Source organism: Phragmites australis, chromosome 6, assembly GCF_958298935.1.
Source record: "Phragmites australis chromosome 6, lpPhrAust1.1, whole genome shotgun sequence".
NCBI lineage: Eukaryota > Viridiplantae > Streptophyta > Magnoliopsida > Poales > Poaceae > Phragmites > Phragmites australis.
The window spans coordinates 12,105,491-12,177,579 of record NC_084926.1 but is presented as its reverse complement, the minus strand read 5'-3'; the positions used below and the strand labels follow the sequence as shown (position 1 = coordinate 12,177,579).

Sequence of the window (72,089 nt, the reverse complement as noted above, 5' to 3'; positions counted from 1 at the left end):
CCATTTCTTGAGAGACCACTCAACCAAAGGGGATATCTATATTCACCATGTGAGAACCGAAAAATAACTAGCCGATGTCCTCACAAAGCCACTAGATGAGCAAAGGTTTAGTGAGTTGAGAAGTGAGCTAAATATTCTAGATTCTCGCAACGTGGTGTGATATGTTGCATACAATTGATTGTTTTAGCTTTATAGTCTTGGTAGCTAGAAGTTTGCAAAAATGTCATTTTTGTGCTATTTTCGAAAAGATTTGTTTCTTTGATCTTTGGATCATATTTTGCTACTTTTTATCATAGTTATGGTTTGTTGTTTGTTGGTAGATCACAAGTGGTAAAAAGGTCTTATATGTCCAACAATCCTTCTCTCAAAATTCCTCGTCAAATCTCAGCTCTAAATCCAGTCCCTGTCAAGTTCCAGAACCGGGAGAGTCCGGCCTAGCCCAGAGTATCCGGATTCTGAACATCCTCAGCGCTCTGCTAGTTCTGTTGAGTTGACAGAATCTGGAGTCTCCGGGTTCACCTGGATACTCTGGATTCTGTCACTCAACCAGGAGGGTCTGGGTCACCGTCCAGGAGAGAGTCTCGGTTTGGATTCATTTTCCAACCCGGAGTTTTCAGGTCCGACCGGATACTCTGTGTCATCCAATGGATAACCTCCAACCGTGGGATTTACATCTCTTCTTTCTATCCTTTCACTCCTCTCACTCCCTCTCACCGTGGAAGAGCCCCTCTTTGGCGATTTCCTTCCTCCACCGTGGGATTTGGAAGTTCCTCATCAAATCAACATCAACTCTTGGCTGGATTCTCCGGCCCTCCCTCCGGATCGACTCTCAGTGCATCATTTGCCTTATAGGTACTCATCAAGAACAATTCATCCTAGAACCACCTATTTCAAGGGTTTTGCAATGCCTTGGTCAAATCATCAAAATCCTAAAAGGTTGCCCCAAGTCAGACTACCCGGAGTATCCGGGTTGGCCCAAATACTCCGGGTTGTCCAGGTTTTGCCAAGTTATCTTTTGTTCAACAACTCAACCTTTTGTGCAATCTTTCTCCTATCTCAATCATATCTTTCATGTGTTTCTCAAAACTTGTTGAGATGGGACGAGATAAGGGTCATGCTTATCAAAGGAGAACAAAAGCCAAATTTGATCCACTTGATCAAAGTGATGTTCCTCCGCAACAAACTGAGAGCAGTGGCAATAGCAACGGCAGTGGCAAAGGGAGTGGACATGGTCACGCTCGTACGGTTGTTCCGAAGATGCCGGCCTCATCAGGAGGGGCATTCGCATTGATGACCCAACCCAAACCACCAATGTGCTTCGCGGCAGAACAAAGATGACAACTATGAGAGGAAGAGGAAGAGGAAAGGATGTGGCCTCCAGTCCTAGAGCTCAAAGGCAAGATGAGGACGTGAGGCAAGATGAAGAAAAGACCACAGTGCAACCTTTGAAGCTTCACATGCCCTACAAAGATGCGAGATTTGGTGAGCAAGGCAGACAAGTGGTTGACTATACAAAAAGGGACGGAAAAGTAAAAAAGGAAAGATATGAAGATCCATTTGTTTATGAGAAGAATACACCAGATTATCGTTTTTGGAATGATTTCCATGCAGGCTTTTATGAAACGGTGATTCTTAAGAAAAAGAAACCAGTCACCCCAATGCAGTGGATAGATTGAGATTACATGGCAAGGAAAAATAATCCAATTTTCAATGAAGTTATTTCATCTTGTGAGAAGAGAAAGATCAAGGACATCATGGCATTGAAGTATGACTAGAGTGAGGAAGTCATTGCTCAATTTTATGCAACACTCTAGTATGATCATGAGGACAACCAAACCATGTTTTGGATGATTGAGGGAGAGAAATACAAATCGCATATCAAAGTTTTGGTCGCTTATTTGGATTTGATGTCCGTGACACACACAAGACCAATATTCATAATGAGAATCAACTCTCCGCCGAAGATATGGATTTCATATATTTAGATCATGGAAAGGTGACCCATGGCATGATTACGGGCATGAGGCCATTTTACAAATGTCTAAACTCCTTGTTCCGTCTCTCCTTGGCTCCAAAAAGTGGGGACGCCACAACGGTTCAAGGTATATCAAGAAACCTTCTTGCTAGGATGTCCAATTAGGGTGAACCCTTTAGTGTTGTGGATTTTCTTTGGGAAGAAATTCATACTACATCTCACACCCCTAGCAAGAGTTGTGCATATGCGCCGTACATCATGCATACGATTGAGACGATCACAAAGAATTTTTTTTTTAAGGAAGTGAAGCATGAGCCCTATAGGATGAGGCTGGTGAGCATAAAATCATCTACTCCCCCACCCTCACCTCCTCCCTCAGCTCCTAGTGCTCAAAGGGCGGCTCCAAAGCATATGTCTTCCTCACGTGGTTCTCCATCTTTCATTAAGAAGGCTCTCAAAGCCATATTCAGTGTTTGCACTCACAATGCCACAAAGATCAAAGATCACAAAGACAAGACCAATGTGAGGTTGAGGAAAATAGAGGAGAGGCAAAAGGCTATTCATACTCATTTGGGGATTCAACCCCCTTGCTCTCCCATTGTATCTGAAGAGGAAGCTAGCGAGTTGGAAGTGTTTGATAACTCCTGGGCTTGGTATGATGAGGCCCAAATAGCTGTAGAGGGAACCTCCCAAGCTCAAGAGGTTGATAATGAGGAGACAGAGGAAGAGGAAGAGGATTTGGGAGGAGCCGAGGAAAGCTCTCCGGAAGATGATAACGACTCTGATGATAATGGAGATGGGGACTTCGAAGGAGGCAACGAGTAGAGCTTCATTTCTGCTTTGCTTTCTTTTTGGTGCTTGATGCCAAAGGGGGAGATAATGCATATCTTTTCATGTTGTCTGCTTTGTTCTGCTCCAACACGGAGTCTATGGGTCTGTTAGTGTCTTATCTCCAGTTTCAACTCTTAATCGTTATCGTTTCATTTCCTTTGGACATGTAAGACCTATGTAATAATTTGTGATGAACTATGTGGTGGTGTGCTAGTAGTCGAACCTTTAAATTTATAAGACAATATTTGTGTTAGTTTGATGCTATAAGTTGTTTGACTTGTAATGTTTGTTTCTCTCTTTCTTATGTTTTGTGATATATATTGCCATATGCATCACGTATCATCATATTCACTCACTTGCACCCCACAGATGCTACGATATAGGGGAGCTCTTGCAAAAATTCCTTTTAAATATGTGCATTTTATTTCAAAATCAAATTTCAATCAATGCACACATTTAGGGGGAGCTCACCATATATCTTAAAATTCAAAATCTTTATTTCAATTATCTTATGTAAGTTTTAATCATGTTATCATCAATCACCAAAAAGGGGGAGATTGAAAGTGCGTCTAGACCCTCTATGTGGGTTTTGGCTAATTGATGACAAACAATTAAGGGACTAATAAGTTTACTGAGGTTATGAACAGGTTTTAAGTCCCTTTGGAGAAGTTAAACGATGTTGGCGTCCCTCAAAAAGAATAGAGAAGCGGCATGTAGTTACTCAATAGGCTTTAATTCTTTTTATTTTTGAATTTAAGTTTAGGAATGTCGTACTATCAAGAGGGATGCATAGTGATAGTCTTGATATTGTCTCAGTGCTCGAAGTATAATTTTTAGAACCAAAAGTTGAGAGACACAATCACCCACGGACATTGGGAAAAAGGAAAGTGTTGTCTGAACTCGGACTCTCCGGGTTAGCCCGGATACTCTGGATTCTGGTGTTTTGCCTGGAGTGTCCGGGTAGAGCTCTGGGAGGGGGCTCTCGGAATGGGTTTATTTTTTTATCCCGAAGTCTCTGGGTTGGTCCAGATACTTCGGGTTCTGGAGCATCCGGACCCTCCAGGCAGGCTCCGGACTGTGCTTTCGGCTGAGTGTCTAAGTGTTACCCGGAGTCTCCGAGTAAACTTGTATACTCCAGGTCAGTTCAAAAAACACTGTAACGGCTAGTTTTTTAGAGGGTGGGTATAAATACCCCCTCACCACATTGTTCATTTGCTGTTGAACAACTCGTGGATAAACTTATTCATTGTCATTCAATAGCCCTCCTAACTCCTCTAGAGCCTTGATTCTTGCAAGATTTGGGGATTAGGATTGGGAGAGTGAGATTAAGAGCTAGAGAGCTTAAATCCCGTACTTGAGCACTTGAGTTCATCGCCAAGCCTTTGATTTGCATTCTTTACTCTTGGAGCCTTGAGCTCCAAGACGGTTAGGCGTCGCCCGGAGAGCACCCAAGCTTGTGGAGTACCCCGGGAAGTTTATATTACCCATCGATTTGAGTAAGCAACCCTAGCTCGATCTTTGTGGTCACTTGGGTGATGAAAGGGTTGGAAGAAACCCGGCTCTTTATGAGCTCTTCAACGGAGACGTAGGCACTTCTTTGTGGAGTGGCCAAACTTCGGGAACAAATCTTTTTCTTCTTTACTTTCTTGCATTTCCTTTGTTCTAGTTGAATTTGAGAGATTTGCTCTGATCTACTTGCTCATGAGTTTGTAGTTGCAGGTTGTTGGTGAAAAGATCTTTAGGCATATCTTAGAACCTGTGGTGTAACACCCTGATTTTCAGATTTTGCAAATTTCTAAAATTTTCTAAGATTATTGAATAGCTTCACCAGTAGTATAGGTTTAAAACCTATTTTTCTTAATCAGTCAATCAATATAGCTTATTATTTTCTATGCATTACATGTCGAGTTTTGTTAGGAGCCAGGTAAATGCATTAGAGTTCTTTTTCCTTTTCTTTCTCTTCAGTGTTTTGAGTGAAAAAGATTTTGAAAAGGTTTTTACAAAACTCAGTAGTGAATAAGTTAAGGATCTTAATGGTTGGAATTCAAAATATTTGAATTCATCATCTATTCAATCCTTGATTATACCTGATCCTTCTCCAGGTCAATTCAAATGATATCCAAATACTTGTTTAAAGCCAATCTCCTCTTTCTCAAATTCTACCCAAATCCAAATTCAAATTCCTCATCTACTCCTATTCTTGTTCAACCTCATTTTTCGTTTCTCTAAATTCACTTCAAGCTCAATTCAAATTCAAAACCTAATCAAATTTCTCAACAAAAGTTTCTTTTCTAAACCCTAGATATACCAAAAGCATCTTTGGGCTCAATCTTGCTCAAGTCCAAACCCTTAGCCAAGTCTTCTAGATGGCCCAATAAAGGATCCACGAAATCTGTAAATTTTCGCGGGGTCCTGGACAGCCTCATCTTCTCATGACGTTTCGGAGTTGAAAATGGCCTCAAATGCAAATCTTGACAATACCAAAGTTGTAGGTCTCGTCGAGAGCTTCGATTTGAAACTATGAAAGTCCTCTTTTGGATAATGGAGCTAGGAGTTATGGCCCCCGAAATCAGTACTGCGTAGAGAAGTCCGAGTTCAAATAGTTTATCTTGTGGCGCATTTTTCGAAATCAAGATGGCATTTTCAGAAGTTATAATGACTACCAAAGTTGTATATCTTTTTGAGTACTATAATTTAGAATCAGGAAATATCCAATTTGGAGTCCGGACGATAGAGCTATCATCCTCGGAATAGAGAGCTGCGAAAAAGAAAATCGTAACCGACTCGAACTCGAATCCAATTCGTGTTCGGTTTGGACTCCACCTCATCTAGCCGCCCCTAGCCTTATATATATATGAGTTGCACGCCCTCTCCTACCCCTATTTCACATCCCCAAGCACTAGAAGTCGCTGCTGCTCTGTCCGTGCGTCGCCAGAGTGCCGCCGTTCGCCGGAGCCGCCGCCGCCCGTGATACGCTACGTCATCTTCTCCATAAATCCTTCTTCCTCAACCATCAAAGTAAGGTGAGGAACCCTTCTTCTCCTCCCTTACTACTGTTTTAGCATCATACTAAGTCCCTAGCCAAGCCCTAGCCCCGGCCAAAGCCCGATCTAGCCGCCATGATCGTCACCGTCGCGGACAGCCGCGAGACAGCAGTGTTGTAGCTGATTGACATCGATGTTCCCGACTGACCAGAGATCAAATCACCAAGCCCTTTCACCAGTGCATGCCCCATGATGTTCCACATGCCCTCACCAACCAGGTCGGCCAGTAGATTAGACAAACTATCGAAATCAAGGTCGACATACCCATTGTCCGGTTTCTGGACACGTTCTGCGCGCGCACCGGATTTGCATTCGTGTCCCCCGTCAATTTGAAAGCCGTATGGATGCACCAACTACATCACGGCGTGTCCCATGGAGTCTTCTACGTGACCCTAGGAGCTCATCCACGTTTATGCAGCGACACGACCAGGACACCATTGCCAATCACAGCACATCGTAGTCATCACCCGTCTCATCTATGCTGATAATTCTTCCTCTCAGTGGATGATCTACTAAAACCCATGCCATAGCATTGTGTTTCCGGGTTATATGAACATCCTTGTTCAAACGGTTCCTCAAAATTCATAGCCAATCTCTGGGAACGCGAGCGTCTTCGTTCCTGCATTTGTTCGCGGTCACCACCAAACTTAGCAGCAGTCATCGCTGTTTTGCCACTACCTCGGATGACCCCTTCCAAAACCAACCATACCACTGAGTTAGTCTTTCCGCGTTCTATGTCATGCTCCCCTCGTTTCACTAAAACACCACCGAAGCCGATATCAATGTCTGTGGCCACATACCCAATCGCCATCTCCAACCAAACCCGAACCACCACCGCTACATAGAGTGACCAATAGTATGCTTAACCTAGAAGCGCAACCTTCGGCCTTTTTGATCCATCATAGGTGGTCGATACTAGATCTCAGTGTATCCCTTCTTTAATCCAAAATGATACTTGCATAGCATGCCAAGTCAGCGCCCCATCATTCTTCTTAGTCTAGTCAGCAAAGTCTAGTCTGCCCTACACTTCTTGAATATTGCGCAATATTATTTTCAAGCCTGACATAGTGATCGTGCAATAAAGCCTTTCCCATAGGAAGATAGTTCCGGAAAATCATTATTTCCTTTTCAGCCTAATCCATCTCTCGAAAGTTGTTCTCTTTTCATCTTAACTCCGATTTAGACGATTCTTGCGTCTAAACATTTCTAAAATCATTCCTATCCAACTATAGTGTTTTTAAAGTGTTTTAATGATGTTTGGTATGTTGTTCTTAGTGTTTTCCTTTGTGTTGTTTGTCGGTAGTTCTCTCCATTAGTTGATAACGTTCCGGAGCAGCTCGAGGGACTTCAAGACCAAGATTTCGACAACACTGAGCAGCATTGGGAAAAAGGCAAGTGTCCTTGATCATTTTGAACCTATATTTTTTAAATGTTTTGTTTTACAAAATTGCATGCAGTGTCAATATGATGGGTAGCCACCTATGTTAGGGTTTTCCCTAGATTTTCCCTTATCATCCCTTGGAACCTAGATGGTTTATGGTTAGGTGTCTTTGTGGGTAGATTGCTTAGCCATGCTTTTGGGATGTTAAGAAGTGTCATAATCTTGACTAATGAACATATACAAGATTGATGGTCAATTTGTTAGTGGTCTAGCAACATGGAACCTTAGGCCTTGAGCATAGGGATGTTGGTGATAGTGGTCATGGTTATGATGTTGGTTTAGTGTTTGCTCAAGTAACCTAAGTAAGGATCAGTTCATGGAGCGACAACCCAATAAGTAACGTACCAACCACGAGGCTGATATGGGTAAGGCGTGACATACTGATTAGAGTCTATTCAGTGTGTGTTGGGTCAGCACAAAAGGGGGCTTCTGGGTAGGAGCTTAGCTTGCGTAAAGCCTGGCGGTAAAACCTAGTGGGCAGACACATACTGGATTAATCTCTGGTTAGTAGAAAGTGCCATACAGTGATTCTTGACGGCACACCACTAGCGTGTGTTAAGTGTTTCGCGAACACGGCAACATGGAATTCACTGACTCGTGGGGAAAGCTGGACAACCTCTGCAGAGTGTAAAACTGTTATAACAGCCATGCTCACGGTTATGAGAGACTTGGATCCTCACATGATTAGTGGGTTGTGATTATGGGTTGTGGTTATGAGTTTGGTTGTGGTTGTGGTTATGGTTCTGGTACTTGGAGTACTAGATGGTTGTGGTTATGGTTATGGTACAGGAAGTACTAGATGGTTGTGGTTATGGTTCTGGTACAGAAAGTACTAGATGGTTGTGGTTATGGTTCTGGTACAGGGAGTACTAGATGGTTTTGGTGATAGTACAGGGAGTACCAGAAGGTTATGGTGTGCAAGGTGGGGAGCCTTGTATGCTGGATGCTGAATTGTTTGGGTTACATTCACTTAATAATTGCTTAATACTTTTGAGTCCAAATATCTTTTCATTACTCGCATTTACGCAAATATACCATGTGTTAGCCTATTCTTGATATAAGCCTGCATATCATTACTTTCCCACACTTGCTGAGTACTCTATGTGCTCACACTTGCTATTTTTCCTACACCATGCGACATGTATGCTGCTGCTCAGTGAGTGAAGATGTTGAAGACTATCAAGACGAGATTGTGACGTTCTAGGCACGTGTCTCCCGGTCAGTTGCCTGCGGTGTTGTTGGGCACCAGTGCTTCTGTTCCACTGCAGATATCTTCATAGAAGACAATATATGTCAATTGTTGTAAGAGTTTAACGTTATTTAATAAAAGTATTGTTTTTGCTACTTCACCTGTGACGTCCTTATGTGTGTTGAACATCCTGGGCACACATAAGCCGCATCTGATTTTGGTCGTTAAAACCGGGTGTGACATGTGGTAACTCATAGATCAATCTAGACTTGCTTAAGTTTCCTTTGATTTCGATGTTCCTGTATAGGCTGGGTAATCCGAGTGAACTCGGATACTCCGGACCCCGGAATATCCGGATTGAACCGGAGTATCTGGGTACTGCTTAATCCGCTGCAAAGTTTTTAATTTTCAGGAAATGCCTATTCACCCCCCACTAGGCGACATCAAGTACTTTCAAATCGCAGCCTATATAAGGGGCTCGGTTGATCTATGAGAAGGGGGGCAGAGGAGAGGTGGTGCAGAGCCCTTGGTTGCCATCTCCAATGATGCTGCCGCCCATAAGAGGTAGAGAGAGGGAAGGGCGGAGCCCCTGTCCCCTGCCGCCGTTGTACCGTCGACGAACAGGTTGATGAACATGTCACCTTTGTGCTGTGTGTTTCCCCTCCTTCCTATCAGCTATAGGATTGTGCTTTGGTCGGCCTTTGCACCGTGACCGTGTGATATACAAGTATATGCCAGCCGGTGCTTGCGCCGTGGCCGTGCGAGAGGCTGGTGTTCTTCGGCCAGCGCTTGAGCCATGACTGTGTGAGATACAGGTGTGATGCGTCAGCGTTGAGTTGAGATAGCCCGGCCTTCATGTTGTGGTGCTTTCGATGATGCCTGTCCGGCCTCGTTGCCGTTGCCGTCGAGGTGTTTTGGTTTTGTTGGCCTTGCTGTGCTCCAGCCGACCGTGGGATGTTATCGTCGAGATGTTGATCATCTTCAGTGCTCCGTGTGCCGTTGCCATCGAGGTGGTGGTCATCTTCAGTGCTTTTGATTTGTGATGTTCTCTGGCCAGCATTCGTGCCGTGGCCGTGTGAGTTGCAGGTTGCTTTCGGCTACGTGGGTGCTATCCCTGGCCGGCTTTTGTTGTGATTGCTGTTGATCTGAGTCACTGCCGTGCACGTGCGTTGGTGCTCCGGCCAGCACTAGTGCCATGGCCGTGGAAGCGTGTTGGCTTTGTGCTTGCGCGCGAGGTGTTTCCGCCGTATGTGCCCATGTCAGGGAGGCCGCTTTGAGTTTGGCTGGCATATGTTGTTTTCGGCGTGTGTTGTTCCGCCATATGTTTCAGCAGTATGCTTTTGCCGCAGAGATGCATTAGTCAAGATGGCTCGTCACATGCCGGTTGGGAGTCAAAGTGTCGTCAGTTTGCTGGCTTGGTGTTTGAGCGCCGCCGTGCAGGTGTGCTTTCCAATTGGGATGAATTGCTTGGCCGGTGTGATGTTTTTCGCGTGATGATTGATAAGTGCAGCTGCCTTTCATGGGCTGAGGTTAATTGAGGTTCTTTAGGCATATATCTTTGTTTTATGCTTATATGATGGCCTTAGGTATTTCTGTCTTTAGAAGCTTGATGCTTTTGAGGCTCACTGGTGATCTCCCTGTTCTGTTGATGGGGCTTGGTGGTTGTGGCTTGGTTTTTTCTATTGCCTGCCCTACTCTCTTGCTAATTTTGCTCTTGCATGGTGTTTCCATTGAAGCACTAATCCGTTTGGCTGACATATGTGAGCTTCTGGAGCTCGGCCAACATATGTGTGATTGCCATCCTCTATCATGGCATCCGTGGCCGATTGCTTCTGGTGATGAGCTCAACCTCTAGTTACCTTAGATAGATGTTGATGAGGTGGCCGGTTTGCTTATGGCTGTGCTGCTTATGGTTAAATGCATGAGGTTTGGGTTGTTTGGTGATACTAGAACCCTAGTTCTAGTTGGTTTGGGGCTTGGTGCTTGCACCGTTTTGGTGCTGGTTGAGATTGTTACCTGTCTCTATGTTAGGTGGTTTACATGGCCGCTATTACTTGATGGCCTTGGGCATTTTGCAGTTTGGTTGGGGCTGAGTTTTGCCTCATGGCTAGTGATGCCTTCCCGTATGCCTGGGCTCCTTTGTTTTGGGGCTATAGCATGTGTGATGGGTGCCTGGTGCTGGAAGCCCTCACGGTAGCTTATATGAGTTATGAGTTTCTTTTGCTGGTTATATTTGCATCAGGATGGGGTAGTATGATGTTTCATGTTGATGATGGCTCTGTTAATATCCTGATGCTTGGTCATTATCTGGTGTGATGTTATCATCCTGATGCTGGCTCTGTTACCCATATATTTGTTGCTATCTTGATGTGGGCCCTGTGTTGTTGTCGGCTGTATGTGGCTGTTGCAGGGACTCTACTATTGACCCTACCTATTGTGGCCTTTCATTTGCTGTTGTTGTGGCCCTACTGCTGTGGCCCTACTATTGTAGATTCTGTGATCTGATCATGTGTTAATCTGAGGTCTTTTGCTATTAATCATATTGATAGTTTGAAGATCATGAGCAATGATGATTAATAAGCTCATTGTTCAGGAGTTTAGTATTGTGTCGTGGCCAATGACGTACATTGAGGCCTGACAGTGTATTGCCTTAGTGGCTCAACTGCCTCTGTGGCTTGGTTATATTACCCCTACCTTTGCGGCTATGTTGCCTGTGGGTTGAGATCACTCGAAGATAGGAGTCTAGAGACATGCGCAGTTTGCCAGGCTCCCGTTAGGTTGTAGCTGGCAAACTGACGTGTAACTAGACTCTCTCTCCCTCTATTTTCTTGTAGTACCTGAGGCCTAGGTTGATGATGAGGGACTATAGATTCTGAGGCTATTCAGCTGATGATGACCCGAGACACATAAACAGTCCATAAAGCTCACACTAGATTGTTTGTCCCATTTTCTTTACTGCTTTGATTTCTGACGCAATAACTTTGCTCTGTTTTTATGCGTGTGACTATAGCCTTGCAGACTCGAAGACGACCTGTATATGACGATCGCCAACAGCTTAATCGGAGGTAGCTTGAGATGGGCATAATTAACCGGAGGCCTCGTGAGGCCACGAGAACCAAGAGGAAGCAGTCACCTGAAGACTAGTAAGATAGCGTGTGCGTATGTGTGTGTGGAGCAAATGTTGTATCAATGAAACTGTACTTTATGATGTCGATAATGAATGAATAAAGTTTACGTGTTTCTGTTACACTTGTCTCCTGTTCTCTTATATACTTTGCATATACTAGCACGCCCACATATATTCATATTCAATGTCAATACATACATAATTTGAACGATGGCGCGTTTCGAATCTATGAAACACCTACAATTGAATGAAGCAGTACAAAGCGGAACAACCCAATGCCATAGGCAACTTGGGTGCAGACGCGACCTTACACTTTTTCTCTTAACTTCATCTGAGTCGAGATTGATCTCCATCTCAATAATCTGAAAGCAATAAGACTGAGTACGAAAGGTATTCATTAAGTCATAACACTACTTCAAGAGGTTGAGTAGATGCATAAGGGAGGTAACCAAGGATAAAGTCATATGGCTATAGTTTGGGTGCAAAGCCAATTTTACATGTAATGTGGACTAAGGTGTAACACTTGGTTTAAACCAGTTAAACAAAAGCCAAGTTTGATTGATAAAAGTTGTTGGCCCGGGGGGAAAGCTATCCGTTCACATACAAGTACTATCTTTTAGCTGGTTGACGCATAGGCAACCAGTTTCAACATCATATAGTCGGTTTTCTCCAAAACACAGGCACACTTCCCACTCACACATCAAGGGGTATGCACACCACAAAACTAGCTATTGTGAGTTGTAACTTCGCATGTCCATGACCGTGGACACGGCTATTCGAATAGGTTTACACTCTGCAGAGGTTGTACACTATGCCCATACGATATGCTCAGCCTCCAACCATTGTAAGTGGCTGAGCGAATCATAACGAGATCCTGTACCCATCGAGCATGTTGCTACGTGATCCACCCACGGGAAAAACAGGGATCCAGAGCATTGCATTAATCGCTGCTCGAATCCAGCCATTGCAATGTCACCAGCCGATCCTCATACTGCGCTCAATAACAAGTTTTTTCCCGAGTTTCTGTTGCACCCTTACCTCCAGGGTGGGTACCGAGCTCAGCTAATGGGGTGTGAGTGAGGTCTTGCTCATTCAGAACGTATGGTTGAACTGGGGTGGCTTAGCACGATCACAATTGATTCTGTCCTTACATGGCTAAGGCAAGCATCTTCCTCGGCAAACCTCCCCATAGGACTTGCTTACCAGGGGACATACTTCCCAAAGGAATACTCGCAAGAGATAGCCTCCAACTCGCATAGGACTATCCTGCTTGCCCCTGCCAAAGCAGTTTTCATGGTTTCTTAACACCGTACCATTTTTCATCACTCACACCACAACACCTCAACATGTTTCACTCATTTGTAAAGCAAGTGATCATAATATAAAGTGATTAAGTACTCTCTGAGGAGAGATCAATCGTCTTTGAAGAGAGCAGAGTAACCAGTCCTAAGCATACTAGTTGACAAGGTTTCATCCAATATCATTATATCATGTGTTGGAAGTATTCTAGGGTTACTATTTGGATATGAGTAGTGATTGTAGTAAGGCTCAGCAAATGGGTTGTAACTAATACTATAATTTAAAGAGAAACCATTATATAGCATGCAAGTATAACTGCCAGGTTTTAGTTCGTCATGTTTTTATGTTGCAAATGTGGGTTAGATATGATCAAGGAGTTAGGACTTACCTCGATGAAGGTCAAATCTTGATTGGTCTTGTCATTCGAGTCTCCCGATTCTTCATCATCGAGCCTTGCCTTCAGTTTCTTCCTCGCGTCCTTGCCTAGATTCTTGGCTCCGAGCCTACGCAGATTAACGATAAAAAGTGCACAACGACTAGTCAAAGGAATACTAGAATAAAACCAAAGGAACACCAAGGCAAAGAAGAACGACTAAGAAAAACAACAAAAGCTAACCTAGCGGGAAGACGGTTGGCAACTCTTAGCTATGCGAAACTAACAAACATGATCTAGCAGGGTCATTTAGTGAATTTAGGTTAAGTTGTTAACTAGTTGCTTTATTAACTTAGAGAAGGTTTAACCAAGTCATTATTAACTAGGTGAGCGTCTATTAGCTTAAATGCCGAAATATGACAGTTAAAGTTTCTACGTGTAGGTGAGTGCATATATACAAACATAAACGTATGTGTGATACTTACGTGTGTGTGTGTGACCATGTATACATATATATGTAAGTATAACTAGGTGATTATATGTGCTTAAGTGTCGGATTAATATTCTAATCTATAGTACTAATCCATGGTTATCTAGTATATAAACTTAATTACCTAGTGTTACTAAATTGCCAGTCTAATTAAGCTATATTTTATAGCTATCATAAAAACATACATGTAATAATTAACTAGGTTAATTTACTGCATTAATCTAATTAATTAATTATAAAAAGGTAATCAATTTGTTTAATTATAACATTAACTTATTCTATTATATTCTAATGACTGGTATTTATTTTATCTAGCAGCTATACTGGTTATTTATTATATTAATTATACTAAGATTAATTTATAGCCTAAGCATGAAATAACAATCTATTCTAACATTAAATAAAAAGCAAACCTTTAGTTATTCTAAAAGCTATTCTTTAATTAGCAAAAATGATCAATCTAGACTTAAGCTAAGTTAACACATGCGACTATTCTATGACTTAACCTAAACATAATTATTGAAATATTTAAACTCAACTTTATTTAATAAAAGACAAAATCTAATTCTAGGTTAAATTCCGTGACAAAAAATAAATACCAAGCGAGAAAATAAAAAGAGCTTCAAAATTTACAAGATTTGACAAGGAGATAGATTACAATTTTAGAGGAATATCAATGAAAGAATCGTCGAAATCAAAGTTAAAACGAAGATATGACCATTGAAAGATTTGTTAGAAACAAAATCCTAAAAAAAGGAAAATGACACTATTCAAGTGGACTCGATCCACGAGTTTGTGAACCGAAGGGAGAATGTGGGGGAGTCTACGATGCACTGGATTGGTGGATTGAAGGAAGAAGGAAAAGATGGGTTGTCTAGTGCTCTCTGTGAGAGTGACAGAGAGAGATGAGAAAAGATCTTGAGAGAGAACATTTGGATGTTAAATTAAAATAACTGCATTTGAATTTGAAATGGGATGCATGATGATTCAAATAAATAACTTGAATTTGAATCGATTTGGTGGTAATTCAAATTGAATTTGAATTAGAATTGACATTATTTTGGAACAAGGATTTAAAATATGAGAATTGAACTTGAACTAAGATTCGAATCGAATTGAATTGAAATCACGAGGCGATTAAACTGGAAAGCATTTGAATATATCTCGAATGATTTGAATTGCATTCGAATTCAAAATCGACGATGATTTGAATGAATTTGGATTTGGATGGGATCTGAGATTGATTGAAAAAGAATATTTGAAGTTGAATTTGAAATTGAGTTTTGCATTAATTGTATTTGAATTAGGAAAAATATTTAAACTTGAAGCCTTGAGATTTGAGATGAACTGCACAGTCCTTCCAAGACCTGATATGTTTGTATGGGTTGTCCTTCTTGGTTTCAGCGAATGGCTTTTCTTGAGCCATTTGAATCAATGCTGGGTGTAGACAAACTTTCGCCGCTTCAATTTTAGCATTTTAGCATAATGTAGCACAATGTTGAGTTCCCAATTTGTAGTAATCAATGAGCATCTTCGGCTGACCTGGAGGACTCAATTTCACAAAAACAAAAAAAAATAAAACTAGAAAGAAGGTATGGATTAGAGTGTTAGTAACAAATCCTAATAACTAAAAATAAAAAATCTGAATTGTTCTCTAGCAACTGCACCAGAAAAGCTTGTTGACACTGACTATAAGCATAATTAGATTAACCGCAAATACACCGGTCAATGTAGCAATTCTCTAGGATTATTACAAGGTTTATCGAACTTAGAGAACAAGTGGATCAAATATTTAGCTAAAGGAAATATACACTAACTGAACCAATGTTGATTATAAAGCGAGTGGATCCTAGAAAACACGGTAGATGGTTGTAAGGTTGTAGTAAGATAGATAAAGTGATCTTCCCTATGATTTAGGTTCACAAGCATGCAAAGAGTAGATTAAAGCTTCTACTGCTCAACGTTTACACAGTAGATGAAGATGTTTACCTTGCCCAGGGTGTCACGTAGGAAGGTTATGTCAAGATCATCTACAAACGCACTATTACGATGTTGTCGGTATTTAAGCCTAAACAACACGTTTACACTTATCTACTAGAGTATACTCTTATAAGAATGAATTTAAGATACAAGTAATGAAGTGCACATCGCATAGATTGAACAGCTTAAAAAAACACGATTATCATCACAAAGTTACATGCAAGATCCCCAACATCTCGGGGAAGAACAGAGAGATTACCCCATAGTTGATCAAGAATATATGGCGTAAGATGAGGTAGAGGCTCTTTGTAGGTTGCCTGCTGAAGAGGGCAAGCAGGCTGCTAGGGCACTTGTGCTGCGGGGCACAAGGGGGGTGCCATGCGGCACTCTCCTGTTCTGTGCGGTCCCACCTTGGGTTTCACCAAGAAGGATGCCCTTGAGAATTCTAACACTAATGTGGGCTTTTTTTCTGTGGAAAAATTGGAACATCTTGTCGCTGGACGAGGTTTTGTTTATATAAGGGCTTATAGAGGATCTTTCTTGGAGAAGGGGATCGAATCGTGCCGACAATGTTGTGTGAAGGGTTCCAAAAACCCTAAGTCATGCCAAACCGACCTACAAACATTACTACAGAAAGGGTTATCCCAGCCCCTCTTTCATTACTGATTCAATAATAACCGGCAGTGATAATACATCACTGCTGGTTCGTAAGCTCAAGACGCACATAAAAACCGAGCCAACATGAACTGGCAGTGATAGCGCGCACGGGTTTAGGGTTTTTTGCGCGTGGCTATGCATGTCTTTTGTTTTTGGTGTACAGTAATAAATTTAGTTTCTTAATTATAGTGTTATATAAATAAATCTCTAATTCTAGACATTAGTAATATAAAGCTCAATTAAATTATTGCCAGCCTATTTACTTTTTTTTTTGCCCTGGATTGAGTATCGCTGCCGGTTCATAGCTTGAACCGGTAGTGATAAGTTTGTAGATCGACAGAATAGGCTCGAGAACCGTGCAATCACTGTCAGTTCTGTAAACAACAATAATGCAGTTTTTGAACTGGCAGCGATGATATTTTCTGTAGTAGTGAGATGAAAATAGGCCATGTGGGCCTTGCCTTGTGTGGGTGCCTCGTAGCAAGGGGGGCTGCCGTGCGTCACTCTCCTATTCTAGGCCGTGCAGCCTATGTCTTCTAGGTAGGCCTTGCTAACACATTCCTTGTGTAGTTGGTTCACAAAACTGTTGGTTCTCCGAAAGATCCTCTCTTCACTATAAATCTTTTATGATCTCTTCATTATGTTGATTTCTCCCGAATTTCTATATTTTTATACAATTAAACACAAAACACAATATGTTGCAAAATGGGGTTATCATTTAGATGTCAAGCAGTATTTATGGTGAAATAATGATAATATTATTATAAATAGAAACTTGTATTCAATAGTAATCTATGTGAACAATATATAGAGTACGCAAAGTAGACGGAGGGCCGGGTGGGGGAGCGGAGCGGACAGGCGGAGCCACAGCGGCGGCTGATCAACCGAGCGAAGCAACGGCGGCAGCTGGATCGGCCTGGATGAGCCGGTCAGCAAGTCCGTCGGCGACGGTAAAAACGACGAACCCAACCGTGTCAGTGTCTAGCGATGAATCAATCGGATCGGATTGGCTGGTAGAGAAGCGGATCTGGCCAGGGGAAAACCAGATCCAGCCAAGAGAGATAGAAAGAGAGACCGGCGGGGAGGGAAGCCGCGAATTTTTTAAGGGTTTTGGACGAGTTGCGGCATCTGGAGAAGAAAAATCTAGTCGTGATATTATATTAGAAATAATAATTTGTATTTAATGATATTTTATGAAGATAATATATAGTGTATATGAGGGAAATCTTAGACTAAGTTATTATCATAATACCTTTAACTATTATACTATTAACAAATATATCAATTATATTTAATATAAAAGATATATATAACTAGTGTCATTATTAAGTCTCCCACCGCACTATAAAGAGAGTTCCGAACCTCATGGTCCACTTCAGCCAGTGGATTAATTCTCAGCCTCACAACATGGACGCTTCCATTTTCTCTTGTCGCATGCTCACCAACCTCGATCTCAGACCATGATATGCCTGTATTGGGTTAGATTCCTTGTTACCGAAGAATTGAAGGCGTTGATGGCCGAGTTACCATTACTTGAGGTCCTGATGTTCAGTGAGTTGTTGCTCGATGCCGATTACGATTATAATGATTGGGTTCTTTAGGTGGCCAGTCTTCAGAGTTTGATTATCGTTTCAGATTACGACTATGGGTGGCAGATCAAATAGATTCCACGGAATTGTAATTTCAATCAACATATTAAATGAGCCCAACTTTTCACCAAGAAAAGATAGTGTTCCTCAGCTGATATGACATATTTTTGTTCTGCTAGATCATACCCTTTCCCATGCGAGCAGCTTGTGCACTTGAAGAAGCCTACATCATAATTCATACATATCCTGTTGCGGTAATTTGAGAGGAAGGACTCGCTGACATTGGTGGTTGTAACGAGATGAATGCTTTATCGTTAATATCTCAAAATGGAATGTGAGTGTTTATGTGGAACTGATGAATTGTGGACACATTAGCAACAGGATATCGTGTATAACAACAGTCAAGAAATGGTTCTTCCAAAAAAAAAAACGGTCAAGAAATGTGACATTGCTTAGCATGCAGTGGAGCCAAAAGCTCCCGTTCGAGAAACAACCGCTTGCTCGTCTGGATCCGTGTAGTTTTTTTTGACGTTTGGATTGTAAGTTGCTTCAAGGTAAGCAACAAGAGAAATTTCGACTACGTAGCTGGAAATCAGTATGATTTATTTAGCATCAATGAAGGCATTCGACATGAGCCTATCTATGGCAACAAATATTGCAACCGCAGGATTGGATAATTGTTTCAAACTTGCTATCATATAAACTAAGCACATATCTAACGATCCACATGTCTACTAAATTAGGTGATTTGGTTGGTCCTTTCAAATCACAACATTGATGTCACGCCTGGTTTTTCAAAAGAACAACCAGGTGTATTCCACATGTATGCCAGGATCAGTTTCATCATACATGCGGTGACATATCAGTGATATACAGTTCTATATCGAACAAAAACAACTTTATTGAAACAATTACCAGAGTTTTGAACAGCAGTGGAAGAACTCGAGAAAACTCCAACGAAAGTTTTAGGGCACACCACAGGCAATCGACTGGGGGCAACATGACCTAGGACGCTCCATCTTCATTGTAGTCTTCAGCTTCATTGATCTCTGTGTAGTCTTCTCCCACTGAGCAGCATTTATTTTTGGAAATAGCAAGTGTGAGTACATATCGTACTCCGCAAGTGTAGAAAAATATGACATGAGGGTATAAGTCAAGAAAAAGTTAGACACTGGTTTACTGCACTAAGCAACATTAACCTACAACTCCCAGAATCAGGCATCCTATTTACTAGGTGTGAAGACACAACTTAAACAAGAAGAACAGCTCATCGAATTTCATCCGACTACCAAACTCACCAGATGTCACATATCTAGCTACCAACTCATCGGGAGTTCCACCACCCAACTACCCAAACCAACCCTTAAGATTCCCATCTAATCATGAAGAAGTCCAAGCCGCTCTTGACCGTGAGCACGGCTGATCGATTAGTTTTATTACTCTGCAGAGTTTGCACACTTTACCCACGAGTCGTGATTCCCGTTTTGCTTCACACTTCCGGGGTGTAGAGCCGGGGTCTCACTACAAGGTTGTTACAAAGCGCCTCCAAATCTATAAGCACCCACTAAGGTTTCACCGCTAACAGGGATTCCATCCACTGCAGAGGCCCCCTCTTGTGCCACTTAACCGTCCATTGGTGCGTACAGAATATGAAGGGCACTAATTACTTGGCCAGGCCGTACCCATATAGGCCTCATGGTTGTGCTGTTATGCCGGGTTACAGGCTTCAAGAACCGGTCCTTAGGACCCCACACAGGAATAGACACATTCCCAACGTGCGGCACAACACATGCGCCTTTATGCACCATCCACATAACAACCATCCTATTAGGATCCATATTCCATGTTGCTACGAAAGATTACCATACCCAATTCATGTTGCATAATCGTTAGTCATGTTTAACTTCTAACCCAACCAGGACAGCGACTAGCATATCTACCATTTTCTTCCCATGACTCATTAATGGCGACAAGGATATTCAGACAAAAGCTAGTAAACCCTATTCATAGGTTTCCAATTTAGACAAGCATGCAATGAAGGATAAACAACTAACATAAATTCCTAAAAATAGGTGCAAGATGTTCAAGGACACTTGCCTCCTTCCGAAGTGCTGCTCAGTGTTGTCGAAATCTTGATCTTGAAGTCACTCGAACTGTTCCAGAACATCATCGACTAATCGCAGGAACATCCGACAAACAACACAAAGGAAACACTAAGAACAGTGCACCAAACAGAAGCAAGGCACTATAAAAAGCCTACTAATGGAAAGTACTCGCTGCTACGATCACGGGAGCGCGAGAATCGCCTAAATCGGAGCTCGTATGGAAAAGTTACACTAATTCTACTCTACAGGGGCTTTTCTGAAAGATTGCATGGATTAAATTGTAAAAACAGAAAGTTCTAGGGGCTTATATAAGGGCCTTTATGTGAAAAGAGTGAAGCCTAGGGGTCTATCTGTAAATTTCCCTAATTTCAGAGAATATATTGATTTATTTTTATACTGAAAATCCTATTTAATGCGCAAGGCTGACGGGGCAGTTGACTAGGCTTTAGGGCTGACATGGCTCTGCCACGTAGGACAGGATCGCCCACGTGGTGCGCTGACGTGGCTCGGCTGCTGACTAGATTAAAGGGGACACATGGCGGCTTTCTACTGGTCTGCGAAAGGGTATTCTGCGATCTAATCGGGAGCATTCAAAGTAGATCCGACGGCCGAGGTTGATTGGGGGGGAAAAACAGGCCGGCGATGGTCGGAAAACTGCGGCGCCGCCTCGGATTTCGCCGGAGGTTCGCCGGAGACACGCAAACTAACGCTGCCGGTCGCCAAACTCTTCGGGAAAAGGTGCAAACGAACGGGGAGGGCACGGGGAAACTCACCGGAAGCTTGTCGACGGCCGGGGAGCTTCTGATGGCGGTTGGCGACGGCAATGGCGGGTGGCGGCACTCGGAACTCGACGGGGACTCGGCTGCGACGGCGGAGAGGCGAAATCGGCGGGCGCGGAAGCTTCCTGGGGGACATATGGTGCCAGAGGAGGGGTTAGTTGGCCGCGGGGATCTTCGGGCGCTGCTAGCAACGGTGAAGGGCGGCGGCACTTACCGGCGAGCGGAGAGAGCTCGGTCCGACGGCGGAGGAGCTTCGGTGAGCCGCGAAACGGGTTCCTCGAGCTTCAGCGAAGATGGTGGTGAGCTCGGACGCGGAGGGGGAGGCTCGGCGCGGCGGAATTGCTCGGCGACGGCGGCGGCTACTCGGGCTTTCTCGGTGCGGTGAAGTGGGGGGGGGGGAAGCGGCGCTGCAGGGCTTATATAGGCGAGGCAGGCGCGTTGGTTGCGCACGCGAGGGCGCGAAGGGCGGGCGGGCCCGCGGATTTGGAGCGGCAGCTGCGAGGTTGGTTTGGATACGGCGCGGGCGGATCGGGCGCGGCGGGGACGACGGAACTGACTGGCGGGGCCCTCTGGTCAGCGGCGCGCGCGCGGGTGTGGGCTGGGCCGGAAGCAGACGGAGGCTAGGCTGGGCCGAGCGGTTAAACGGGCGTCACAATTGACTGACAATGCATAAAAGGATAGAATGGTGTTCTTACAGAGGTGTGGTCACTATGGTACTTCAAATGTGGACTTATGCGTTGAGGTAATTAGAAAAATAGAGTTGCTATACCTAAGGTGACTTGGATATTGCGAAACCTAGAGATATGTTAAGTTGAGGAGAGAGAGAGGTGGGAGTGAGGATTGATCTGGATCTTTGGATTTTAGTCCAAAGGTTCAGAGTACGTGACCTCGTTACTCGCAAATTCTCAGTCACCATAGAACACACTCTTAGAAAAATGGTGTCTTTCAAGAAAAGAAGCAATGAGTTCGGAAATTTAATCCATTCGTATTGGCCAGATAGTAGATTTGTGCAAATGCTTTCATCATTTCAAGCCTAGCTCATTTTGCTCATTCACGTATGCACTTTCACGACTTGGTTGATCTGCGATAGCAATATGAACTAACAATTTTAACAAAATCTCTACTACTTAGTGATTTTAGCATCAGATAACATCCTGTCCCCACCCGGTTCCCTCCTCTCCGCGCGCACAGGTCCCAAAGAAACCTGCCGCCCCCCCACTATTCCCAATCCTCAGTCCCATCCCATCGCGCCGCATCTGATTGGATCAGCAGTCACATACTCCTCTGTGCCAGCATCAGGCGTCCCCCTCACGCGTCGTCGCTGGTGTACGCCGCCGGACAGGACAGCCCCGACGCCGACAACGTCGCCCGCTGCCTCCATCTAGGACCGCGCCGATGCCACCAGACTGGACCGCCCCGTCACTTGATTTCACCGCCGAGATCCCCTCCCTAACCACCGAGGCAATGCGTGGTGTTGCGGAGGGAACCTACCAATCCACGTGCGCGTGTCTCAACCTGCTTCCGACCGACGCCGCCGAGGTGGCCCTCCGTGGCCGGTAGCTGCCTCGGCCATCTTCCGTCACCATCCACCTATGCATCACCCTCAGCAAGGTCACCGCCGCCGCCATTCTGATCGCCCCCACTACCAGGTACCTGCACCATCGGCCCCTTCCCTTCCTGTTGTGTTTGCGAGGTGTGCTCTCCTGCCCTCGCCCATGCGCCGCCACTGCCCGCACCACCGCACTGCCAACGCTCAAGCTCCAACAATTGAACCGACGTCGCCCCGAGCCCTCGCCTTTCGAGCTCCAACGTCGCCCCTTGCTCCTCCTTCTCAAGTCCGTCTCTGCGAGCTCCAACGCAGCCCAACCTCTTCACCGGCGCACCCCCTACCGCATCTCTGCGGGATGGCGCCAGCGCCTCGCCCGGATCTCCCTCATCTCCCTTCTTCAATCCCCTTAACTCCAGTGGCGCACCTGGTGCACATCCCGGCGATACATGTCTTCACGGTCGACCTCGGCCGGAGGCTGATCCAGATCAACGATGACGCGGCTCTTGAGGCGGCGCCGCCGGCGGTGTCACCGAGGAGTACCTGCTCGAGCTGCCGCGAAGCGCGTACACCGTGGATGGCGGGCGGCTCAACACCCCTCAGCTCCCTCCTTCCGCGGCTGCCTCTCGCTGTGCCCTCCTCCCGTGCCACTGACCTCGCAGAATGCACAGCAGTCGACCTCCCCATCGTCCCTGCTCTGGTATCAGTAGTAACATCGGCTCTTTACTTCTCTGATGATGATCTGATAAAGCAATTCTATTACGTGATTAGCAATGGCAGTATCATCAGTTATTTCATGAAATATTCTTACAGAACTGGCAATTTTAGTTTCTTGTACTAGGTGATAAACTGATAATTGTTGGAGTAGAAATTTACCATCTTTGATTAGGTGATTAGTAACGACAGTAACATTTTTTCTTGGATGAAATGTTCTTGCAGAACTGGCAATTTTAGTTTTTTGTATATATCTGAGGCGATAATTTAGGATCAGTTCCATCTGTTGGAGTAGAAGTTTCGTATCTTTGATGAGCCTGCAAAAGAAAGAGCATATTCTGGCATATGGCTCAATCTGTGATGAATTGTCAACACTGCGTTATCTTTTGTCCATCCTGCTACTAATTAACTTCATCCATTGCATATTCACAACTGACAAGGTTTGCATAGTCTAGATGTAATCCCGTTGTTCTATTTCCAGGCTCTATGTTTGCAAACACTCCATTTGCACGTATGTGACTGCTTTTCTGGTCGTGAGTTCAGCTCTCCACACCTTATTATAATTTCTTTGGTGCTCAGTACCTCTTCAGATCTCAGGTTCAAACATATCTTCTCATAATTTCTGAATTTTGTGCAGGCATCTTTGGGAGGGATTTTTTTTTTTTTGCACTGTATAGCTATCCAACTTGCCATCTTATTTCTGTGAGGTATGCATCTATCTAATCCCAGCCTGAAGGATAATAAACCTTTTGATGCAAGGTGTTCCTACAATGTTTGCAAACCAGGTGATTTCCACACCTGGCGGTTTCTTCCTTGTGCAATACATCCTATCTACACGAAGTTTATGCAACCACCTGTATTTCCAGTCAGATTGTGACAGTCTAATGGCAATAGGGTTTCACTAGCTTCTCATGCTTTCATTTGCCTGCATACCCGTAACGGTAATTGAAAGATCATCATTTACCTTTGTTCAGATGACATCTCATTGTTCTCTGTTTTCAATATACGTGTTCATCTTGTTTCATTTACCTCCTAAGCTAGAATGTTTAGTGTGGATAATTTTATTTTATGTTCAAGAGTATGTATGCACTGCTCTCTAGCTTATATGATTTCTCTGGTCATTTTTATTGGACCAACTGAATTGTGATCCAGAATTGCATCCTGTTTGGATAGGTCAATCACTGTTCAGATCACTGTCAAGTGTCAATTGTCCATGATGCGCTTTTCATTTTTCAATATATAGCTACTTGAATATATATCATTGGGGGCCCCTGTTCTAAAATGTGCAGCATGAAATTCTTTGATTATATATCCACCTAACAGAAAATGTAGTTACAAGTGATTCTTAGTATAATGATTATTTATGCCTTTGTTAGGCTCAATAGATTTTGGTATTTGGATACTCTCTTCATGCTCATTTGCATTGTGAAAATTATCACCTGGAAGGTTTTGACGTTCTTATAGAAATTTTGATTTTTCAGGTACCTTAGGTCAGTAGAACTGATCAACCAAACAGATGATGTTACAATGATTCTAAATCTTGATATTTTTTGTAATTATAGAAATTTGTTGAAAAGTAACTATTGCTAGATCATGCATGCAACATAGCATGAAGTGTATGCTCAAATAAGAATGTAAATTTGGTTGTACGGCGGTGTATTGTCTGGTGTTTAGAATAGTGTCTTTAGTGTTGGCAGTGCTTCAACAATGTTATAGCTTGAAAGATACTTCAACGATGATGGCTGGTTTTAAAGGAGTCAACAATATTATTGTGTGTAAATTTTTGACTCTCGTTGCAACGCACGAGTATTCAGCTAGTACCCAATAAATTTGAGAATGGCTGATTTAAGGTCATGGACCTAGGAGGATTTTTTTGGGGGGGGGGGGGAGCGTTCACCTATGCCTGGCGGAGTTAGAGGGATGGCCAGGGAGGTCGGTCGAGGGGCAGCAAAGGAATGCCAGTGGACAGAGGTGGTCAGCTGGGGTGTCGCACTTTTCAATTGTTAGGGGAGGTCGTGGTTGAGAGGTCTACGGAGAGGCAGGGGCACATGACAACTAGGGCCGGCGTCATGGAAGAAGGGAGAGGGAGCTAGTAGAGGTGAACTGAGGGAGGGCAGAGGAGGAAGTCATCGGAGCGGCAATCGGGTGGTGCGGGAGGTGCTGTCAGAGTGGGAACATTGTGTGTGAGAGAGATGGATGGTTGGATCTAGATCCAATTGCTACAAAAAGTGAGTTAGAGATAAAGCAAAATCTAAGTCATCTTATGATAGGCCCATTAAATTTATCCAACTTAAGTAAAGATCGCTTGTATGGAATTTATAATCAACAATTGATAAGGCAATTACCTTAACACACTGGGAGCACTTCATCCATCACTGCTAACAAGTTTGAGCCCAAAGGCGGTGTATTGCTAACAAGTTTGCCTGATTGTATGCGGATGATTTTTTAAAACCGTTTTAATGGAAAAAAATATTGAACTAGATAATTCTACAAGTGATAATAAAAGTAATACAAGTAGCATAATTCTACCATACATCAAAGATAATAAAAGTATACAAGTGATATATTCTACATACATAGATAATTCTCCTGTGACATGCTCTCTCATCTGACATGAACTACATATAGCATAATTCTTGATGAAAATATATGTTAACTCAGATGCATGCTAGCAACCCTCGGTTGTATTGAACGTATATAGTTAGCGTGGCAAACTGAGTGAGGATGCAAATTCTTGTTCTAGAGTGTAGCACCCAGACATCCCTTGAGGTGTTAAATTGACATCATTGGCAAGATTGATCTGCTCATGTGGGTTCCTAGCTTGTGGCCATAACAAAGGCTCAATCTGTCCATCATTTCTAGGTAAATGCTGTGTTTTCCTAAGCCACTCAGTCCTCAAGATTTGCAACCTCATCTCTACTTCTTTCATACTTGGTCTATCTCTTCCTTTGACCCTCAAGCATTTTTCTGTAAGTGTGGCAATATCATGAATCTCTTGTTGATCTGCCTCTTCCACAACCTGTGAATCGATTATCCCCATAACAGCTCCATCTTGAAGTCCTTCAACAAAGTAATGAGACAAGCTTTGTTTTTCACCTAAATCATTGAGAAAAATGGGTTTCTTTCTTGTCAAAAGTTCCACAAGTATTACTCCAAAACTATATACATCACTCTTTTCAGTTAGCTGGCCAGTATGATAATACTCTGGATCCAAGTAACCGAATGTTCCTTGGACAATTGTCACCACATGAGTCTCATTGAGTGAAAGGGATCTTGAAGTACCAAAATCAGAAACCTTTGCGGTGAAATCGCCATCCAAAAGTATGTTGGCAGACTTCACGTCTCTGTGGTAAATTGGTATAGAAGCTGCTGAGTGCAGATAAGCAAGTGCCCCTGCTGCTTCCATTGCAATCCTAATGCGATCATCCCATGATAGCAAGCATTTTATTGTAATATCTGTGTGAAGAAGGTCATATAGAGTTCCATTTGATATGAACTCATAGACTAGCAAGGGCACCTCATCTTCTAGGCAACAACCAAAAAGTTTCACAACATTGCGATGGATGATTTGTGACAAAATAACAACCTCATTGATAAACTGGTCTATCTCAATTTGCTCCACGATTTTGGACTTTTTTATGGCCACCACACGCTGATCAGATAGGATACCTTTATAAACTGTTCCATGTCCTCCATGACCAACAACACGAGTAGTATCGAAGTTGTTTGATGCCGCCTCTAATTCCTCCAAGGAGAATATCTTTGTTTTGTTTGCGGCAGTTTCATATGAGATTAGTTGTTCCAAGAGTAAGCCTTGATTTTTCTTGAAGTGTGTTCTTCGTATTCTCCTCTGGATGCCTCTGTTCCACTTATGGGCGATTACCATACTAACTAGTGCAAGAATAATGGTGCCAAGGCCACAAGAAACTCCGATCGCAATACCTACATCCATATTAAATGCGGACATGAAATTTCGTGAATTATATCTTCAGTTACAAATTCAGAGAAGCACATGAATTACCTAGAATCAGATTGTGTTGCTTAGCTGACATGACACATTTCCGTTTTGCTTGATCATACAGTTTTCCATGCGAACAGTTTGTGCATGTAAAGCCTCCATCAAAATTCGTACATATCCCATTGCATGAATTTGGGAGGGAGCACTCATCGATGTCTATACCAAAACAACAATTGGTCATACACTGGTGATGCAAACCGATGCACTTTTATTGTTAATTTCTCAAAATGGAATGTGAGGTGGAATCATGTGCTAGAACTGTGGGTGGTGCAAGTAAGGCCATCTCCAACAAGGTACATTCATCGAGATATAAGGAATCCACCTCAGCATTTTTCCTATGTACAGAAGAAGAGAGGAGAGAAAAACTAGCTATCAATCAGTAGTCAGTCTATAGCACATTTCACGACGCATGTAGACTTTTAATGCCCTATTATATATGGACACATATTAAATTTGGAGAGTATACTATAGCTAGTTCATTGAAGATGTTATCTATGATGCTATCTATAAATGACATGTACAAATATTATAGCTAGTAGTTGACTATATTGTTAGATATGCACTATTATATTTAGTTTTTAGTTTCTAAAAAAGGGACATGAAGTGCAATCATGCTGTTGGTGAAAGAAACTGTCTTCCACGAACAAAGCGCGGCGAGAGCCAAATCACAAGAATGGCTCAAGCTTGAAGTAGAGGCGGAGAAGGAGGGAACACCAAGGTTATCTAAGCAATCTTTTTCCTACCCTTGGCTTGATGGCCAAGGGTCTGTATTTATACTGATATTCAGAGTGTAAATATACAAATATGCCCATAGTAGGCAGGCAGAGGTATATGTCTTATACTGTACAACCAGAGAGCGGGCTAGCCCAGTAAATTATCCCTACAGCTAGTAAGATGGTTGTTCTAACGATGAGTCATCCATTCCGGTGCTGCACTGCACCAGCGTGTCAGGCGACCACCACTTGCGCCATCACCTCAAGCGACCCCACTTGCACCATCGTGTCACACTGCCACCACTTGCACCATCGTGTCAAGCGGCCACCATCTGCACCAGCATTAAATGCCGCTCACCTCGCTGTACATGGGGGGCGGCCTGCGGGCCCCCTCCTAGTTGATCTTTTTGAAGGATTGAAGGCTCCGGTGGTCCGGAGGCATGGCCTCCGGGACCGCCCCGGAGCCCTTGGCCTCGGAGGGGGACAGAGCCTGGTGGTCTTCAGGCCTGGATCACTGGGGCTAAGGGATGTCGAGGGTCCTTAATGGTGACCCCCCAACAGCAGCCCCTCTCGAGGATGGCCAGCGGTGCGACCATCCGCGCAGTATCCAGAGCAGGGCCTCTTGCGATCCTGGGCTCCACAGTTACGGGCCCTCAGCCCTCCGATGATGCTGAACTTGAAAGTGCCGGTCAGGGGTGCAGGCTGAATACCTAACATTACCTACGGGGGGAGAACATTAAATGCAGCTAGCGGTGGGTGATGTAGTCGCATCTGTCCGGTCGGTAGTGGGACATGTGACGCCTTGGTATTGTAGCATCATGGAGAGCGGTTCCGCTTCCCCATGATTGCGGGGAGATGATACATGACGTGCGCACGTGTCGCGAGGAGGTTATGGCCCTTTCCCCAATATATAAGGTGGGGTTTTTGACAAGCATCATTCTCATCCAGCACCTCTATTTTTGCTGCTCGAATTCTTGTGCACGCACTCACCAGCCCCATCCTCTGCAAACTCCTGGGTAGACAAGCTCTCCACATCATTTTTTCAGGGAGCCATGGCTCACTCCGGCACCCGCAGTGGAGCGGGCTCACCACTGAGGGGCCGCATGTTGTCAGGAGATCATGCCACCACATCGGCAGCCACCGTCGTTGGCGGTGGTGCAGGAGAAACTGCCGATGCCTGCGGGTCAGCAGAATCCCGAGCTGCAGAAAACCTTTCACTGCTGCCTAGCCCACCATCGGGTGTAGAGCTCTGTTGTGCCAGCAGAAAATACCCTCTTCAGACCGGCGCACTAGGTGCGTCGCTCGTCACTGAGGCCGAGCTTGATCGGCTAGTCGAGGAGGGGAAGATCCCCTCTAGATCGGTTACACGCGTTCCGCGGGGGGAGACTATCCCAGCACCACGGAGCCACAAAACGGTGGTCTTCAAAGCCTTCTTCGACGCTGGGCTTGGGTTCCCAGAGGCGCTGCTCCTCGAGGAGGTGATCGGCATTATTTTGTGGAGCTCCCCAGCTCTTAGCTAGTGCCATCGCCCGCCTAGCCATCTTTGAGTGGGCTATGCGGGTGGAGGGCTGCGAGGGGCGCGCACAGTTCTTTGCCACCCTCCATGAGGAAAACTGCCAACCGAAACTTCAGATGGAGGACAGGGTGAAGAAATCCCTCAGCTTCGCCAGTGTGAACTTCCAGCTCTGACTGGAGTACCATGGAGTGTTCCTGGTGAAAGCCATCAACGAGCGGTGGTACACAGGGTGGTTGAAGAGGTGGTTTTACTGCGTCGTGGGCTTCGGGTCCCCTCTTCGCTCTACTAACTAGGTGATCAAGTACATGCGGACCTCGGTAGTGGAGATGCTCGAGGCCCGAATGACTTCGAGGGTGGAGCTCCTTCGACGGGTGGCACAAAGGATGAGCATGCGCGACCTCACAGAGGAGTTCACAATGCTGCGCATTAGACCCCTCCAGGTGGGTTTGGGACTATGCCTTCGAGCAAGGTGAGATAGGCGAAGGTGAGCCAAACACAAACTCCGGGCCTGCCATTGACTCTGGTGAGTCCTCCCCGCTATCCAACTTTGAACTCGCAGACTCTAGACGAAGCTGCCAAAGCCGTGGACAAGTTCCTCGGTCAGCCTTCCTTCGCCGAGTGGGAGCAATGCATGGAACTTGTAGGGAGCTAGGAGCATCATAACCGGATCTGCTCGCACCTCGGTTTGGCATCCCCAGCGTGGCACAATCCGGCGGAGCCTTGGGGAGCCAGAAAGCATGGCTGTTTTACCGCTAGCATCACGGGCGTCGTGGCTGCAATGACCTCGCTCCCAGCCTAGACTCCCATCATCCCGTTGGGCTCGTGTATTAGTTCGGCAGCCAGGTCATCCGGGATGGAGTTGGAGGGGGCAAAGCGCCAGAGGCTCGACCATGATTCTGGGGCCGGAGGTGGTGTGTCCGAAGATGAGGCCCGGTCTGGAGGCGGGGGCCTCAGGGAGGCTTCAGCCTGTCTGGACCCGACCGTCCTTAGCCAGGGTAGAGTAGGGTGTGAGGTTTCCCTTGCTGACCTTGGACCCTGGGGGATCCTTCCCCCCATCGATGATGAGGATGTGACGGGTCCGGTGGCAGCCTTGATTGTTGGCGCGAGTGAGCCCACAATTCTCCCTCTTTCTTCTCTCTTTTTCTTTGTGGGATGCACTCATGGTAGTTGTCTTGACTTTGCCTTCTTGTTTGCATGGGCCGTTGGTACGAACCCATCCGGGTTCCCCACTCCAGAGGTATTGGCTCCGCCCGGAGTCCCGATGATTCCCCCAGGGGGTTGGAGGTAGCATGCCAAAGGCCAAGGCTTCACCATCCCGGGCCATGGCCGCGAACTGGGTCTTCGCTGTCGTGACCGGGGGCTCTGGACCCTCTGGCGTGCCTTCCTCCGCTCCTCTGGAGCGGGGCTTGACCCTCGAGGCCCTAACCCCGGCTGACTTCGCACTTTGTCCGGAGGCATTGAGTATCTTTGCCTCTGCCTCATCTCTCTTCACAAGCGGGGAGGTAAGGCGATCTCTTTCTCAGAGGCCTCCGAAAGAGGTGGCAACGCATCTTTGAGCCATGGCTTGGTAGATATTTTTGTTTGTAAGGGACCCTTTGTGGTTGTAATTTATTGGCTGCCGCCCTTACGCTCCTTCGTTGCAACCGGCAACAATTGGTCCTGGTGGAGGTGCTAGAGAATTCGCAGCACCAGGCCCTCGCTGTGGCTCGTGACTCAGCTTGTGCTGACGTAGACAGACTCCGTCATGCATTGGTGGAATCAGAGAAGCGAGTGGTGACCGCAGAGGGCCGCCGGCAGGAGGAGGTGACGCATCGGGAGCATGCGGAGGAGGTGGCCCGAGCAGCTGCCGAGGCTCACTGTGTTGCAGAGGAAGCTATTGGCGTGGCCAATGTGGCCCGCGTTTCTGCGGAAAGCGAGTCCCGGGATCTTTGAATTGTTGTGGCCCGGGATCAGCGTGAGGGGAGGGCTGCTCGGGCCATGGAGGATGCTTTATGTTCTGAGCGCCAAGGGTTGGCTGGGTGTGCAATGGAGGTGGCCCAGGTCCTCGGGAAGGCGCTGTAGGGCCTCGGAGCCCAGGCCCCGCCTTTTCCTCGAGGGCGAACAGCCTGCGCCCGATGCTCTGCTGGCTCCAATCTGCTGTAGGGACGATGATCATCACCGCTGAGGCCTTCGCCAGCTCCAGCATCTACGTGGCCTCGACAGTACATCTGGCGCTGCTGCACCGTGTGGGGTGCAGCCATCTTGGGGTTCTGAAGCAGCTGATCCCTGACTCCGCAGTGGAGGCCATCCTATCCGAGGTGCCCCCAGTGGAGGTCCGCATAGCGGTGGTTGGCTTCCGCCGGGGCATATGGACGATGCATGGCCGGCCCGCAACTCTACAATTCATAATAGATCGCCTAGGGTCAAGCGCTCATGGAGCTCCTCGCTCGGATTCTCCAGTGGGGGCTCAGGCTTCTCGTTTAGACATCTCCTCAAGCGGACCGACGCCTCAGCAGGATGTCTCCAGGTTGCCTCCCCAGCCGGACGCCACTTTGCATCAGCTGCCCCCACGTGTGGGTGACACCCAATGGGACCTGCCGCTAGAGGTGTATTTCTAAGCAGGGTTTGCGTGTGTTATGTTTTGCTTCTCTTATATTTCCGCGGGGTCCGGGAGCATATCACGTTGGCCTGGCTCTCCTGCTTTATGTATCCTGACTTTTGCCAGCTAATCTTTTAGTGGGGCTATGTCCCCCTTTTGTCTTGTCTGTTTATTCTGTTGATATGTCGGGGTGTGTATGTCATGGAGCTAACCCTTGAGTAGGGCTTACGCATGCAGGCCGGGCAATCTGAGATAGCTGGAAGCATCCCAAGTACTCGGACCGTTGCCTCCGGGGAGAGGCCCCGAGTGTCCGAACCCTCTGGTGCTATACCACCGGCTTCGTGACAAGAGCGCTTCGTCCTTCCTCGCGATTCCTGAGGACATGTGGAGCCAGGGGTGGCCTCCGATGTTTTGGTGAAGGCGGAGCCAGGGGATCCCTCCGCTTCCTCTTTAGAGGCTGTCTCAAGCTTTGTAGGGGTGGATAAGTGGTGGACGGCCTTCTAGGCTACTGGCCCATGGGACTCCCGGCATTTTATTCTCCCCTGTGGCTCCGACGGACTGGTGCCACTAGACATCCTTGCGGATGTAATGGCCTGAGTCAAGGAGGAGGATGCCGAGGAAGTTGCGGAGGCGTCAGAGGAGCTGGATTTTACAACCTTCGACTCATACCCCTTCCAGGTGAAACCCTCGGCTCCTCGGGTTTGGGGAGATTCTATTTTCAACAGGTCTTCGTGCCCGGGGTACCTGTGTCATCATGTCGTGCGCCGTTACAGGTCTTCCAGCAGAGCTGGTGGTTCCGGAGGCCAAGGCCGGCCATCTTTGTCCCGTCGTACTTCAGGGAGCGCGGCGGTCTGGCGAGCTTGTTAGGCCTAGAGTGACTATGGCATATTGCCAAATGCAACTTCTGTATACATAATACATGAATAATAAATTAATGCGTTTGGTTTTTGTTCCTCGCCTTTTGCGCACACATGTATTCTGGGATTTCTCCATTTCCCTGGCCCCCTCGCACTTTGCGGTTGATGGCATCCGGAGGGTGCGATAGTAGGAGTACCTATAGGTTTGTTAGGTGCGCAAGGATAGAGTAGGCCTTCGCGATGCAGAGGGTGTGAACATGAGCTCCTTCCTCTGGACCTTGCATCAAAAGTACATCCCCTTCTTTTTTGAAGACTTGAAAGAGGGAAGATTTCATCAGCTTCTTCTGTTCTTGAAGTGAAGTTATCGCAGTACATTTCTTCTTTGGAAAAGCTGACAACACTACTGTGCGACCGAGGTTGATGCTTTCAAGGTGTGGAAGGTCGGCACCTCGATGCAACCGAGGTCGATGCCTTTGAGGCGCGGAGGGTTTAGACCTTGACGCGATCGAGGCTGATGCCTTCGAGGTGCAGTGGTTTAGACATCAACGCGACCTAGGCTGATGCCTTCGAGGTGTAGAGGGCTTAGACCTCGATGCGACCGAGGTTGATACCTTTGAGGTGCGGAGGGTTTAGACCCCGACGCAACCGAGGTTGATGCCTTCCAAGCGTAGTGGTTAATGCCCTATTATATATGGACACATATTAAATTTGGAGAGCATACATATTATAGCTAGTTCATTGAAGAAATTATCTATGATGCTATCTATAGATGACATGTACAAATATTATAGTTAGTAGTTGACTATATTGTTAGATATGCGCTATTATATTTAGTTTTAGTTTCTAAAAAAGGGACATGAAGTGCAATCATGCTGTTGGTGAAAGAAACTATCTTTCACGAACAAAGTGCGGCGAGAGCCAAGTCACAAGAACGGCTCAAGTTTGAAGGAGAGGAGGAGAAGGAGGGAACACCAAGGTTGTCTGAGCAATCTTTTTCCTGCACTTGGCTTGATGTCCAAGGGTTTGTATTTATATTGATATTCAGAGTGTAAATATATAAATAAGCCCATAGGAGGCAGGCAGAGGTATATGTCTTATAACGTACAACCAGAGAGCGGGATAGCCTAGTAAATTATCCCTACGGCTAGTAAGGCGGTTTTTCTATCAACGGGTCATCTATTCCAGTGCCACATTGCACCAGCGTGTTAGACGACCACCACTTGCGCAATCATGTCAGACGACCACCACTTGTGCTATCGTGTCAGGAGGCTACCACTTGCACCATCGTGTCAGGTGGCCACCACCTGCACCAGCATTAAACATGAGGGCGGCTTGTGGGCCCCTCCTAGTTGATCTTTTTGAACGATTGAAGGTTCCAGGGGTCCGGAGTTATGGCCTCTGGGACTGCCCTGGAGCCCTGGGCTCTGGAGGGGGTCGGAGCCTGGTGGTCTTCGGGCCCGAACCGTCGGGGCCAAGAGACGTCGGGAGTCCTTAATGGCGATCCCCTAACACATGCCGAACTGCAGATTAATGTGATTTATGATTCGAAGACACTCTTAACAAACATCTTTGTTGGTGTTGCGTTATCTATAAGCAAATATTTGAATACATAAGAACATTAGTGCAGGGAATTTTTAAGATAGAGAACTAACCTGTGCAGTTATTTTGGAGGTATGGGTTTCCTTGGAAGCCCTTGGAACACTTGCAGCGATATCCTAGATGTGTTTTCCCATATGTGACGTCGTGGCAGTCACTGTGCTCACTGAGGCATGCGTATGTAGCCTCCACCAACTTAGCTCTTTGACAGGTTAAGTTGGCAATGACCCATCTTATTATAATGTCATATTCTTGGGAGAGAACAAAAGGATCCTCCCAAAGACCTGACATTAGAAACACATTATAATGAGGATCAACGAATATTACTGCCGCGGTTTTGTCGGAGCTTGTATCACTCAACATGGTGCTAGCACGCATAGACCCATCATTAAGTGACACGTTGGTAACACGATATCGTAAGTACCCACGGTCAAGAACAGTGACATTGTTTGTCATGCATTTCAGCTGAAAGTACTTGTTTAAGAAACATCCATCCTCAAACCCGAAAGGGAATGGAATTGCCGTATTTCCACATGATCTTGTACAGTTTTCTTTGGACTTTGGATTGTAATCTGCTTCATGGTAGACAGCAAGGCGGATTAGGACTATGTCAATGGAAAAAAACCAACATGATTTCTTTAGGATCAGCAAAGGATCTAACGATCCACATAGCTCACAAATTTGGTAATTGGTGGGTGTTTCCAAAACATAATATGAACTGGCGTTCCCTTTAAAAAATAATATGAGCTGACAATGAGAAAAAGGGATATGTTGTGCTCTAATAGAGAGATGGCGCGTGCATGTCTTTGGAACTTTGGATTGGGGTACATACCTATGCATCCATCCCGAACGTAAGGATTGCCATAGCGGCTGCCGCATGAGCAATAGTAGCCTTGCCCGGTCAGTAGATTTCTGCAACTGCTTTCATCACTGCAAGCATAATTGTCCTTATTCATTTGGGCACTTTCACAGCTTGGTTGGTCCATGATGGGAGTCCGAAGCCACACACCTCGCAGATTGCTTGAATTTACCCAACTCGAGTAAATATCGTTTGTATAGAAATCATAATACTGTGACATGATAACCTTGACATTAGGGAGCACTTCATCTGGTTCTACTACTGCCCCGTCATTGCGAACAAGTTTGAGCCAGAAGGCTTGTAGGTCCCGTTGCAATGAGATACGGCAGCAACCATTATTCCCTTGACAGTGCTCCACATTTGTATTCTCCATGGTCTGTCTGTAGTCTGCACAAGAACTTGTGCAAGCACCAATGAGATCGGCAGTATTATGGCTAAGCAAGTAGAGGTCAACATCGCAGCCCACAACATACAAATTGTTGCTGCCTCCATCGAGCATGACGCCCTTAACAGGGGCCTCCCATGTCCTGTTGTAGGTGTGCACCCCTGGGATCAAGGTGATGTTGAATCCGATATCAGAAGCAACAACTCCATTGTAGCCGACGTCTATGGAGGTGATCTGAGTAGTACTATTTCCCAAGAACAAAGTGGGAGGACGAGTGTTGGTGTCGCAGGTGAGCTCAAAGCCTTGCCGGAAGCAGTCGGGCCCTATCCCAAAGGGGTAGGAGATGCTGATGTTCCCACACTGGGAGTGGCAGTGAGCCAGGGAGGCAGCGGAAGGGATATGCAAGAGCCCACCACCCCCTCCAGCGACTCCATTGACAGCAGCCCGTGCCCGCGGCATAGTGGCCGAGAACATCAGAAGAAGCAACATGCTAACTATCACGGCACTGGTGGAGGAGCGCATCACTGTACTGTGGTGGTGGTGGTGGTGTGTGTTTTTGTGGAAAACTCACGGGTGTTGTGCTTTGGAGTTGTGAGGTGTTGCCACTGTGGGGTGCATATATAGGATATAGGGATGGTCGTAGAACCAACCGTGAGTATCCATAGATATACTCTAGTTAACTTAATCAACTAATTAGTTTAGTTAAATTGATTAGTTAGTTGATTAAATTAAACTAGAGAATCTATAGATCACTACACTCCCATCCCTAATAGGATATAAAATAGAGATTAAAAGTCGAAATCGGACACTATATGTAAAAATTATGACTGTTTTATCGAACAGCATATAAATTGGTTTTCATAAATTCATAATTTTTACATACAGAGTTAGATAGAAATAAATTTTATATAAAATTGTATCTGTCGATGAGATCTACAACTTTATAGTTAATAATTTTTTTATTTGAAGCTATATAAATATCCAAAGAATCATCCAAAAATTTATGCAGAAAAAATAAAAAATAAATAAATTATAACATAGTCATCAACTAAAACTGTGAGTGAGATGGCAAAGAAACTTTACAAGAGGGGTGAGGTCATAAGTTTAACTGGCACAAACTGCTCGGACACGTAATTAACTATATTCGATGAATTGATTTCCGTATAAACACAGAGTCACAAGTCACAAAAGTCATGAGGGTACGTTCGCCAAGTGTAATAAAAAAATTGATAATGATAACTTTATTAAACCGCCAGCATAATGATCAGTGCTTAAGTAATCTAAGGACGAGGTGAATTAAGAATCCCAGGGCACTAGTCACATCAGATGTTACGGTCGTTAGCGGGGCCAAAACGACTCGCCAAATTGTGTCGCTGACAGCTGCTCGCTGATGGCCACATGTAATTGTAGACTTAGTGCGAAGTCTTTTTTTATAGGGTACTATTAAAGACGTACACAATCCATCTACATTATATTCACGTCTCACATACGTATATATGTGTGCATCCTAACCACATACTAATTATATACTGGAGGGTCTAGACTCAGTGCGTAGTCTTGGAGGGCTAGCGACCTTCCATATCCTTAAATAATTCTGCAAAACTCCCTGTTCAAGAAGTCAACCAGTGGCATACTAGTGTGTGGCACATGTAGTTGCACTACAAGTCTGAAACAGAAAGGTCATCTGGTGACCCTTTATTTTGCGTTTGTAGACACTTTTAAATATGGTGTAGCATTAAAAAATGATACGTACCCCAAAGGACAGTTTCTTGGCAAAAATAATTCATGTAGGGCGTTGTGTTAATAGAGAACGACAACGTGAATTAGGAATTCCAGGGATACTCGTCCCATCGTATGATGTATGGTCGTTGTTGGGGCCAAAACGACTCGCCAAATTGTGTTGCTAGATGCTGATTGCTGCTGGGCAGTGGTCATATGAAAATATAGATTTAGGTACTCCCTCTGACCTCCAGGAGGTAAGAAAAGCGAATAAATCTGATTTGTTTATTCTTAAATTACGAGAAATTAAAAAAGCCGGTGCTGATTATTTTAATCGATTTAGCCGGCTCCCCTCCCATCCGCGGTCCCTTTATGGTTTTGTGCTCGTTTCCCCAACGTCGGAGGCAGCGGAAGCGACTTCTGTGGTTATGGCCATATGAAGTGTACCATTCAAAATTACTTAAAGACCATTTCAAGATGAAAAGAAATGTACTCGAAAGCGATTACTGCTTTTAGTCTATACTATATAGATCACATCCTTACAGCTGGGGGTGATCGGATCGGAAGAAATTATTACGAAAAAGGGACTAAAATCCACCTGGCATATATGGTCCACGTAACACTATAAAAAACTATTTTTTTTTCACATACTGTTCATTTTTACATGCGGTTTATAGGACAAACCGTCTGAGTATTCGGCTCGGGCCCAGTGAGGTTGTGAACCGCCTGTGAAAACTTGTTTTCACAGGCGGTTTCTTATGTGAACTGTTTGTGAAAATAACTCCATTTCTACAGACAATTCACGTAAGAAATCACCTGTAAAAACGAATATTTTTACAAGCAGTTCACATTAGGAACCGTCTATGAAAATATACATAAATTATGTTGTTAGATGCTGATTGCTGCTAGGCGGTGGGCATATGAAAATATAGATTTAGGTACTCTCTCTTACCTCGAGGAGGTAAGAAAAGCGAATAAATCTGGTTCCTTTATTCTTAAATTACGAGGAGCAATTAAAAAGGCCGGTGCTGATTATTTTAATCAATTTAGCCGGCTCCCCTCCCATCCACGGTCCCTTTATGGTTTTGTGCTCGTTTCCCCAACGTCGAGGGCAGCGACAGTGACTTATGTGGTTATGGCCATCTGAAGTGTACCATTCGAAATTACTTAAAGACCATTTCAAGATGGAAACAAATGTACTCGAAAGCGATTACCGCTTTTAGTCTATACTATATAGATTACATCCTTACAGCTGGGGGTGATCGGATAGGAAGAAATTATTACGAAAAAGGACTAAAATCCACCTGGCGTATATGGTCCAGGTAACACTATAAAAACTATTTTTTACACATACTGTTCATTTCTACATGCGGTTCATAGGACAAACCGTCTGAGTACTCGGCTCGGACCCCGTGAGGTTGTGGACCGTATGTGAAAACTTGTTTCCACAGACGGTTCCTTATGTGAATCACCTGTGAAAATAGCTCTATTTCTACAGGCGATTCAAATAAGGAACTGTCTGTGAAAATGAATATTTTCACAGGCAGTTCACATTAGGAACCGTCTGTAGAAATATCCAATAAATAGTGCCAGCCCGTGGGGAGCTCGATTCAGATCGAGCTCACTTTTGTTCGAATAGTGCAGCTCAAGTGGCGGACGCGAATTTTGAAAAAAAGGGGAAGGTTTTGTTTTTGAATTCCTTGAAGTATATATTTAGATTTATGGCTTATTTAGAGTTTGAAAATGTTATAGAGTGCTCATGGTTCTAGCCCTTTAGATCTTAAATTAGCTAAAATTTGTGGAAATGTTGATTTCACTATATAGATTCACATGATTCTAGTATTATATTTCAAAATTGTAGATTCAATTTGATGTTTTTTAAGCCTCTAAGAGGTTTCATCATGAATGAATTTTTTTTTATCTAGATCTAGATCTAGATGTAGAGGGAGAGAGAATAATGAATCCATATTGTTTTGAGTCATAAATTTGCGCTAATGTAGATTCAACTGCGTAGACATATTATAATCATAACATGCCTAGTTTTTTTCTATATTTTTAAAAAATTCTTTTTTAAAATTGATCTTATTATTAATTATTTAATTTATGTATCTAATTCTGTGGTTGAAGTTAAAGATGGACAGGATATGGATATACGATGCGCCAAGATATGGAGAAATCTACATCAAAGGACTTTCTGCTCTTATTGAAGCCACCAAGAAGGACCCTTTGACTAAGAAGACAAATGAAATATATTATCCATATTCCGACTGCAAGAACTAGAAATTATAGATCAAATCAAGAATAATCAAATCACACTTGATCTTGAGAGGTTTTGTCGAGCATTACACATGCTGGTACAATCACGGTGAACAACGTACAAGAGAACCAAACGACGACATCGCTGCTGATCAAGTGGATGGTGATGATGAGGGAGTCGAAGGCGACACTGATGTTATGGTGGATGATGATACCGATTTTGATCTGGAGTAAATGTTACGCCACGCAGAACCGCATGTTTTAAGGAACACGAGAGGTTTAGATAATTTTGAGGCGTTACAGAAGGAATCAAAGGAACTTTTGTATGAGGAATCGAAGGGCTGTGATAAGGAGTTTACGGTGTTGCATTCGATGCTTGAACTTCTAAGGTTGAAGGGCAGCAATGGATGATTCGACAAGAGTTTCTCGGATTTGTTGAACCTCTTGGCAAACATGCTTCCGAAGCCTCACTCCTTGCCCACCACCACTTATCAGGCGAAGAAGCTTATATGTCCGTTGTTATTGGATATGCAAAAAATACACGCATTTCTGAACCACTGTATCATTTACTGTAAAGAGTACAAAGCCTTAGATAGATGCCTAGTGTGCAATGTGAGTCGGTACAAGGGGAACGATGATTGTGAGGACGAAGATGCTTCTGCCAACGCGAATAAGAAAAAGAAAAGTACTGCTGGTCATGACGAAGAAGACACTTTAACTAGAAATATCATCTTCAACCGTCAAAAATCACAATCACCAGCGTCACGACCGGGTCGTACACAAGGCATCGGATCAAAGTTCACAACATCGATTTAGCCGGCTCCCCGGGGGCAGCGACTTTTGTGGTTATAGCTATCTGTACCATTGGAAATCACTTAAAGACCATTTCAAGATGGAAGGAAATATACTCGAAAGTGATTACCGCTTTTAGTCTGTACTATACAGAGTAGTCCAGATCTCCTGGGCAGTACGAAGGTGTTGAACCCTGTTAACTCATTCCGACTCAGACTTGTGAACAGAATATTTCTGGCTTTATTGTTGGCCTCATACTGTTCGATTTGAAGCTGAGTCGTGCGAGCAGCAAGGATCTCGTAATTGGAATCAACTACCTTCCAAATTGCACTTCCTTGGCTTAAGAGATAAGCATCTATGCACACCTTCCAGTACGAAAAATCACAGCCATTAAACAACGAAATCTTCTCACTTCTCTCCATGTCGCCGACGGATCACAAAGCTAATTACGGGTAAGGACGAGTGATGACATTCATAGGTGACGGGTACCGTACCTGTCACTCCGAACGTGTCACTGATGATTAGTCATTGGTGACGGGTAGGGACCCGTTACTTATATCGTATAATATCATAATTAATGATGAACAAAGGTGACGGGTAACAGTTGTTACCTGTCACCCATGTACTGAGAGAAAGACATAAGTGATGGGTAACTAGATTACCCGTCACTTATGGCTTTCACGCATGTACTGGGAGAAAGACATAAATAACGGGTAACCTAGTTACCCGTCACTTGTATATGTTTCTCTTGCCCTGTAGGAATGATGTTTCCTGGCTGCATCCTGGAACGTAGTCAGGATTTGGCAGCCGTCTTCTTCCTGCAAACAATAGCAACGCATCCAAATACATATCAACAAACACACTTATATAAGAACTCGCTTCATCACAGAATTGCAAATATTACAAAGTTGAAATGAATTCATTACAGAATCACGAATGTTACAAAGTTCCGATCAACTCATAATTATATAAGACTTCACAACTTAAAGCTTCTATAATGGAACTTGCCATGTGGGCTGATGACTTCAGACACTATGAACTCATATTAAGGAAAAGTTTAACATGAAAACACATATTTTTCTTGTGTAGAACGTATCTTAAGAGGATCTTTAAAATTGATTTCACTTTATTTAGAGTTTTATAATTTCTCTATGATTTTTACAAAGTTCACAAGCATAAAGTGAATATGTTAAGAAACAACACTGTAATTAACTTTTTCATGTCTATTATTATTTTTCCTACGTAAATCATAGTATAAATAAACTAATAAAAGTGGTTTCACTAATTTTTGAGGTGCGATGAATCAGTTATGAATTAATCTAGTTGCATCACATTTACACAATCCTGCATGTTACAATAACTAATTCATGAGTTCATGTATTTTTAAAAGACATAGGATCATGTAAGAAGACTAACAAAATTAGTATCATGATTTTTAGATTAGCAAAGTGTAAACTATGTATTTAACTTGGTTTAACAAATACATTTTGTCACATAAAATTTTGAATTGTTTTATGAGTATAAATACTTTTATCATGTAGATCATTTTACAACGAAACCAACAAAAAAAATTTCACTTGATTTGAAGCTCAGATGAATTAGTTATTGATTTTACAACATTAAAATAATTTTTGGTTTTTTTTTGAACTTCACTGAAAATCGAGAAAACCGCTCGATAAACCGACAAAACCGAGCGGTTACTAACAATGCGAAAAATTTGAGAAAACCGCTCAATAAATCGTAAAAACCGCTCGGTAACCGGTCCAATTCGACCGGTTACCAAGTGGCTTAAATCTCGATTTTTCCACCAAATTTCAAATTTATTCAAATAAATTTTGTCCGAATTTGTTTGAAAATTCAAGCGATTACCACGGTAATCGCGATTTTTCGGTAACGATAACGCAAACCATGCCATGAACTGCTCGATGTAGTAACAGGCTTATACGTGCATAGCTTGGTTGCAGCGAAATGTTCTGAAGTTAATTAGCCACTGTCCCACGCGCACTCACAATATTGCAGAATAACTATGAACCTAAAACACGACAAGGTAATTTTGAACTTTACGGTCTTGTAAATTGTACTCTTCCACATGACGAAACCGCTCGGTAAAATATGAGAATTGAACATGAACCAAGATTCGAATCGTATTGAATTGAAATCACGAGGTGATTAAACTGGAAAGCATTTGAATCTATCTCTAATGATTCAAATTGCATTCGAATATGAAATCGATGACGATTTGAATGAATCTGGATTTGGATAGGATCTGAGATTGATTTAAAAAGAATATTTGAAGTTGGATTTGAAATTGAGTTTGGCATTAATTCAAATAAGGGTATTTAAATTAGGAAAAAGATTTGAACTTGAAGCCCTGGGATCTGAGGGAAGTTTGAATTCAAAAGAATAGACTTTGATTGGATTTCCGCTGAATTGAATCTAAGGAATAGATTTGAATTTGAGATACCTTCAAATTCAAATTTCCATTCAAAGAACCATAAAATCAAATAAACCAAAATGCATATGCTCAATTTATTGCAAGAATTAATTTAGAAATTAATTTGATGCTCTCTGAAATATTTAGCCAAAATAATATATTTGAATATATACATACTTATATGTGTGTGTGTGTGTGTGTATATATATATATATATATATATTCCTTGATTTTATGTTAGTTTAATAATTAGAATTTTTTAAAAAGAAGTGGATTTTGACTATTTTTCTAAATACTAAAACGCACGGTGTTACATCCTTAATTCTATGACCACCCACATTTGCCTCTACAGAAAAAGTACTTAGATGAGAGTGATTTTTTTTCAAATAAACTTTTATGATCCTTTCTACAGGGGTGCAAGGACAACAATTAAAGATGTCGGAGGTTTGACTGCTTTGGAAAGAAGAATCTAACTTGGAGCAATTAATAACTGATGAAAAATTGTTCATATTATTTGTGAGGTATGATTAATTAAGATGGTATTTATAAACTTGAATTGCTCATATTCCTTACTTTAACATATTGATCCCCATAGGGATGATCTTATCATAAAATCTAGGTAGGGGCCTCCCCTCACAACTTCCTTATAAAAATCCCTATGGGAATGATGGCCTGCAACTTCTATGGGCTCAATACCTGCCATTTTTCTTGGATGTGTCACGTCAGTTTGGATTGCATCATTAACTGATTGCACTTCAACGAATTTTGCCGGGCAACATCTCACAATGTGAACGAACATGTTTGTGCAGGTGATGTTGCAAGAACAACACAAAGCTGTAGGAAGCGGCTTTTTGTACCTGATAGATTTGTATACCACCTATCTTAACTTCTTCTGGAATGAATTCAATTTCTACACGTGAATACAAATGCCTTTAACCTTACTATGATATAACTTATCTGACCTTTGCCCTTTACGGTGTTGTAAATTGTACTCTTCCACATGACGACATCGCTGGTTTGTATAACAATTATAGGTTAATATATACAGCATTCATTTATTTGGATATGATCATTGAGAAGAGTTTCTGCTGTCAAGAATGTAATAACACGTGCGAACCATGCATGCATGTCATTATCGTGCAATTTTGTATTCATTTATTTGTGACTTTGCAAGTGTATTGCATCTGGTCGAACTCTCGAAAAAACCCTTAATCTGATCCCTTGTCAGTTACCTGCGAGTTTGCAAATACTTTTGCCTGTATACGTATCACTTTGAGTGATATCTTAAGCATATACGATATGAATCGACTCGGGGAGGGAATAATAATTCAGCGGGCACACCAGCTCGTCGTGTACAATCAATCAACGATGATTTCTTGCTTGATCCAGGCAGCTCTATTAACTAAGCAAGACGTTCTATCTCAACTTCAATACGGATCTCAGAGATCAAGCTCTTTCGCAGCATGTCATGGATCCATGAGTTCGCGTAGCAGGAGTCCTTCCCGACTGCGCGTCGGGGGCTGCCTTCCACGTGACCCCTTTCCGTTGCGCTGCGGCTGAGAAGCTCCTCGCAGCGCCCGTGGCGGCGTGACCTCGGCTCCTGTTGCCTGCTGGAATCGGTACGCTCCCTGGGCAAATGGCGATCTCTATGAGTCTATGAACTGCTCGATGTAGTAACAGGCTTATACGTGCATAGCTTGGTTGCAGCGAAATGTTCTGAAGTTAATTAGGCACTGTCCCACGCGCACTCACAATATTGCAGAATTACTATGAACCTAAAACATGACAAGCTAATCTGGAATTTTCTATATGAACTTGAGCTGTGCAATCCTAAAACCTAGTACGAGTTTCTGTCAATTGGGTATATGATATCTCAGTTTGTCAGTTTGATTAGAGGCTATATGAGCGTGGCGCTATCACCGTGGAATTTTCTATATGACTAGCATGTTTTGCCTGCTACTCTGTTCCGACTGTCAATCCATTAATCATGCTAATACTTGAAAAATCCAGCAATATTCTACAAGTTAAATCTTGTAGTATCACCAGGCCGATGACTACTGGAACGACTGATTAAGCCCTTGGTTAATCGGTTGACAGCACAACTTTTCCTTTTCAGCACCCTAGCTTTAATACAACTAGTGATTTTCTATCATGTAACTTATAGGCATCTTCATCACAGATAATAAAAGAATATAAGTTACATGGTGTACAATGCATTTTGTAAATACATAGGAAATGAAACGAGGGAACAACAACAACAACCAAGTTCCCCTAAAAAACAACTACAACCAAGTCCAAAGGGAACTAAACATAGCAAATATAATTCTTCACTGATGCATCCTAGCAAGCCCTCAGCTATGTTCCACATATATAGTTAGCGTGGCAAACTGATTGAGGACGCAAATTCTTGTTCCAGACTGTAGCACCCAGAGATTCCTTGCGATGTTAAATGGGCTTCGTCGACAAGATTGATATGTTCATGGTGGTTCCTAGCATTTGGGCTTAACAAAGCCTCAATCTCGCCATCGTTTCCATGCAATTTTGTGTTCTTCTCGGGCTCTTAGTTCTTATGAACTGCAATCTCATCTCTACTTCTTTCATAGTTGGTCTATCTCCTCCTTTGATCTTCAAGCATGCTTCTGTAAGTGAGGCAATATCATCAATATCTTCCTGGTCTGCCTCTTCCACAATGTTTGAATCTATTATTTCCTTCAAAGCTCCGTCTTGAATTCCTTCAATGAAGTAATGAGACAAGCTTTGTTTTGAACCTGAACCATTGATAAAAAGCGGCTTCTTTCTTGTCAAAAGTTCGACAAGTATTACTCCAAAACTATATACATCACTCTTCTCAGTTAGTTCACCAGTTTGATAGTACTCTGGATCTAGGTAACCGAATGTTCCTTGGACAATTGTCACCACATGAGTTTCATCGAGTGAAAGAGATCTTGAAGCACCAAAGTCCGAAACCTTTGTGGTGAAGCTGTCATCTAGTAGTATGTTGGAAGACTTCACGTCTCTGTGGAAAATTGGTATGGCAGCTGCAGAGTGCAGATAAGCAAGTGCTCCCGCTGCTTCTACTGCAATCCTTATGCGATCATCCCATGACAGGATACATTTTACAGTAATATCTGTGTGAAGAAGATCATAGAGAGTACCGTTGGATACGAACTCATAAACTAACAAGGGCACCTCAGCTTCTAAACAACAACCAAAAAGTTTCACCACATTGCGATGGATGATTTGAGTCAAGATAGCAACCTCGTTGATAAACTGGTCTATTTCAGTTTGCTCCACAATTTTGGATTTTTTTATAGCCACCACATGCTGATCAGATAGAATCCCTTTATAAACTGTGCCATGCCCTCCACGACCAAGAATACGAGTAGCATCAAAGTTATTGGTCGCCTCCTCTAGTTCCTCCAAGGAGAATATCTTTGTTTTGTTTGTGACGCTTTCATCCGAGATTAGCTGCTCTAAGAGTAGGCCTTGATTTTTCTTGAAGTATGCTCTTCTAATTCTCTTTTGGATGCCTTTCTTCCACTTATTTGCAAGTACAGCTGCTCCCAATGCAATGACTATGGAACCAAGGCCACAACTGATTCCAATGGCAATGCCTTCATTAATTCAATGCTGTCATTAAATGATTTTGCATTTTGTTAAACTGTAATAACAATGAAGGACTTAGCACTATGTGTTACCTAGAAGAAGGTTGCGTTGCTTAGCTGACATCACACATTTCCGCCTTGTTTGATCAAACACCTTTCCGTGAGAGCACGGAGTGCAGTTGTACCCTCCTTCAAAATTCTGGCATGTCCCATTGCAGTAATTTGGCAGTGAGCATTCGTTGATGTCTGTATCACCATGGTCAGTTATATATTGGTGGTCATAAATAGATCATTATTCGCTGAAATACGGCATCTATAATATCTGAACACGCTGGGCAGCACCATGGCATATTGTGGAATTTTACATTATTTTCTAAGCAAATATATGCAAGTATAGCAGTGTTGGAAAGACTGCGGATTTCAGAAGGAAACCAGACCTGTGCAGGCATCTTCGAGTTCGAGGTATGGATTTCCTTGGAAGCCGTTATTACACTTGCACCGATATCCGAGAAGTATTTTTCCACGATAGACATGTACGCAACTGCTGTGGTTGCTGATGCACGCGTACGTAGCACTTGTAGCTCTTTGACAAGTTAAGTTGGCAACGACCCACCTTATTTTAATTTCGTCCTCTTCAGAGAAATCAAAAAGATCTTCCAAAGTTTGTGCTGTCACTTATACAGCCTCAAGTCAGAACTGAAAATAGACCTATCACTGATTGTAGGTCATAGGTGACGGGTTATAATACTATCTATCATTTATGATATAGGTGACAGATTATAACTACACCCGTCACTTATGATCTAATCATAGATGACGGGTCTTCCCGCACTAGTCATAAGTGACAGATCATATTACGATCCACACCTATAACTTGGCATAGGTGATAGGTTTCCCTGCACAAATAATAAATGATGAATTATATTATAACCTGTCACTTATGATAAGTCATAAGTGACAGGTAATGTTATGATCTGCCACTTATAACTTGGATTTGCTATAAGATTTGGCCCGCTACTGTGCGCGCCCAAACTGGCTAGCACTGTGCGCGCACAGTAGATCGATGATTTTATCCGGTTTTACTAGAGACTCTCTAATATTTTATTGATTTGAAGTTTGAATTGGTGTTAGGTATTTGAAGGTTTGCATCTCCCACTTTTCTCCCATCTAATCTCTATTTGGTAGGTTTGTTGTGTTTTGAGTTGTAATTGGGCATTTTGCATCTTTATCCAAAATCTAAGTACAAGTAAGTTGTATTTATGTTAGATTTGGTACTAGGTTTGTCCGATCTACCGCGAGATACCATAGATCTAGTGTAATTGTATGGAATTTTTAATCGCATGCTTAAACATGAAATTAAGGTAATTGTTAATGAAGAATGAATATTTTACATTAATTGTAGATGACAGACAGAAGTTTGATGTACCTTGAGACCCAGACTTGTCTGGAGTACCTGAGCAGGGTGAAGCATTTCATGAGTGTTGCCTTGACGGATATGAAAGATCGTGGTAAAACGACAATGTATTATCCATGTCGCGATTGCAGGAATGATAAGAAGTTCACGAAACTAGAAAATATCCATGTACACTTGGTCATGCGTGGATTTAAAGAGAATTATATATGTTGGAACAAACATGACGGGAAGGCCTTAACGAGGGAGAGATGGATCGGATCCTCCATGCCGACAGTGTGGATTAAGGACTTACACCTGGTGAAATGTATCATGATCTCATGGATGAGGACATATTAGGTTTCAATGATAATGATCTTAAGGATTTTGTGGACAATGTGGACCAGATGGTTCAGGATGTTAAGCGGCACGATGAGTATAACAATGGTAAGTTTGCTAAATTCCAGAAATTTATGCGGGATTCTAAGATACCCCTTTATCCTAAATGTAAGGAGAAATATACACGGATATTTGGGAACCTAAAGCTTCTACAGCTGAAGGCAACCCATGGTTGGATTGAGAAGAGTTTCAAAGCATTGCTCGATGTGCTAAGGGACATGTTACCGGAGGGGAACTTGGTTCCAGAGGGTGTCTATGACGCGAAGAAGATAATTTATCCTTTAGGACTGGAAATAGAAAAAATACATGCATGTAAGCAGGATTGTATCTTGTTTCGTAGAGAGTATGCAGAGCTAGATCAATGCCTCGTGTGTAGGAGCGGATAGGAGCCCAAGCCCACACACGTCGTCCTCCAGCAGCAGCGAAAGCAAGTATCACAACCCGAGCCCTGTTCTGTGCGAGGCTCCGAGCCGACGCCGGGCAAGTAGCGAAGAATACAATCCCGCTGAAGAGGTATTGATATGAGTCAATATATTTTATACTTCTTGAATGGAGGAATATTTTTTTATGTCAACTCCTCTTATTTTCTATCTAGATGAAGGAAGCGCAGTCTCCAAGCCAGACAGCTGGTAGTGATGCACGAGCCCGAAAGCCAAGGTCACAAACACAGTGGCTGACGGATAAGGTTACCGTCACGAGAATCGATGCTGACGGGCTGCCTACGGATGAAAAGTCCCTGAATAGATTCTAGAGGGTCATAGGGCTCATTGCTCGAGAGAGGGTGTCGATAACGACTAAGTTCGATGACCTCAGTGACGAAGCGAAGAGGGACTTGTTCGATAATGTCATCAAGGAATATCTAGAGTACCTTGGAAACACGAGCGAGTGTCAAACGATCGCCACGGACAATGCAGCAATGAAAGCGATTGTGAAACTTCATTGAAGCTTTAAGAGCAAGCTTGTTAATCAGTTCTTGGAAGAGATAGCACCTTTGAGAGCTACAACCACTTGAAAGCGAAAGATTGTGGTGCTTTTGTGCAGATGTAGAACCCAGAGCAGTTCAAAAAAGAAAGTGAGGAGAAGAAGCAGCTTCGGGCTAGGAACAAGCACAACCACAGGATCGGCGCAACCGAGTATGCTGGGTAAAAGGCGAAATGGCAAGCAGAGGATGATAAATTAGCCAGAGAAGGCCGCGAGAATCCTTGGTTGCAATTCTCAGGACGATCGTGGTCATATTTGCGTGCAAGGGGTGAGCTATCCGAAAGCGGGGACATCATATTTAGAAACAGCAAAACCCAGTCAGTCGCAGAAAAAGGCAGCTGAAGCTAGTCAAGGTTCTTTCACTGGGGTCAAAGAACATGATGTTCTCTCAGCAGGGCGCTGGGAAAACCCGGAGCACCTAGGTCGAGTGCAAGGTGTATCAAGTTCCTAGGGCTGGAAATACGGTTTTCCCGAAGACCTCGCGATGTACAAGAAGAGGAAGAGGTCTGCAGTGGATGTGGATGCAATTACACGGGACATCACCTGGAAAGTTTATGCAAGCATCATGGGGTAGCTTGCATCATAGGGAATAAAGATTACCATGCCACAGAAAGCTAGCACCAGAGCTGCAGGGAAGAGTAGCTGCATCTCCAAGGTGGTCGATCAACAAGTAGCTGCTGCTGTGACTGAGCCGGATATGATTGACCTGCTAGAAGGGCCTACACCCTGCAGCCTTGTAATCAGACCTGGCAGGTATCTCATCGAGGTTGCAAGGGGCCAGGTGCTTCCAGACGTTTGTATCTTACATATGGTCTCGATACGTAATGGCTACACCGTGGTTACAGTAGACATGATACATAGAAAATGCCACTGATCACGTGTTGGAGCTCCCCCCCCCCCCAATGATAAATTTATAACTTTGGGTGAAGCTCTTCATCAAAGGATCCAGTGGAAGAGGGGTGACATCGTGGTCTGTAGTGCATCCCAGTCTGGATGAGCTTCAAGTGCACCGCCACCGCGCCTCTCACTTCCAGAGAACTCCTCCAAAAAAGCTGGCTTCACTGCCTTCTCCTCCACATCCGACAACCTCTCTTCTAGATCCAATTCCATCTCCCCCAAAGAGCCCAAAGAAGAAGGAAAAGGAAGCCGAGAAGAAAGGCTCTAAGAAGCACTTGTCGAAGATGTTGAAGGCCATTATACCAACGAAAAAGTCCACAGACATTGGAGCAGCGCGAACTAGTGCCAACACAAAATTCAAATATGGGAAGCCCTTGATGAGGGTAGATGACTTAACAAGGGCGGGAAAAGCATGTGTCGACCTGCTTAATTACTACATGCAAGCTGCTAGAGACAGTAATGCTCAATCCATAGTCGTACAGTACAAACAACGCCACTTCTTAACTAAAGATAATGGCTACTTCATTGTGGGTTTCAATGACATATATGACCTCTTCAACCTTGATGGCCTAGACGTGTCGTTATTACAGATCTTCACATTGTAAGTCCCTTGAAACTGGATATTCATTAATTAATACCACTAAGTCTTGAATCTAACTATGTTCTTATATGTAGACACTTGATGAAAGAAATAAAGAAGAATAAGGAGCCCATCACATTTCTTGACCCTTAGACCATTACAATATCGGTCATCCAACTTCACCCCGACTACATTGTGGACCATGTGACCAGGGCAATGCAACAATATTCCAAAATGCACTACATGCTAGGCGCCCATAACACCGGTGGCCATTGGATCTTACTGGTTATTTGCCTCAAGTGGAACTTGGTGTGATACCTCGACTCGTCAAGACCAGTAGCACCAAAAGGCAAACTTAGACAGCGTGATTACATGCTGTAAAAGGGCTCCTCGACGCGTAAGTTTTTCCTAACTTAGTTTACATATTTAACTTTTCTAACATCCAAATGCTCCCTAATCGGTCCCTCTTTATGCGGGGCTTTTGACAAGTACCTTCGAGCTCAACCTGACTACAATGCGAAAGACGACCGCAGACTGACACATAAGACCAGGTTCGCTATAAGTGCTACCAAACAGATTACCAACATGCTCCTCACACTCTGCATGAAGGATATCAAATCCCCTGTTGTCATTTCAATACGAGATTATTCATAACTAATTTCAGTAATTAGTTTAATTCCATGATAACATGACATTGGTTATGCGTCAAATTATACAGGAATTTTCAGGTTCTTTTTTCGATAATGGTGCACCCCCGGAGATTCGATGACGGATCATTGAGTTCATGGTGTCTGAAATCATCATCCCACACAGCGAGTTCAATTCTTATGTAATATGAGTTGATCGAAACTTTGTAATATTTGTGATTATGTAATAAATTGATTAGAACTTTGTAACCTTTGTGATTCTGTGATGAAGCGAGTTCTTATATAAGTGTGTTTGTCTATATGGATTTGGAAGCATTGCTGTTATTTGCAGGGAGAAGACAATTGCCAAATCCTGGTTATGCTCCAGGATGCAGCCAGGAAACAATACAACCATGTCAGGTAAGCTACACATAAGTAACGGGTAACCTTGTTATCAGTCACTTATGTGGTCATATAAGTGACGGATAACTTATTAACCCGTCACTTATGTATAACATAAGTGACGGGTAACTAGGTTACCCATCACTTATGTCTTTCTCCCCAGCATATAGGTGGTTTGCCATATGACCCACCTATAGAAGGTACTCTGGGTGTCTCAAAAAATAGTTTCTGTAGTAGTGAGTTGTGATCCGTCACCAATGACTGGCTAGAATGACCTGTCACTTATGAGTCGTAATAGGTGGCGGGTCACAACTACGACCCGTCACCTATGATTGACCTGACCCGTCACCGATGATAAAAGTGACAGGTTATAGTTGTGACCCATCACTTATGATAATTTATAAGTGACAGGTCACAGCTATAACCCGTCACTTTTATCATCAGTGACGGGTCATGTTATGACCCGTTACTCATTTCATATCTCTTTTGCCTGTTTTTCACGTAGTGCTAGTAAAAACCTATGTCTGAGTCTCTAACCACAACTATCCGTGTTTAACTACCGAGCATTGCCAGCCATTACAGCCATTGTGTTAATCTAAGGATGACGTGAATTAGGAATTCTAGGGGCACTAGTCACATTAGATGTTACGGTCGTTGGCGGGGCCAAAACGACTCTCGCCAAATTGCGTCACTAATGATCGCTGCTCTATGATGGCCACATGTAATTGTAGACTTAGTGTGAAGTCTTGGAGGGCTAGCAACCTTCCATATCCTTGAATAATTATGCAAATCTCCCTGTTCTCGAAGTCATCTTCGCTTTCTGAAATTAGGCAACAATTTTATCCAATGAAAGTTTCCACACGTCTAGACATCCAATAATCTCCTTGTGCGTCGTCGTGAGGGCAGTCGCCGCTTTGCTGAGGCCGCACACCCTCATGGTGTAGTCCACCGCCACTCGGTGGCTGGCCCGATGGCGGTTCTGCTCGGCGACAGCCGGATCTGGTAGGTGCGCACGCGTTTCAGCAGTGCGGTGGATGTGTTCCAGAGGAGTTTCAAGGTTGGAGGCCACCAAGGAGCCAGGTCAGTGTAGCTGGTAGCATCTGGGCATCTGTTCGCGTGGTGCGGCCGTGTTTTTGTGGCAGCTCGGTGGAAGGAGGATCTGCACGGGTTGCAGGGTGGGGCTACGCACCCTGATGGCGAGGCAAACCAGATCCGATGTGTGGTGTCCGACGGCCTCGGAGGTGACTGGATTTGGTGCGTTGTTTTGGTCGGTTGGTTTGTGCGGTGCTGTAGCGGCACTACGGCAACAAGTCCTGCACAACGGCGGCCTGCTCGGTGCGGTGCAATCGGCTTCATGACGGCTTCCTCTTCTCTTGGTCAAGACTAGGTTTCGACGTCTGCGAGCGCGAGTTGAGATGTGTTGGGGCTGGCGACGGCGGCTAGCCCCACATGGTGGTGGCTAGTCCGGTGCTCGGAGATCTGGTGATATGATGGTCAGTTGGTGCTCCGTTGATGGCTGCCGGTGTCCGGTGGTTGTGGTGGTGGTGGCCCTATGGGGCACGGGGGCTCGACGGTGGCCGGTCCTGCATGGCGGTGGTTGGTTCGGTGAAGGGCAACCATGCTCTTTTGGGGTGGCACGTCGATGACCGAGATGGTGCGGCGCATGTTGGGGCTTTCGTCCAACCAGCCACTATTGATAGTCGTCGTTGTTGTCTTTTTTCTCTATTGTGAGCGTCGCCATTGTTGTTTTATTTGCTTTAGTTGTAGTAGTTATTGTTTCGTCACTTAATCCCTTTAGGAGCCGTTGTTTTGTCCTGTCTGGGCCTTCTGCTTTATCAATACCTGGTTAGTTTAAAAAAAAAAGTCTACCTGGAAAGATACCGGTGTGCCTTTTGGATCCCTAAACTTGTCTACCCGGAAAGATACTCATGAATAGTCATAAAGGACATAATTGCACAGTGGATCCCTAAACTTGCACCCAAAATTCACTTAGTTTACAAATTATGAAGATTCATTTGCAGATCCTAAAACTTGCCTATGTACTGTCTCACTTGATTAGGCCATTTTTCCTGAGCAGAAACAAAAACTAGCTAGGTAGGTTCATCGATGACGTCGTGGTAGAACGTATTTAATGGAATAGATGAGGTAGAACATGTTCATACCTCGAGTAACCTAGTGATGGCAGAAGCTTTAACACTTCATGAAGCACCCGGGGAGGAGGACACAGTTGCCTCTACCCTAGTAGTAGTGTAATGCCTAACATGTGGGAGCAGGTCATGGTGACCCGGGTGACCCTAGTCGGCTCACGAATGTTCTATACCTGTTCCATGGCCACGTCATAAGCTATATCTTCCCTCCATGTACACATGCTTATCCTAATTTTGCTACCACAAACCGCATTATTTGAATTGACTTTGAGACACTTATGCAAGTTTAAAGCCACATTAAATAATTTTACAAAATTAGGAACCTAACTGAAGCTAAGGTGCAAACTTAGGGGCCAGAGGTTGCATTATTCTTGTTGAAAACTGACATTGTATCCTCCTTTCACTAAAAAAAGAGACATTTTTTTTGTCATGAACTATTTGGCCGCTGACACCCCTAATGGTGGTAGAGATGTCTACCGTACGCAAAACAACAACCGGGCGATTTTTTACTATATGAATTGCCGTATTTTCACATGATCTTGTACAGTTCTTTGGGCTTTGGATTATAAACTGCTCCATGGTAGACAGAAAGGGGGATTAGGATAGGACTATGTCAATGGGAAAAACTAACATGATTTCTTTAGGACCAAAAAAGGATCTAACGATCCACGTAGCTAACAAATTTGGTAATTGGTGGGTATTTCCAAAACATAATATGAACTGGCGTTCCCTTATATAGGATATAGGGATGGTAGTAAAACGAACCGTAGGTATCTGTAGATATATTTAGTTGAATTTAATCAACTAAATAGTTAAATTAATTAGTTAGTTGATTAAATTGAACTAGAGTGAATCTATGTATCGCTTCACTCCTATCCCTCGTAGCATATAAAGTAGAGGTTGAAAGTCGAAATCGGATTCGGTATACAAAAATTATGATTGTGTTTACTGTACGTTGTATGAATTTCTCTTCGAAAATTCATAACTTTTGCATACAGAGTCGGATAGAGACAAACTTTATATAAAAATTGTATCTCTCGATAAGATTTACAATTTTATAGTTGATAACTTTTATATTTGAAGCCATATAAATATCCAAATAATTATCCAAAGACTTATGCAGAAAAAGTCAAAAGAATAAATTACACTATAGTCATCAACTAAAACTGTAAGGTAAGATGGTAAAGAAGTTTCACGCGAGAGATGAGATCATGGGTTTGACTGTCGCAAACTGCTTGGGCACGTAATTAGTTATATTGGATAAATTGACTCACACATAAACCACAGGTGGTCACAAGTCACAAAAGAGGAAGTTTATCGAGTGTATTTTTTTTGATAATAATAACTTTATCACTGACAGTTTCAAAACTACAGCGTAGTGATCAGTGCTTCAGTAATCTAAGGATGATGTGAATTAAGAATTTCAGGGCACTAGTCACATCAGATGTTACGGTCGTTGGCGGGGCCAAAAGGACTCGCCAAATTGTGTCGCTGACTGCTGCTTTCTGATGGCCACATGTAATTGTAGACTCAGTGCGAAGTCTTGGATGGCTAGCGACCTTCCATATCCTTGAATAGTTCTGCAAAACTCCCTGTTCTCCAAGTTAACCAGTGGCATACTAGTGTATGGAACATGTAGTTGCACTACAAGTCTGAAACAGAAAGGTCATCTGACCCTTTATTTTTCGTATGTAGACACTTTTACATATGGTGTAGCATTAAAAAATGATACCCCAAAGGTCAGTTGCTTGGCAAAAATAATTCCTGTAGGGTGTTGTGTTAATAGAGAACGACAACGTGAATTAGGAATTCCAGGGGCACTCATCCCATCATATGTTGTAAGGTCGTCGTTGGGGCCAAAACGACTCGCCAAATTATGTTGCTAGACGCTGATCGATTGCTGATGGGCGGTGGCCATATGAGAATATAGATTTAGGTACTCCCTCTTACCTCGAGGAGGTAAGAAAAGCGAATAAATCTGAGCCGTTTATTCTTAAATTATGAGAAGCAATTAAAAAGGTGCTGATTATTTTAATCGTTTTAGCCGGTTCCCCTCCCATCCACGGTCCCTTTATGGTTTTGTGCTCGTTTCCCCAACGTCGGTGGCAGTGGCAGCGACTTCTGTGGTTATGGTCATCTGAAGTGTATCATTCGAAATTACTTGAAGATCATTTTAAAATGAAAAGAAATGTACTTGAAAGTGATTACCGCTTTTAGTCTATACTTTACAGATCAGATCTTATAACTGGGGGTGATCAGATCGGAAGAAATTATTACGAAAAAGACTGAAATCCACCCGGCGTGTATGGTACAGGTAAATTAGAGGTCATGGAAAAACTCACAAGTTTTTCACGACACGTCCTGTAGCAGCAACGAGGACTGACTACAGTATGGGTCGGTATTTCCTACCGAGCAAGCTGGCATTGGCATCGTGCTAGTGCGTGCCTCTGATTCGCTAGAAAGTACTAGAAATAGATTTAAACACAAATCTAGCTGTACCAAAGCGAAAAGGCCATTGGCCTCATGCTAGGTAGATCGAGAGGAATTGGACACCAGACCTGTAGCGCACAGGAACAACAACATGCCACTGCTCCGGAAAGTACATAATTTGTACATTAAAAACTCGAAAAGTACTTTGTATGCATATAAGAGTTGATTTGTGGAGCGGATCGAATGTTCTTGGAAAGTCTCTCTATTGGAACGTGGAGCCACCGCTGATTACAACCCACGAGTCGACAGGTGATGTGCGTTGAATAGGGGCCGGCCGAAGAGTCCTGTATGTCTGGACGGCAGGGGAAGATGTGAGCTTCCGGCGTGCATGCGTGCAGCGTGCGTGGGGGCTTATGGGCTGTGGCCTTCGGCCGACGCCTGCCGCCGCGCTGAGGAACACCTTGGCACCTCCAGCGACCACCCACCTCCTGTAATTTTGGCTCTAGTTTGATGCAGAAGAGGCAAGATTTGTGTACAGGTTGGATCGGACGGGCAAGCAGAGTGAGTGGCAACAGTGGCTGGGTAACCACCGGCCTCGATGCTATGTTATGGAACTATCGAACGAAGCCATATGCACCCGACCACGCATGTTCCTCCCACGACCCGACACATGCTCCACCGGTTAATCCATCCACCGTACTGAAGGAACGAGGTTGACAATTAGAGGGGAGTGAATATACACTCAATAAATTTCTTGCGAAATCGATAACTTTCTTCTATTTGAATTATCCAACGCACCTTGAAACTCAAGCAGAAACAAAACACCGGTTGATCGAAGATTGCTAACAATTCCATCAAAGCGAGCAAATATGGCATCCAATGACTCTCTAGGGCCTTACACAAATATTTGATATTCTTAGTTGTATGTGCTTTGACGTCTGACCTTAATCTGATTACTGTTTTTATGAAAAAACACTCAGAGTAGTCCAGATCTCCTGGGTAGTACAAAGGTGTTGAACCCTGTTAACTCATTCCGACTCAGGCTTGTGAACAAAATGTTTCTGGCCTTATTGTTGGCCTCATACTGTTCGATTTGAACCTGAGTCGTGCGAGCAGTAAAGATCTCGTAGTTGAAATCAACTACCTCCCAAATTGCACTTCCTTAGTTTAAGAGATAAGTCTCCATGAGCACCTTCCAGTACGAAAAATCACAGCCATCAAACAACGGAATCTTCTCACTTCTCTTCATGTCGCCTACGGATCACAAACTCGATTATAGGTAAGGACGGGTGATGACATTCGTGGGTGACGGGTGTCGTATCTATCACTCCGAGCATGTCACTAATGACTAGTCATTGGTGACGGGTAGGGACCCGTTACTTATATCGTATAATATCGTAATTAATGATGAACAAAGGTGACGGATGTCACACCCGATTTTAACAGCCAAAACCAGATGCGGCTTATGTGTGCTCAGGATGTTTAACACACATAAGGACGTCACAGGTGAAGTAACAAAAGCAATACTTCTATTAAATAAACGTTAAATTCTTACAGCAATTGACACATATATTGTCTTCTATAAAGATATCTGCAGCGGAACAGAAGCACTGGTGCCCAACAACACCGCAGGCAACCGACCGGGAGACACGCGCCTAGAACGTCACAACCTCATCTTGATAGTCTTCAACATCTTCACTCACTGAGCAGCAGCATACATGTCGTATAGTATAGGAAAAATAGCAAGTGTGAGCACATGACGAGCTCAGCAAGTGTGGGAAAAATAATAATATGCATGCTTATGTCAAGAATAGGCTAACATATGGTATATTCGCGTAAATGCGAGTAATGAAAGCATATTTTGACTCAAAAGCATTAAGTAATTATTAAGTGAATGTAACCCAAACAATCTAGTGTCCAGCATACAAGGCTTCCCACCTTGCACACCATAACCTTCTAATACTCCCTGTACTATAACCAAAACCATCTAGTACTCCCTGTACCAGAGTCATAACCACAATCATCTAGTACTCCCTATACCAGGACCATAACCACAACCATCTAGTACTCCCTGTACCAGGACCATAACCACAACCATCTAATCATGTGAGGATCCAAGTCTCTCATATCCGTGAGCATGGCTGTTATAACAGTTTTACACTCTGCAGAGGTTGTCCAGCTTTCCCCACGAGTCAGTGAATTCCATGTTGCCGTATTCGCGAAACACTTAACACACGCCAGTGGTGTGCCGCCAAGAATCACTGCATGACATTTGCCACTAACCAGAGATTAATCCAGTATGTGTCTGCCCACTAGGTTTCATCGCCAGGCTTTACGCAAGCTAAGCTCCTACCCAGAAGCCCCCTTTTGTGCTGACCCAACACACACTGGATAGACTCTAATCAGTATATCACGCCTTACCCATATCAGCCTCGTTGTTGGTACGTTACTTCTTGGGTTGTCGCTCCACGAACCGGTCCTTACTTAGGTTACTTGAGCAAACACTAAACCAACATCATAACCATGTCAACCATCAAAACTACTAAGGCCTAATGTTCCATGTTGCTAGACCATTAACACATTAACGACCATTGTTGCATATGTTCATTAGTCAAGATTATGACACTTCTCAACATCCCAAAAGCATGGCTAAGCAATCTACCCACAAAGGATACCTAACCATAAACCATCTAGATTCTAAGGGATGATAAGGGAAAATCTAGGGAAAGCCCTAACATAGGTGACTACCCAGCATATTGACACTGCATGCAATTTTGTAAAACAAAACATTTAAAAACATAGGTTCAAAATGATCAAGGACACTTGCCTTTTTCCCAATGCTGCTCAGTGTTGTCGAAATCTTGGTCTTGAAGTCCTTCGAACTGCTCCGGAATATTATCGACTAATCGCGAGAACTACCGACAAACAACACAAAGCAAACACTAAGAACAACATACCAAACATCATTAAAATACTTTAAAAACATTATGATTGGATAAAGATAATTTTAAAAATGTTTAGACGCAAGAATCGTCTAAATCGGAGTTAAGATAAAAAGAGAATAGCTTTCGAGAGATGGATTAGGCTGAAAAGGAAATGCTGATTTTCCTGAACAATCTTCTTATGGGAAAGGTTTTATTGCATAATCACTATGTCAAGCTTGACAATATTATTGCGCAAGATTCAAGAAGTGTAGGGCAGACTAGACTTCGCTGACTAGGCTAAGGAGAATGATGTGGTGCTGACTTGACATGCTATTCAAGTACCATCTTGGATTAAAGAAGGGATACATGGAGATCTAGTATCGACCACCTATGATGGATAAAAAAGGCCGAAGGTTGCGCTTCTAGGTTAAGGATACTACTAGTCACTCTATGTAGCGGTGGTGGTTCGGGTTTTGTCGGAGATGGCGATCGGGCATGTGGCCACAAACATAGATGTCGGTTTCAGTGGTGTTTCAGTGAAATGAGGGAAGCATGGCGTAAAATGCGGAAAGACTAACTCAGCAGTATGGTTGGTTTTGGAAGGGGTCATCCGAGGTAGCGGAAAAACAGCGATGACTGCTTCTAGGTTTTGTGGTGACCGCGAACAGATGCAAGAACAAAGATGCTCGTGTTTCAGGAGATTGGCTATAAAATTTGAGAAACTATTTGAATAGAGATGTTCATATATCCCGGAAACACAATGCTATGGCATGGTTTTGGGTAGATCATCCACTGAGAGGAAGAACGATCAATGGAGATGAGACGGGTGATGGCTGCGATGTGCTGTGGTTGGCAATGGCGTCCTGGTCGTGTCATTGCACAAACAGGGATGGGCTCCTAGGGTAACATACAAGACTCCATGGGACACTCCGTGACATGGTCGGTGCGCGCGCAGAACGCGTCCAGAAACCGGATAGCGTGTATGTCGACCTTGATTTCAATAGTTTGGCTACTCTACTGGCTGACCCGGTTGGTGAGGGCATGGGGAACATCATGGGACATGCACCGGTGAAAGGCTTGGTGATTTGACCTCTGGTCGGTCGGGAACATCGATGCCAATCGGCTACAGTGCAGTTGTCTCGCGGCTGTCCGCGACGGCGACGACCGTGGCGGCGTAGATCGGGCTTTGGCCGGGGCTTGGGCTTGGCTAGGGACTTAGTATGATGCTAAAACAGTAGTAAGGGAGGAGAAGAAGGGGTCCTCACCTTACTTTGATGGTCGAGGAAGAAAGATTCACGGAGAAGATGACGTAGCGCATCACGGGCGGTGACAGTGGTGGCTCTGGCGAACGGCGGTGCTCCGGCGATGCACGGGCAGGGCAGCAACGACTTTTGGGGCTTGGGGCATGGAATAGGGATAGGAGAGGGCGTGCAGCTCATATTTATAGGGCTAGGGGTGGCTGTTTGAGGAGGAGTTCAAACCGAACATGAATCGGATTCGAGTTTGAGTCAGTTACGATTTTCTTTTTCACATCTCTGTATTCCGAGGATGATATCGCTATCTTTCGGAATCCAAATTGGACGTTTCTTGATTCTAAATTGTAGTACTCGAAAAGATCTACAACTTTGGTAGTCATTGTAACTTTTGAAAACATCATCTTGATTTCGAAAAATGCACTACAAGATAAACTGTTTGAACTCAGACTTATCTGCGCAGCACTGATTTCGGGGGCCATAACTCCTAGCTCCATTATCCAAAAGAGGACTTCCATAGGTTCAAATCAAAGCTCTCATCGAGACCTACAGCTTTGGTATTGTTAAGATTTGCATTTGAGGCTGATTTGAACTCCTAAACTTTATGAGAAGATGAGGCTGTGCAGGACTCCGTGAAAATTTACAGATTTCGTGGATCCTTTGTTGGGCCATCTAGAAGACTTGGCTAAGGGTTTGGACTTGAGAAAAATTAAGCTCAAAGATACTTTAGGTATATCTAGGGTTTAGAAAAGAAACTTTTGCAGAGAAATTTGAATAGGATTTGAATTTGAATTGAGTTCGGAGCGAATTTAGAGAAACAAAAAAGATGAGGTTGAACAAGAATATGAGTAGACAAGGAATTTGAATTTAGATTTTGGGTAGAATTTAAGAAAGATGAGAGATTGACTTTAAACAAAAATTTGGATAAGATTTAAATTGACTTGGAGAAGGATCAGGTATAATCAAGGATTCAATAGATGATGAATTCAAAGATTTTGAATTCCAACCATTAAGATCCTTAACCTATTCACTACTGAGTTTTGTAAAAACCTTTTCAAAATCTTTTTCACTCAAAACACCAAAGAGAAAGAAAAAGAAAAAGAACTCTAATGCATTTACCTGGCCCCTAACAAAACTCAGCATGGAATGCACACAAAATAATAACATATACCGATTGATTGATTAAGAAAATAGGTTTTAAACCTATTCTACTGGTGAAGCTATTCAATAATCTTGGAAAATTTTAGAAAGTTATAAATTCTGAAAATCAGGGTGTTACAACGGGTAACAATTGTTACCCGTCACCCATGTACCGGGAGAAAGACATACCGTCACTTGAAAATAACATAAGTGACGGGTAGACAGTTTACCCGTTTATGTTTCTCTTGCCCTGTAGGAATGAGCTGTTTCCTGGCTGCATCCTGGAATGTAGCCAGGATTTGATAGCCGTCTTCTCCCTGCAAACAATAGCAACGCATCCAAATACATATCGACAAACGCACTTGTGTAAAAACTCGCTTCATCACAGAATTGCAAATATTACAAAGTTGAAATGAATTCATTACAGAATCACGAATGCTACAAAGTTCTGATCAAATCATAATTATATAAGACTTCACAACTTAGAGCTTCTATAATGGAACTCGCCATGTGGGCTGATGACTTCAGACACTATGAACTTAATGATCCGTCATCGAATATCCGGGGAGTGCAGCGATGTTGAGAAACATACACATGTATTTCTGCATAATTTAACTTGTAACCAATGTCAAGTTATCATGAAATTAAACTAATTTCCGATATTAGTTACGAATAATCTTGTATTAAACTTACATCGGGGGATTTGATATTCTTTGCTCGGAGCGTGAGGAGCATGTTCCACGCAATATAGAATCCGCAGGTGTTGCCCGATGTTTGTTGGTGGCACTGCTGAAAAGAAACTTTATTGTTAGATGAAAAGGAAAAAAACAGCAACATATAATATTTGGTAATATGTTTGGTAGCACTTACCACGTACCCAATCTTGTGTGTCAGCCTACGACCGGCTTTCGCGTCATAGTCAGGTTAAGCTCGAAGATACTTGTCAAAAGCCCTGCATAAAGAGGGATTGATTATGGAGCCATTGAATTTTAGAAAAGTTTAATATGTGAACTAAGACAGGTAAAACTTATGTGTCGAAGAGTCGTTTTACAATGCTGTAATCACGTGATCTAAGTTTGCCTTTTGCAAATATTGGTCTTGACGAGTTCGTGGCGGGTGACCTCGGCTCCTGTTGCCTGCTAGAATCGGTACGCTCCCTGGGCAAATGGCAATCTCTATGAGTCCATCAAAGGGTTCGAAAATTCGACGGTTACTAAGCAAAAATCGCGATAACCAGCCATCTTGATCCGGTTTGGTTTCAGAAACCGAACGGTAATCGAATTTGAATACAAAGAATTTGAAAAAATAAAAAAATTCAAAAACAAATTATAAACAAAATTAGACACGATTCTATGACCTTCTGTGAAAAAAAATTTCAAAAATAATGTCGTTTGCATCATATTCTATAGGGAGGAAGTTATAAAAAAATGAAAAAAGTTGAAGCATGCCGCTCAGTTATTAACTCATGTTAAGAAAAAATTTAACATGAAAACACATATTTTTCTTGTGTAGAACATATCTTAAGAGGATCTTTAAAATTGATTTCACTTTATTTAGAGTTTTATAATTTCTCTATGATTTTTACAAAGTTCACAAGCATAAAGTGAATATGTTAAGAAATAGCACTGTAATTAATTTTTTCATGTCTACTATTATTTTTCCTACGTAAATAGTATAAATAAACTAATAAAGTGGTTTCACTAATTTTTGAGGTGTAATGGGTCAGTTATGAATTAATCTAGTTGCAACATATTTACATAATCCTGCCTGTTACAATAACTAATTCATGAGTTCATGTATTTTTAAAACACATAGGATCATGTAAGAAGACTAACAAAATTAGTTTCATGATTTTTGGATTAGCAAAGAGTAAACTATGCATTTAACTTGGTTTAACAAATACATTTTCTCACAGGAAATTTAGAACTTTTTATGAGTATTGTCACGGCCCAGAGTTTCTAAAACATGTAATTAAGTGCTAATGGGCATCATTAGCATCATTTGTTTTGTTTTGAGCAGTGTAGACATGCGATGTGAATTTAACCGAATTTGGTTAAACCAGGTTTAACTGATGCGTTGTAAAGCATCTCCCAAAACTTCTATGGAACATAGGGCCGGTGACAATTTTAGAAATTAGTAGGTTCCTGGAGGAGAATATAAATGAATTTTACCAAATTTTTGGGGATTATTTTAAAGGCATAAAAATCAACACAAGTTAGAAAAGCTTGCCTCTTTGGAGAATTTTCATTTGAAATTGGTGCAAGCTTTTTGGGTCAAACAAGGTAAAATGGATTATTCATGATTTATAGAAGCCAACAAAATATGTTCCACGAATTTTAGACCACAGTAAGACCTCCACTTTGATAACCAAAGTGGTGAAGATATTTCTTTGCCGGTTACTGTTCATGCGGGACCCACTCGTCATCCTCCCTCCTCACCCAGCCGCGCTGCTTCCAGAGGGCGGCGCCGGTTTTGTTGACTCCCGCGGCCGGCAAACCCAACACGCCGTCGAGTCACCGGCCGAGCCTTCGAGTGCAAGCATCGTTGGCCTTAACCCCCCCCCCCTGGACGCTCTCTCGTGGTTTCTCTCCTCTCTCTCCCTCGCTTGCTCTCCCTGTCGCCCAGCACACCACAGAGTAGAGCAGCGTTGCGCCGCGCAGCTGGCCAAATCCGACGCGCCACCGGCAAGCTCCCTCGAGCTCGAGCCACGAGAAGCGCTAAGGAGGATCGTCGAAGCCTCTCCAACTAATTCCCGCGCGAATCCCCTCCCCTCTCGATCGGATTTGGCGAGCTCATGTCGTCTTCCTCGGCGCCGGCGGCCTCCTTCCGCACCTCACCGTCGAGCTGCCTCGTTGCTGCTTCTTCGGCCCATTGAAGCGCTCGGTGAGCTTTCCGTCCCCCTTTTGAGTCTTGTGCGCGCGTTGGATTCCATTTGGCCCGTCGCCGGCGTCGTTCTCCGCGGGATCCAGCCGCCGCCTTGCCATGGCGGTCGCCGTCGGCCTAGTTTCAGTCGGGCCCGTCGCGAACTAGCTGCGCCCTTAGAACAGCATGCTTGCATAGAAGCTATAGGAGTCCCCGGCCGAGTCAGTTGCGCCGCTGTTCGTCGTCGGCACGTTGAAACCGAGCCGCCGTCGTGCTTGTTCCGCCGTGCGTCGCCGCTCGCCGTCCTCCGATCGTCTCCGGTGACCACTTGTGCCACCAAAGAGTCCCCCTAAGCGTGCTGGTGCTGTTGATGCCCTCGGCCGGCCGAAGTTCGCCGCCGGTGAAGCCAGACCGTGCCGCCGGCGCTGTGCAGCCCTGCCCCGGTCAATTTTGACCCGGGTCAAACCCGTCGGGCCCACTGTCAGCCTCAGTGGCTAGCCGGCCGGGTGTGCAAAAAGTATTGCGGGCATTTTTTTTTTAATCGGGAAACTCCAGAAAATGCGAATTAGAATATTTGTTCAATGTTAAATCGGCTGGAATTTGTAAAATACATAGAAAATCGAATATATGTCCAAAAATTATGAAACTAATTTTGTTGGCCTTCTATTATCATACTCTGCACATGAAAAATACTAGGTGTTATGAAATGTATAATTAAATTTGTTCAATTAATGAAATGTGTTTAATCTTCAATAATTCATAAACAATTTTTGATAAGTCCAAAATTGGTAAATCCAATTTTGTTAATCTTGTTAAATTATGCCATGTTCATTAAAAATGCTAGGGTTTATGAAATGCTTACTGAGGATTAATGAGTTGTCAAAATGGTTTCAATCTTTAAACATTTCATAATTGGTTGGTCCATAAATCGAGTTGTGTAGATCCTATTAGTGGGTTCCCTGTTCACTTAAAAGAGTTACCCTCATGTTAAGTATAGTTAGTTTTCTTTTAGATTTAAGCTTAGAGTTAAGCTTAATCAATCTAGGAAGTTGTTAAATGCTAAACAATAATTCAGATAAGGAAATCCTTAAGGCTTTTAACTCATGGCATAAGTGCATTGCATCTCCACTGTTGTCTTACAGTGAAGCATCTTTCATTGCATGTCATTCATATTCATTACGTTGCACGCGTGATTCTTTTAGGAAACTTCGACCCGGCGAGCGAGGCGAACGAGTCTGTCCCCGGAGGTTCCCGCAGTGGTGATCGTGACTCGGGTAGTGTCGGGCAGCAGTCAGGGCAGCAAGGCAAGCATCTATCATATTGCACCGTGTCAATTCGGAATCTAATATGTTATCTACGTTTATGTATACATTGCATGTGTTGGGTACCGAGTTGGGTAGAACCTATGCCGATGCATTATCCCATTCCGGTCACGTGTCATGTGTTATTCCTTGAAGCCTAGTGGTGTCGTCGCGGTCTAATTATAGTTCTCTAAGCTTAGTGGTACTTAGGCCTTCCGGTAGAAGTCGATGACGGCGTCCACCGTTGTCGCGAGCCTAGGACTTATTACCTGTTCACATTTGTGGTTATGTTGATGATGTGTCGGTTTGGTGAGTGGTGAGTTGAGACGAGGTGTGGGCGGTGTTAGGGGTGTCATCTGCTCACGAGGAGTCCTCAGGCAGTTCGGGGAGGGAACCCGGACACCGTAGACCGCTTACACCGGTTAAGCACCGACCGTCGGTGTAGTCGACTTTAGCACTTACCTTACTCACCACATGCTGATATAATGGTAGGCGAGCCGATTACCTTCGCAGACGTGGTCATGTGGGCCTCGTCATAGATGGTGTGAGTCCGGGCTTTTAGCGGTATTAGTTTGCTCGGGGAGTAGTTCTAATACCGTCGTGCCGAGCTATGGTTGATCCACATGGTTGGGCCTGGTTGGGAAAGGTTGTCACGGGTACCCCCTTGTGTGCATCTTAGCGGGTGGCACAAGCTGTATGGTCCCTGTGTCGTGTGGGTCCAGGAGTATCCCCCTGCAGGGTGTATAATCAGTTCGAACTGCCGTGCTCTCGGTCATGAGCATCGCTATCGCTTATCTCCACCGAGCGATCATGTTTTGGTCGTAGAGTTTCGATGTGGATTATGGCATGGTTGGTTTGGGTGGTTTGGTCGGTATGTGGTCGGTGGTTGGGTGGTAATGGTTTACTTTTATACACTTGTTGTTTTCATATCTGTTGTGGTCAGTTGGTTGGCAGAGTTTGAATCGGTGGTTGGTTAAGTCAGTTGCTTACACCTAGAGTCTAGGTTGCTTACCGCTTAATGAACTTAAACATGTCTTAATCCTTGCTACAGCTTTAAATGCATGATCCTTGGAGTCGAGAATATATATACTCATACTGTGTAAGACTTGCTAGTACCTTCGTACTAAGGGGTGCTGCCCTTAAGTTGCTTTCAGGTTCACAGGTTGGCGAGGAAGAGGCAGTTTTCGGCTACTTTTTGCCTGCCGATCCGGGTGGCGGGCAGGAGTAGCACATTCTACTCCGAACTCTGGTGCTTTTGGTATGGAGCCTAAGGGCATGCGGCTCCATACTCTTTTGTTATATAGGTTTTTCTTCCGCTGCATAGTTGTTGTTGTTCCTCTTTTGTTGTAAATTGTGGAAGCAGTTGCATGTTTAATAATTGTAATCCAGTTTAATTATTTGCTCTCTGTTAAGCTGTGTTGTGATATTCGAGTTGGAAGGCATGTGTTCCGATCCTGGGCACAAAACACGTGTCGGGACTACCGGAATGGTATTCTAGTTAATCGTCGAGGTTGTGATTATGAATAATGATCCTCCTGATGATTAATTAGAATACTATTTGGACGGTTCCTCACAAGTATAAATACTTTTATCATGTAGATCATTTTACAAGGAAACCAACAAAATTTGTTTCACTTGATTGAAGCTCAGATGAATTAGTTATTGATTTTACAAGATTGAGATAATTTTTGGTTTTTTGTTGAACTTCACTGAAAATCAAGAAAACCGCTTGATAAACCGACAAAACCGAGCGGTTACCGACAATACGGAAAATTCGAGAAAACCGTTCGATAAATCGCAAAAACCGCTCGATAACCGGTCCAATTTGACCGGTTACCGAGCGGAAAAACGCGATTTTTCTCCAAATTTTAAATTTATTCAAATGAATTTTGTCCGACTTTTTTTTTGAAAATTTGAGCGGTTACCGCGGTAATTTCGATTTTTCCACCAAATTTCAAATTTATTCAAATAAATTTTGTCCGAATTTGTTTGAAAATTCGAGCGGTTACCGCGGTAATCGCGATTTTTCAGTTACGGTAACGTAAACCATGCCATGAACTGCTCGATGTAGTAACAGGCTTATACGTGCATAGCTTGGTTGCAGCGAAATGTTCTGAAGTTAATTAGCCACTGTCCCACGCGCACTCACAATATTGCAGAATAACTATGAACCTAAAACACGACAAGGTAATTTTGAACTTTACGGTCTTGTAAATTGTACTCTTCCACATGACGACATCGCTGGTTTGTATAACAATTATAGGTTTATATATACAGCATTCATTTATTTGGATATGATCATTGAGGTTTGAGTTTCTGCTGTCAAGAATGTAATGACACGTGCGAACCATGCATGCATGCCATTGTCGTGCAATTTTGTATTCATTTATTTGTGACTTTGCAAGTGTATTGCATCTGGTCGAACTCTCGAAAAAACCCTTAATCTGATCCCTTGTCAGTTACCTGCGAGTATGCAAATACTTTTGCCTGTATACGTATCACTTTGAGTGATATCTTAAGCATATACGATATGAATCAACTCGGGGAGGGAATAATAATTCAGCAGGCGCACCAGCTCGTCGTGTACAATCAACGATGATTTCTTGCTTGATCCAGGCAGCTCTATTAATACGACCCATCAACTAAGCAAGAAGTTCGATCTCAACTTTATACGGATCTCAGAGATCAAGCTCGCTCGCCACAGGCCATAGATACATGAGTTCGCGTAGCAGGAGTCCTTCCCGACTGCGTGTCGGGGGCTGCCTTCCACGTGACTTCGTTGTACCCAAGCATCAGTCAAAGTTTCCGTTGGTGATTGAGTGAAATTGATAATTTCTTTCCTCACTTTATGCATTCTAATGACAAGAAAGAACTTTAAACAAAATTTCAGAACGAGCTCACCCCAGTCTCCTTAGACTTCCTTGCTTGCTGTATTGTACCAAGTTTTAGCTCTTCCTTCGAGTGAGAAAGGGAAGATCATCCATTTAGATAGCTCTCAGGTACACCTTGTTGTTAGATGGACTACAGTCCTTCCAAGACTCTGATATGTTTGTATGGGTTGTCCTTCTTAGTTCCAACGAATGGGTTTTCTTGAGCCATTTGAATCAACGCCGGGTGTAGACAAAATTCCTCCGCTTCAATTTTTGCATTTTAGCATGATGTAGCACAATGTTGAGTTTCCGATTTGTAGTAATTGAGAAACTAAGTGAAAATATGCTTTGGTTTACTTGTGATGAGTCACTGATAAAGTTTATGTTGAGTTGAGTTTGGTTTTTATGAGCATGTCTATGTATTACAATGCATGATTATGATTATGACTAACCGGTTTTGGAGAGAAATGGGAGTTGGCATTTTCTGTTTTTGAGCCAGGAAAAATGTACACACCGAATGATCCAGTATTTAGAAGAAAATCATGCTGGAGGATTTTGACTCAGAAGAGAAAATTGATGACCTCATCGTATGGTCCAGTGTTAAGGCGGTGTGAACACCGGACCATTTTCTAGGAGATATGTTTCTTGGTGCCAGAATGAAGTTGAACACCGGATGGTCCGGCGATGAGTAATTGTGTACACCGGATGCTTCAACGGAGCATTTTCTAGAAGTTTCCCCTCGGCTCAATGGAGAAAGAGCTTTTGTACACACTGGATGGTTCGGTGTGTACACAGGAGGCTTCACCGGAGTGTTTTCCAGAGTTTTTGCATTCGTGCAATGGAAGATGGGATTACGCACACCGGATGGTTCGGTGCTCAGAAGGAGTGTATACCGGATCAGCCAGTGTTCACAATTTTTCTGAGATGAATATTTCTATAGGAATTTTTGTTTATGACTAGTTAGAGAAAGAATTGGAGAAACGAGTGTGCTTGTTTTGTCATGTGTAGGTGATGGATGCAACTTGATGGTCGATTGCGGGATGATCGGGGCTAAGCGGGGTGTTTGGTGTTGGATGATCAAGGAGGCCGGACGGAGTCACGGGTGATCCTAACTGTACACGTGGAGGGCAAGCAAGGCATGAGATGGTGAATGAAGACGACGTGTTGACAAAGTCAAGCGAAAGGGATGCCGGTGCAAGTGACAAGGCGGTCCGAGGGATCGGGAGCGGGAGACTTGCCGGTGGTTGAGATCGCAAGATGGAGTACACGCATCGACATTGGGTGGCTTGCTTAAGGTGTAAGCAAGTGACGGTGAGTCGTGCTTTGAGAAGCGTGAGAGGCGGTTTCGCGGTTTGGCCTCAAAACCATGGGAAAGTGTGAAGTCTACGTGGCATCATCACGAAGATTCCGTCGAGACGAAGCTAAGTCATGAAGGCGCCATGACCATTCGATGGACGAGGAAAACGATGGATGAAAATACCCCCAGTGGTAGGTAGGAGTGTATTGGAAGAGAGGGGTATTTTTGGAACAATCTAGAAAACTTAGGGGTCAAGAACCTAAGCTATAAATAGAGGGGGAGGGCTGGTTGAGCCCTCTTGATCTAGCCATTTGAGATTGTGTGCTAGGGTTTTAGAAGAGAGCTTAACCTTCGTGTTAGGTGAGAGCTTTTTGTAAGCAAAAATACTTTGTAATCCGTCGAAAAAAGAGCGTTCCTCTGCAAGAAATGAAGTTTATGTTAGTTTTCCTCTATTGGCTTCCCTTGCAATTTTGCAAGTCTTTCGGTTTTCAGTTGTGATTTTCATTTTTGTTAAAGATCTGAATTTTTCCATCACGTTGAAGTTATTCTTCTTGTTGCTAGAGGGATAAGAATCATCTATGAGTTGGTCTTAAATCATCTCTTGCCTCTAGATCATCAACTTGGAGACTCCTTCACCCGGTGTCTATTTCTTCGAATCTATGTGAATCAAGTTGCAAGCTTTTTGTGGCTATGACTCTTGGAATTGATTTCTATGGAACCTAGAGTTCCTATTCATCCATGAGAGCCATGCTTTCTTCAGAGACTTCTGTTGTGTTTTATTTCTCTCGATTTTGTTGCTTCCGCGTGTTGATTTGAGGTGCGTTGGGTGAAAAGATTGGGATAGGCCATCCAAGAATTTGGTGAGGCTCATATTCACCCCCCTCTAGTCACCTTTCTCGGTTCTAGAGTAATTGATGAGCATCTTCAGCTGACCTGGAGGACTCATTTTCACAAAACCAAAAAGAAACAAAACTAGAAAGAAGGTAGGGATTCGAGTGTTAGTAACAAATCCTAATAACTAAAAAAAATCTGAATTGTTCCTTGGCAACAGCGCCAGAAAAGCTTGTTGACCCTAACTATGCGTATAATTAGATTAACTACAAATGCACCGGTTAATGTAGCAATTATTTAGGATTATTACAAGATTTATCGAACTCAGAGAACAAGTGGATCAAATATTTAGCTAAAGAAAATATACACTAACTAAACCAATGTTGATTGTAAAGCGAGTGGATCCCAGAAAACACGGTAGATGGTTGTAAGGCTATAATAAGATAGATAAAGTGGTCTTCCCTAGGATTTAGGTTGACAAGCATGCAAAAATTAGATTAAAGTGTCTACTGCTCAAAGGTTACACAATAGATGAAGATGTTTACCTCACCCAGGGTGTCACGTAGGAAGGGTATGCCAAGATCATCTACGAACACACTATTACGATGTTGTCGTATATAAGCCTAAACAACACGTTTACACTTATCTACTAGAGTATACTCTTATAAGAATGAATTTAAGATATAAGTAATGAAGTGCACATATAGATTGAACAGCTTAAAAAAACACGATTATCATCACAAAGTTACATGCAAGATCCCAACATCTCAGGGAAGAACAGAGAGATTAACCTATAGTTGATCAAGAATACATGGTGTCAGATGAAGTAGAGCCCCTTTGTAGGTTGCCTGTCGAAGAGGGAAAGCAACCGGCCAGCATGGCACTAGTGCCGCACAACACAGAGGGGTAGTGTGCGGCACTCTCCTATTCTGTGCGGTCCCACCTTGGGTTTCACCGAGAATGATGCCCTCGATAATTCTAACCCTAATGTGGCCCTTTTCTATGGAAAAATTGGAACATCTCGTCGTTGGATGAGGTTTTGTTTATATAGGGGCTTGTAGAGGATCTTTCTTGGAGAAGGGGATCAATTTGCGCTGCCAATGTCGTGTAAAGGGTTCCAAAACCCCTAAGTCATGCCAAACTAACCTACATACACTACTACAGAAAGGGTCATCCCTGCCCCTCTTTCACTACCGGTTCAGTAATAACTAGCAGTGATAGTGTGCGCGGGTTTAGGGTTTTTTGTACGCGGCCATGCATGTCTTTTGTTTTTGGTGTACAGTAGTGGATTT

The 72,089-nt window shown here is 43.5% G+C and overlaps 2 protein-coding genes and 1 pseudogene across 2 annotated transcripts; 1 reads left to right on the top strand and 2 right to left on the bottom strand.

Annotated features, from left to right (window-relative positions):
- Positions 1 to 22,151: 22,151 nt before the first annotated feature.
- Positions 22,152 to 24,891, top strand: LOC133921714 (uncharacterized). The gene is made up of 4 exons (XM_062366700.1): positions 22,152 to 23,125; positions 23,621 to 23,672; positions 23,777 to 23,846; positions 23,899 to 24,891. The coding sequence occupies exons 1-4, from the start codon at positions 22,472 to 22,474 to the stop codon at positions 24,014 to 24,016; spliced, it is 894 nt and encodes a 297-aa protein (XP_062222684.1). The 5' UTR covers positions 22,152 to 22,471; the 3' UTR covers positions 24,017 to 24,891.
- An 810-nt stretch (positions 24,892 to 25,701) lies between these two features.
- Positions 25,702 to 36,233, bottom strand: LOC133921711 (wall-associated receptor kinase-like 6). Its single transcript, XM_062366698.1, has 4 exons — positions 35,250 to 36,233; positions 34,474 to 34,989; positions 27,161 to 27,313; positions 25,702 to 27,081 (listed from the first exon to the last, which is right to left on the bottom strand). The coding sequence occupies exons 1-4, from the start codon at positions 36,181 to 36,183 to the stop codon at positions 25,841 to 25,843; spliced, it is 2,844 nt and encodes a 947-aa protein (XP_062222682.1). The 5' UTR covers positions 36,184 to 36,233; the 3' UTR covers positions 25,702 to 25,840.
- Positions 36,234 to 45,004: 8,771 nt separating this feature from the next.
- LOC133921709 (wall-associated receptor kinase-like 9) lies at positions 45,005 to 47,026 on the bottom strand (annotated as a pseudogene).
- Between the last annotated feature and the right edge of the window lie 25,063 nt (positions 47,027 to 72,089).

Bases quoted from the DNA above. Each gene is read 5' to 3' on its own strand.
- LOC133921714 (XM_062366700.1), top strand. From the start codon at position 22,472: ATGCATCACCCTCAGCAAGGTCACCGCCGCCGCCATTCTGATCGCCCC. The intron at 23,126-23,620 runs GTATCAGTAGTA...TTCTATTTCCAG, and splicing joins TCCCCATCGTCCCTGCTCTG to GCTCTATGTTTGCAAACACT. The intron at 23,847-23,898 runs GTATGCATCTAT...TTTTGATGCAAG, and splicing joins TGCCATCTTATTTCTGTGAG to GTGTTCCTACAATGTTTGCA.
- LOC133921711 (XM_062366698.1), bottom strand. From the start codon at position 36,183: ATGCGCTCCTCCACCAGTGCCGTGATAGTTAGCATGTTGCTTCTTCTG. The intron at 34,990-35,249 runs GTATGTACCCCA...ACCATGAAGCAG, and splicing joins CGTTCGGGATGGATGCATAG to ATTACAATCCAAAGTCCAAA. The intron at 27,314-34,473 runs GTTAGTTCTCTA...GTTTTGGTATAG, and splicing joins CCTCCAAAATAACTGCACAG to ACATCGATGAGTGCTCCCTC.